The sequence below is a fragment of the Papio anubis genome, chromosome 1 (genome assembly GCF_008728515.1).
Source record: "Papio anubis isolate 15944 chromosome 1, Panubis1.0, whole genome shotgun sequence".
NCBI lineage: Eukaryota > Metazoa > Chordata > Mammalia > Primates > Cercopithecidae > Papio > Papio anubis.
Window position 1 is genome coordinate 94867715 of NC_044976.1, and position 72089 is coordinate 94939803.

Sequence of the window (72089 nt, forward strand, 5' to 3'; positions counted from 1 at the left end):
GTCTTGCTCCGTTACCCAGGTTGGAGTGCAATGGCAGCCTCAACTTCCCACGTTCAAGCGATCCTCCCACCTCAGCCTCCCAAGCAGCTGAGACTATAGGGACTCACCACCACGCCCAGCTACTTTTTATATTTTCTGGAGAGATGAGGTCTCATCATGTTGCCCAGGCTGGACTCGAACTGTGTTTTTCACTTTTCAGAGTTAACTACAAAATTCAACAGACACTGGTATTTGTTCGTGAATACTAGTATACTCTTCTGTGGTTGAGGTAGCAAGTTCTCCAATTATACTTTCTATTGCCTCATGAGTCTTCACCTATTAGCAGGTAAGTTTTCTTTAATGGCATATTTAGGATCATTTTAGTGATGGTCATTTATAGTAAAAAACAAAGACTACAGTACGCTTATACACAGAGTGCTAATGTATTGTTTAATTCTACTCCATCTGCAAATGTTTGCTTTCTTTTATTAGCTGCATTAGAAGAGGCTAATTTGTATAGTGTTTACATGTTATTTTCCCCAGTGAGGTGTCTGCTGTCATGCTTCTATGGCTCTATTATACCAGAAAATGATACCACATTGCTTTCGATTGCTTTAATATAAAAATCAATAAAAAGAATTATATGGGGGGGAATCCTCTTAGAGCTGAAAATATGTAATAAACAAGAATGAGAGTAACATTTAAAAAATTCTTGAACATATTTGATCTTTTTTCCTCTCATCTCTTGCTTTTCTCCTTAAAAGTAAAAAGTCACCTCCTGTGTGTCTCAGAGGTACGGCTGTATTACCTAGTGCCGCTGCTGCATCATCTCCGTAGCAGCCGCTGTGTGACAGTTATTTTGCACAGTGCAGGGTAGAAAAAGGGCCCAGCAGAGACAGTCGACAGCATAATTAAGAAACACTCTTCTCGTTCCACTGATCCCCATTATCTTTTCTTCTCACCTTGGCCTGTGTTCTTCTTCTTCATGAAATGGTAGTAGTTTTCAGTCTTGGTGAGAAAATAACAATTCAGCTAACCCCAAATGATAGGAAAACTTGTGCACAGAGTCGCAGGTACATACAGAGTCCAAGTGAGCAAACTAACCTAGTCATTTTCAGGCCGAATTTGAGGCAGATAAAGCAAAAATAGAGATATGGCAGAGGTCAGACATTGCTAGCTGAATTTGTTAAAGAAACTGGAAGCCATTGATTAGTTGTAGGCTTTTTAGTCCAAGAAATATTTGTCACTGTCCTCAGAGATTTTGTCTTCTTAAGCCATTTTGTGCGTGTGTGTGTGTGTGTGTGCGCACGTGTGTGTGTAGACAGAGTCTCACTCTGCTGCCCTGGCTGTAGTACAGGGATGTGACCACAGCTCACTGCAGCCTCAGTCTCCGGGGCTCAAGGAATCCTTTTGCCTCAGCCTCCTAAAGTGCTGGGATTGCAGGCCTGAGTCACCATACCTGGTCCAAATTTTTGATAAAGCATTTCTGGTAGAGCATTTCTGGGGTAAACCCCACACAAATAGCCATGACTCAAAGTGAAAACTGACCTAACTCAAACTCCACTTTGCTTCAAGGCCTGAAAACTGGTAATCAGTCAGATTACCACAATATGACAAATATTTTTTGCTCAGATAGATAGGTGATAGATGATAGATAGATAGAGAGATAAGCAGACTATCATTTAAACTATTCGTTTACACTGTACAGGTAGTTTGAAAAATGTCTTCATGGGTATGGCTTCACATTATAGATGTCTTATGATAGAATCCCCAAGCACGCACATATCACCAAAATACTTTTCTGTTTGTATTCTAGGTTCAGTATTTAAAAGGAATCCTATAATATAATCTCCAATATATTACTAAATAAGCTTATTGTGTGTGTGTGTGTGTGTGTGTGTGTGTGTATTTGGATGTGTCATCACAAAGTTTTTAAGGCTGATTGATGTAACTTCATTTGTTGTTCATAATGAATAGAATCATTTTAAGAGATAGATTTGAGGTCAGGCGCAGTGGCTCACACCTATAATCCCAGCATTTTGAAAGGTCGAGGCAGGCGGATTACTTGAGCTCAGGAGTTCAAGACCAGCCTGGACAATATGGTGAAACTCCATCTCTACAAAAAATACAAAAAAATTAGCTGGATGTGGTGGTGTGTGCCTGTCATCCCAGATACTTGGGGCCTCTGAGGCAGGAAGATCCCTTGAACCCAGGAGGTCAAGGCTTCAGTAAGCCGAGATCCTGCCACTGCACTCCAGCCTGAGTGACAAAGTGAGACACTGTCCAAAAAAAAAAAAGGGCCAGAGGACGGCAGGGGGAAGAAAGAGAGAGAGTTGAGAGAAGGTAGTAGAAAGATTTTTGTCTAGGCCGGGCGTGGTGGCTCAAGCCTGTAATCCCAGAACTTTGGGAGGCCAAGACGGGTGGATCATGAGGTCAGGAGATCGAGACCATTCTGGCTAACACAGTGAAACCCTGTCTCTACTAAAAGTACAAAAAAATTAGCCAGGCGTGGTGGCGGGCGCCTGTAGTCCCAGCTACTCAGGAGGCTGAAGCAGGAGAATGGCGTGAACCCGGCAGGCGGAGCTTGCAGTGAGCTGAGATCGCGCCACTGCACTCCAGCCTGGGCGACAGAGCAAGACTCCGTCTCAGAAAAAAAGAAAAAAAAGAAAGGTTTTTGTCTGACTCTAAATAAGGGTAAAATTCATGTTGATTTAAAAAGAATTAGGTTGGCTCAAAAAGAAAGGGTGGGGAAGGGAGTGTATGCTAAGGCCACTTGGGAGCTATTCTTGTGGGTGGTGGCCATTTACTCTTCAATAAAACATGACTACTTACCATAGCAACCAGAGTAGTAGATAGTATATGTGCTGCCTCTGAGATACAGTGCTTAATAAAGAAATACTTGCAGTGAAGAATGAACAAACACATGGGCAGTTTTTTACAATCTCATAATAGAAAACAATATCTCTTTCAAAAGCAGTTACATTTTCCCAATTTTTAATACACAGCTACTGTGTGATAATCAATACAATATGCCACAAGCCATTTGTCTTTCTTTGTGACTGGCTTGCCTTTAAAAGTGATAATTTTTATTTGGGTGCTTGTTTCAACAGGATGAATGTTGCATTTCAGAAGGCACCAAGCTGTGATGGGGGGAAGGTAGCCTTTACTTTTCTAGAAAGGGGAGTACAAAACGGCTCAAGTCCCTGCCTAGGGAGCACACAGATCCATGTGAGTCTCTGAGGTATGACCAGGTATATTTCTCACATAATATCTACTACTTTCTTTTGAGTTTTGTCAAGGGAGGAGGGGCTTCAGTGGTCTGCTGAAGAGGCTGTTCATTGCTTTCAGTGGCAACTTAGATCCTCCATGCTTTTTTCTAAGCTCATTTATATACTTTGGCTGCTAGTTTACCTTGCAACTCCCTGAGCTTTGCATGCGAGGTTCTTGAATTATTTTGTAATAATACTACTCCCTATGAGTGGTTTCAAAATTTTACAATAATGTTTATTTTGCATGTGTGGGATTATTCATGTATCATTACTACAAGCAGGTATGTTCCATATGTTATAAAAGTTAAATTTTTACTTGGAAATCATAGCCAAAGAACACTTTTTTTCCTAATGAAAGTAATTTAAATTGAAGTAAGACCCTCTAATACCACCATCTGTACAAGTAAATTACTTTCAGAGTAATTAAATATGCATATCTGAGCCATGTACTGTACAGATGAACCAAGTTTTATTGAAGCAATATGCTTATAAATCCCTTAGGTGTTAAAGCTGAAGAACCAATGGCATTTTATATTTATGCAGATACAAATAAGCACAAAGAAATATATTTGACTAGTTTCATCTTTTTTAAAAAGTACATTTTATCAACTTTTCCTAGTTAATATTTTCACCAAATAGTATGATCAACATCTTTATTAATCTAACATTCTGCATTGATTTAAAGCTTCACCAGTTATTTTCCTATTGTATGTATGTCTGGATTTATGATAGTGCCCAATCACTTATCTTCTGCAGGTTCCTGGGGAGCAGAGCAACGCGGTGAAACTGAAATTATTAAGTTGTCTGAATTCATAACAGTTGGACTTGCCCCTCCATGAAATAGCACTGCACAGCCAATTGGAATTCATGGCCCTGGCCCTTTATTGCATCATCATGGTTTATAGTCCATAACAAATACAGAAAGGAACCATAACAATATGATACATCTGACCTGCCAGCCTACCTTCTGGGGCTTTACTTGATGAGCTTGCATTCTCAATGCATGGGACAAAAGCAAAGGGAACACTCTCCATTTACCCCTTATAAGGCCTGACCTTGGACCCCTAGTCCGTATCTTTGACCTTGTCATCACCACCGCAGGCAGCCAATCTCAACTGGGAAAAGCAGTGATTTATGTAAGTTTTCCCAGAAACAAGGCTTCGTGAAGGCTTCCCGATGTGAGTTTAAAAGTGGTTTCCCACTGTGGTGAGATACCCCAGTTGCTTTTATAAAGCATTAATGTCTTCCTTACTAGTGCTGAAAAGTGACTTGGGCTCTGAAAATGGTCTGATAAATCAAAAGCTACCAAAGGAAGTTTCTTTGTCAGGAACTTTTTCATCTCAGATTGATAAAAATGGAATGTTTTTCTCTCAGATTGTTCTTAATCCTTAGGAATGTAGTAATTAATTTTTATTTCCTTCACATCAATTAATTCTCATTAAAGTAAAATTAAATGTTCATTGGAAAATGTTGGGACTTTTTCTTATTGCTAGCATCCTCTCATCTTTATAACAAAAGTGGATAAAACCTGCAAGTGATACGGAACTTTTAAAAAAAAATGCATACTTACTTGCCCTTTAACAAACAAACCAAATAAATAAACGCTTTCCATTTCAAGACAAGGTCTCACTTTGTTGCCCAAGCTGCAGTGCTGTGGCATGATCTCAGCTCACTGTAGCTTTGATCTCCTGGGATCAAGTTATCCTTCTGCCTTGGCCTCTTGAGTAGCTGGGACTACAGGCATATGCCACCACACCTGACTGATTTTTTTTAAATGTTATTTTTCATAGAGGTGGGGTCTTGCTATGTTTCCCAGGCTGGTCTCAAACTCCTGTGCTCAAGTGATCCTCCCATCTCAGACTCCCAAAGTGCTAGGATTACAGGCATGAGCCACTGCACCCCAAAACTTGCTTGAACAAAGGAAATTCCAAATCATCTTTGGAATAGAAGCACCACGGAATGCTCTATGTATCTTCTTTGGTGCATTTCACTTTTTCATTTGTTTATCATAAGTCAAAGGGAACAAAAAATGCAATACCTTTAAAAGTCAGATTAAGGTTGCATATCACATTATTGAAAATGCATTTAAGACTAGAAGGCTGGAATTGTCCTCTAAAAGCAATCTATTTTATTCCACTCTCTTTTGGCAGGAGCTCATTTGAACTATCCTGTTCAGTGTATCCTCATTGGAAAAGTCACCTTCAAAAAGTGTCCTTCCATTGCTGATCCATGACTAGCCCCTGGCCCCAAATTTTTAGCACTCTGCCACTAAAAGAAAAAATGGGAACAGGGTAATACAAGTTTCAAAAAGTTAGGAATTTATGAAAATTATGAAAAACTTTCCTCTTTTTGATGGTTAAGAATGTGAACTCCAGAATCAGACTATCAGAGTTTGACTGCAGGGTGTCCTACTGGTGAGCTGCAAAACCAGGACAAGTTAATTAATCTTCCTATGCCTTTTAGGATTTTCACACTTTAAAATAGGTATAATAACATTCCCACTTTCTAGAGTCTCTGTGGGAATCAAATGATGTTATACATACATGCTTAGAACAGTGCCTGACACAGAGTAAGTGCTCAATCAGTCTTAGCCATGATGTTGACCATGTGTCTTTCCTTCATATTTAGTTTCTAAATGGCCAAATTAGACTCTTTTTATACAGCTACATATCCTTTATGGCACTAATCACAACTGTAACTTTATGTTTATTTGTGTGTTTGGTTGATAACAGTCCCCATCGAAACTATAAGGACGTGAGGAAACAGATTCACCACCACAGCCCCACATTTTATTTGGCACAGTGCCTGATTGAGAATACATTTCCAATGTATATATTTGAATAAATACATGTTTTTTTATTTAACATACCTACTTGGATAAACTAAAGAGCTGGCAACTTTATGACAGTCCCCATCTTTTCAAAGTATTTCCTAGTGAATGAAGCCTGAATTGTTTTGGAAACATCATTCTATTAGAAGCTTTCACCACTGCCTTAAGAAGCCCAATTTAGCATTTGACTGCTGAGTCACAAAGGTTTTCTTTCTAATTTAAACCACTTCTGTTACAGAAGAAGTCCACTGTTGTTACTGTAAAGAGGAGGAAACCTGCCCACCATACTTCACAGTAATTTTCTACCAGAGACTTAAATAGGATGATTTTTTCCTTTGCAAGTGTATTGAAATGTGTTATCCAAAATTGAATACAGATTTCAAAGTCAAATAGTAATAACAAAACAGAGTCCAATATAGCTTAGAGAATTTTAATCACGGAATCTTATAAAATTTACACTCTATAACTTCTCTTCTTTCATCTAGTCTGGATAAATATGATTTTGTTTCAGACATGTATTTGGAACTCCAGAAACTGTTTACAAGGATCAAGTCTGATTTTACTAGGGACTGCCAGTGAGGTTCCAGGTTCCCCCAATCTGACGTTCTAAGTCTCTCACTTCTGTTGAGCAATATTTCATTGCACAGATTCCTTAAAATCTAAAAGACTCCTGGGGAAGGAATAACTGGAATAATAGTCTGTATACTGTTGTCTTAATTGGAAACAGCTGATTCGATGGGACAGGAAGAGGTGACCCTGGATTTTCATGTTTTCTTCATATTGTGCAATGATTATATATTGCTTTTCTCAGGTAAAAATAAAATATAGTTTTAAAAATAGTTCACCTTGGCTTTAGGTTGACTCTCTGTGGTACAATTCTAAAACTCTTAGGTATACAATAATTCAGATGATTAACTCTTCCTTATCCACCTACGAGTATAATATAATCACAGTGACAATCATTTTAATTAGACAGTGAGTGGAGCCCCACACAGAGTTGATGTTTAGAGCTGTCTAGCAGTCTAGGACTGGGAGGATTAGTAGGGATCGGTAAGGGGATCGGAATGGAGTATCCGCTAGAAGAGATTAAAAGACAAATTATTATAGGAGAGTCAGGGTAGTTGAAAGAAGCAGCAGATAAGCAGCTCTCTTAAAATTGTTTGCTTTTTCAAGGCATTTCAACCAAATATGAAAGCAGCTCATACTACCTTTAGTCTCTAAATAGAGAAGAGTAAGAGAATGAACATATCTCTAGTTTGCACATTTTCTGCCAACGCATTCCAAATTACCTCTCAGGAAAAATCTGACTAGTAGAAACTTTACCTGAAAACTTTGTCCCTTAAGAAAGTACACATTTTCTTGTTATGAATTTCAAACATGAGTTTTAAATACCCTTTGAAGTAATCTTCAAATTCTATATGTTACTGTAAATTAAGAACCCTCCATCACAATGCACATTTATGTATGCAAACCTATATTTCCTTTGAGCACTCCTCTCACTCTACCACCATTCAAAATAATAGCCCAAGCCAAAAACTCATTAGTAATCAATATTACTATGAAACTTAAAGTAGAATTACTATGGGTGTCAAAAGGACTTTATAATTTCATGTGGACAATTATTTCAGGTTTCTAGACTGCTTACTTCTCAGTGTTCTGTTTTTTTGTTTTTCTGTTTTTTATAGCAGGTGGATTTTTTGTTTTATTTTTATCATCATAATTGTCATCATCTTCTTCTTCTTCATCATCATGATATGATGATGCTTTTACTGAGATCTTGCTGGACCATGAATTATTGTTACCAAACGGATCTGAGAGGCTGAACTCAAAGGAATATGAGTCCCTTCAATGAGAGTGGACTTATGGTATCAAGTCCGAGAAGCATCCAAAAGAATTTGCTTTCATCCTCCAACACAGATAAGGTTTCTCCTCTTCATTTTTGAATACTATTGATCAAATCTCAATATTTTCTATTTTGTTCAACTCTGGGAAATGAGAAAATATTGGAAATTTTTAGATCTACTTTAGTTTTTAGTCTTGGAAGAGGATGGTAAGATGTGGGGGGGATTGAAAGCTTTTCCTTGTTCTAAAATGGGTATATTTATACTTGCTCATGACCTTTGAAAGCAAAACTATGTACACTTTCTAAAATTATTTCAGAACCTAAAATAAAGGTTTCAAAAGCAGCACTTTCTAAATGCCAAGGAAAATAACAGAATGTTCTTCTGTTTACAATTCTTCCTCAACTGTTTTATAGATAGAATTTTAAAATAGATTTTGTCTATGAAAGATAGTGTTCATTTAAATTGCACTAGCATGCAATTATGCCACAAGATGTTGTCATCTATTTAAAATAGCTTTTTGTCTCCTGAGATGTTTATTTCAAATAGTTACACTAAATTAGAGTTTCTACTAGAGAAAGATTTAAACTCCAGAATTTTTTAAAAATCTACATCCTGCAAGGCAAAAGAAAACTTATAAGTTTTGGGAAATAGCAAAGGCAGCATCTCCTCAGACCCTGAGGCACCATTTGGTGCTTAAATTCCAGTACCAAATGGAGAGTTTTAATTGCATTTGCTTTCAGAACACTGGAAGAATACAATGAAGGCCAGATGTGAGATAGTATCTCACTTAATTCTTGAGTTTTTTTCATTCTGGAAGTTAAGAAATCAAGTAAAACTAGTTATAAGACAATATATAGACATCCAATTAAAAGAGAAGCTTAGAAATCAGCTAACATATACTCAAATGAACATTATTTAGCTTCCCTAGAGAAAGGCCTTGATAGCCTTAATCACAAATCCACTCAAGAAAAAAATATCTGGTAGAAACTCATTAGGATTTTCTGGCCAAAACTAAACTCTTTTGTTAAGAATTGCCATCTACACTATGGCTGAGTTGAAGAAACTATATATAAAATGTCCATAAGAGCAACATCAATCAAAGTAACAAAAATTACTTAAAAACTATATCAAGTGGTCGTGTACTTTTGGCCATGAGAGAATAAATGAGTCCAAACTTACTCTTTCATCATAAATATTTAGAAAATGGAACTAAATATATGATACAATAGATTTTAGGAAATGGACACTCAGCATCACAGAATTATGATTCCTGAGAAGAAAGAAAAAATAAAAATAAAGTGAACCTTGCAATCACTTCAGATTTCTGCCTGGAGGCAGCTTCCAGGCTATGGTGCAGGGAGAGAGAACCCAGACTTGTGGTCTTACCCAAATGAGAAAACAAACACCATAAAGGCTAGAATTTTCAAGACAGAGTCCAAGAAAGAAGCGAGATATATATAGAAAGAGCTTCAGAAATCTGCATAAAGTCTTCTTGAGTTTTTAAATGAATACTAATCTGCATACACCTATGTAGAAACTCCATGAAGTCAGGCAAAAAGCTACCTTTAGAGAAAGAAAAATTACTAGAGAACTGCAAAACAAATAATTCCCAGAGCTCACACAAAGCAGGAAATCATTCAAATTCCCACCAGCCAGAGTGGAGAAATCTCATTGACTATATGGGACATTCATAAGAAAATTCAGAAGGGTTACGATGTATTTATAGGGCTAATGTTGGCCTAGAATAAACCTTATTCTAGACTTACCTTAAAATTCTGGAAACAAGCTTTGAAAGGATCAAACTAATTCTCAAGTAATTTGGCTGTTCTTAAAGAAATACAACAATATCCAACCCTCAAATGTATAAGATTAGCAATGTTTGGTATGCAGTCAAATGTTCTTATGTGTAACAAATAACAGGAAAACTTGACTCATAACCAGGAAAGAAATCATTTTATAGAAACATAGTCGGAAATGGCAGAGGTAATGGAAGCAAGCAGGCAAGGATGGTAATCAGTATGCTCAAAGGATTAAAGAAAATGTGAATAAATATGGAGAAGAATATTTTTGCAAAGACCCAAATGAAACATCTAGAGATGGAATATAAAATATATGAAATGAAAATTTTGCTAAATAGTGTTAACAGCATAGTAGACATTTCAGGGGGATAAAAAGGCTAGTGAACATGACAAAATAGGAATATAAACTATTCAGAATAAGGCTGATAAACAAAATAGGAAAAAGGCAACCAACCAACAAAAAGCAACACCACGATAGCCTATATGGTAGTATCAAGTGCTCTAGCATATGTTTGAAAGTCCCTGCAAGAAAAGAAAGAGAATGTGGGGTAAAAAACAAAAAACAAAAAACAACAACAAAAAAAACTTGAAGAAATAATGGCTTTTTTTTTTTCAAACTCATGACAAATAAACCTAGAGATCCAAGAAACATATAGAACTCTGAGAAAGATGAGAACAACTAAACATATATTAAGGTACATGTAATAAAATTTCTGAAAAGCATTCATAAGAAGAAACTTAATAATGGCCAATAAAAATATACATTATGTACACAGGGAAAACAAGATAAGAATGACAACAGACTTCTTATCAGAATCTTAGCAATCCAGAAGACAATGGAATGCCATCTTTAAAGTGCTTAAAAAATAACCTGTAAATGTGTTATTCAATATAAATTTAAATATTTCACAAATGAAGATGAAACAAGGTTGTTTATTTTCTGGGAAAATGAAAGCAAGCAGAGTGATATGATTTGTACCTGTGTCCTTGCCCAAATTTAATGTTAAAATAAAATCCCCAGTGGTGGAGGGGGGTGCTGGTGGGAGTGATTGGATCATGGGGACAGATTTTCATGGTTTAGTACCATTTCCTCTTGGTACTGCATAGTGATATATTTCTCAGAAGATCTGGTTGTTTAAAAGTGTATAGTACCTCCCTACTCTCTTCTTCCTGCTCCTGGTCGTGTGAAGTGCCAGCTCCCCCTTCACCTTCAGCCATGATTGTAAATTGGCTCCCAAGAAGCTGAGCAGGTGCACCATGCTTTTTATACAGCCTCCAGAACTGTGAGCCAATTAAACCTCTTACCTTTATAAATTACCCCATCTCAAGTATTTCTTTATAGCAGTGCAAAACAGACTAATAAAGAAAATTGGTACTGAGAAGTGGGACATTGCTATAAGGATACCTGAAAACGTAGAAGCAGCATTGGAAGTGAGTGATGGACAGAGGCTGGAACAATTTTGAGGGCTCAGAAGAAGACAAGAAGATGAGGGAAATTTTGGAACTTCCCAGAGACGTGTTAAATTATTGTGACCAAAATGCTGATAGTGATATGGATAGTGAAGGCCAGGCTGAGGAGGTCTCAGATGAAAAAGAGGAACTTACTGGGAACTGGAGCAGTCACTTTTGTTACACTTTAGCAAAGAGCTTGGGTGCACTGTGCCTCTGACATAAGGATCTGTGGAACTTTGAACTTTAGAGTGCAGCAAAGTATTCAAGATGTGATCAGACTGCATCTAACAATCTAAATTCATATATGGGAGCAAAGAAATGATTTGAAACTGGAACTTATATTTAAAAGGGAAGCAGAGCATAAAAGTTTGAAAAATTTGCAGGCTGCCTACCTGGTAAAAAATAAAAGCCCATTTTCAGGGGAGGAATTCAAGCTGGCTGCAGAAATTTGCATAACCAAAAGGAAGACAAGTACTAATAGCCAAGACAACAACAAGAGGCCTCCAAGGAATTTCAGAGACCTTCATAGCAGCCCCTCCCATCACAGGCCCAGAGGCCTAGGAAGACTGAATGGTTTCATGGGCCAGGCCCAGGACCCTCCTGCACAGTCTTGGGACACTGCTTTCCTATCTCAGCTGCTCTAGTTCCAGTCGTGGCTCAAAGGAGCTCAGGTACAGCTCAGGCCACTGCTTCAGTTGGAGCAAACCATAACCTTGGCAGTTTCCATGTGGTGTTAAGCCAGTGGATGCACAGAGTGCAATAGTTGAGGATTAGGAGCCTCTGCCTAGATTTTAGAGGATGTATGGAAAAGTCTGGATGTCTAAGAAGAAGCCTGCTTCAGGAATGAATCCCTAATAGAGAACCTTTACTAGGGCAGTGTGGAAAGGAAATGTGGTGTTGGAGGCCTTACACAGAGTCCCCACTGTGTCCCTGCTTAGTGGAGCTGTGAGAAGCCACCATCCTCCAGACCCCAGAATTGTAGATCCACTGACAGCTTGCACTATGCACCTGGAAAAATGGCAGGTACTTGAAGCCGGCCCGTGAAAGCAGCAGTGGGAGCTGTACCCAGCAAAGCCTCAGGGGCAGAACTGCCCAAGGCTTTGGGAGCCCACCCCTTGCACCAGTGTGCACTGGATGTAAGTCATGGAGTCAAAAGAGATTATTGTGTCACTTTAAGATTTAATGATTGCCCTGCTGGGCTTCAGACTTCTGTGAGACATGTAGCCCCTTTCTTTTGGCTTATTTCTCCCTTTTGGAGTGAGAGGTTTTACCCAATGCCTATGCCAAAATTGAATCTGGGAAGTAACTAACTTGTTTTTTATTTAACAGGCTCCTAGGCAGAAGGGACTTGTCTTATCTCAAATGAGACGTTGGATTGTGGACTTTTGAGTTAATGTTGGAATGGGTTAAGACTTTGGAGGACTATTGGGAAGGCATGAATGGATTTTGCAATGTGAGAAAGACATGAGATTTGGGAGGGGCCAGGGCAGAATAATACGGTTTGGCTCTGTGTCCCCACCCAAATCTCATATTGAAATGTAATTCTTAATGCTGGAGGTGGGGCCTGGTGGGAGGTGATTTGATCATGGGGGTGGTTTCTCGTGGTTTATCATCATCCCCCCTTAGTACTGCATAGTGACAGATTTCTCACAAGATTTGGTTGTTTAAAGGTGAGTAGCACCTTTCTCCCACTTCTTCCTGCTTCTGGCCATGTGAAGTGCCAGCTCCTCCTTCACCTTCCACCATGATTTTAAGTTTCCTGAGGACTCCCAAGAAGATGAGTGGACACATCATGCTTTTTGTACAGCCTGCAGAACCATGAGCCAATGAAATCCCTTAACTTTATAAATTACCCAATCTCTGGTATTTCTTCATAGCAGTGAAAGAATGAACTAATACACCAAGAGGATTTATTGCCAGTAGGTCTTCACTTCAAAAAATACCATAACACTTACACTCTCCCAAGACTAAACCGGGAAGAAGTTGAATCCCTGAATAGACCAATAGCAGGCTCTGACATTGAGGCAATAATTAATAGCCTACCAACCAAAAAAAGTCCAAGACCAGACAGAGTCACAGCCGAATTCTACCAGAGGTACAAGGAGGAGTTGGTACCATTCCTTCTGAAACTGTTCCAATCAATAGAAAAAGAGGGAATCCTCCCTAACTCATTTTATGAGGCCAACATCATCCTGATACCAAAGCCTGACAGAGATACAACAAGAAAGGAGAATTTTAGACCAATATCCCTGATGAACATTGATGCAAAAATCCTCAATAAAATACTGGCAAACCAAATCCAACAGCACATCAAAAAGCTTACCCACCATGATCAAGTGGGCTTCATCCCTGGGATTCGAGGCTGGTTCAACACATGCAAGTCAATAAACATAATCCAGCATATAAACAGAACCAAAGACAAAAACCACATGATTATCTCAATAGATGCAGAAAAGGCTTTTGACAAAATTCAACAGCCCTTCATGCTAAAAACTCTCAATAAATTCAGTATTGATGGGACGTATCTCAAAATAATAAGAGCTATTTATGACACACCAACAGCCAATATCATACTGAATGGGCAAAAACTGGAACCATTCCCATTGAAAACTGGCACAAGACAGGGATGCCCTCTCTCACCACTCCTATTCAACATAGTGTTGGAAGTTCTGGCTAGGGCAATCAGGCAAGAGAAAGAAATCAAGGGTATTCAGTTAGGAAAAGAAGTCGTCAAATTGTCCCTGTTTGCAGATGACATGATTGTATATTTAGAAAACCCCATCATCTCGGCCCAAAATCTCCTTAAGCTGATAAGCAACTTCAGTAAAGTCTCAGGATACAAAATCAATGTGCAAAAATCACAAGCATTCTTATACACCATTAACAGACAAAGAGAGTTCATGAATGAACTCCCATCCACAATAGCTTCAAAGAGAATAAAATACCAAGGAATCCAACTTACAAAGGATGTAAAGGACCTCTTCAAGGAGAACTACAAACCACTGCTCAGTGAAATAAAAGAGGACACAAACAAATGGAAGAACATACTATGCTCATGGATAGGAAGAATCAATATTGTGAAAATGGCCATACTGCCCAAGGTAATTTATAAATTCAATGCCATCCTCAATAAGCTACCAATGACTTTCCTCACAGAATGGGAAAAAAACTTCTTTAAAGTTCATATGGAACCAAAAAAGACCCCACATTGCCAAGACAATCCTAAGCCAAAAGAACAAAGCTGGAGGCATCACGCTACCTGACTTCAAACTATACTACAAGGCTACAGTAACCAAAACAGCATGGTACTGGTACCAAAACAGAGACATAGACCAATGGAACAGAACAGAGTCCTCAGAAATAATACCACACATCTACAGCCATCTGATCTTTGACAAACCTGACAAAAACAAGAAATGGGGAAAGGATTTCCTATTTAATAAATGGTATTGGGAAAATTGGCTAGCCATAAGTAGAAAGCTGAAACTGGATCCTTTCCTTATTCCTTATACAAAAATTAATTCAAGATGGATTAGAGACTTAAATGTTAGACCTAAAACCATAAAAACCCTAGAAGAAAATCTAGGTAATACCATTCAGGACATAGGCATGGGCAAGGACTTCATGTCTAAAACACCAAAAGCAACAGCAACAAAAGCCAAAATTGACAAATGGGATCTAATTAAACTAAAGAGCTTCTGCACAGCCAAAGAAACTACCATCAGAGTGAACAGGCAACCTACAGAATGGGAGAACATTTTTGCAATCTACTCATCTGATGAAGGGCTAATATCCAGAACCTATAAAGAACTCAATCAAATTTACAAGAAAAAAAACAAACAACTCCATCAAAAAGGGGGCACAGGATATGAACCGACACTTCTCAAAAGAAGACATTCATACAGTCAACAGACACATGAAAAATGCTCATCATCGCTCGCCATCAGAGAAATGCAAATCAAAACTACAATGAGACACCATCTCACACCAGTTAGAATGGCAATCATTAAAAAAATCAGGAAACAACAGGTGCTGGAGAGGATGTGGAGAAATAGGAACACTTTTACACTGTTGGTGGTACTGTAAACTAGTTCAACCATTGCGGAAAATAGTGTGGCGATTCCTCAAAGATCTAGAACTAGAAATACCATTTGACCCAGCCATCCCATTACTGGGGATATACCCAAAGGATTATAAGTCATGCTGCTATAAAGACACATGCACACGTATGTTTATTGCGGCACTATTCACAATAGCAAAGACTTGGAATCAACCCAAATGTCCATCAGTGACAGACTGGATTAAGAAAATGTGGCACATATACACCATGGAACACTGCAGCCATAAAAAAGCATGAATTTTTGTCCTTTGTAGGGACATGGATGCAGTTGGAAACCATCATTCTCAGCAAACTATTGCAAGAACAGAAAACCAAACACTGCATGTTCTCACTCATAGGTGGGAATTGAACAATGAGATCACTTGGACACAGGAAGGGGAACATCACACAACGGGTCCTATTGTGGGGAGGGAGGGGGGAGGGACAGCATTAGGAGATATACCTAATGTAAATGACGAGTTAATGGGTGCAGCACACCAACATGGCACATGTATACATATGTAACAAGCCTGCACATTGTGCACATGTACCCTAGAACTTAAAGTATAATAAAAAAAAAATCACACACACAAAAAAAGTCATAAGAAGTTCTTCAGACAGAAAGAAATTATTAGCAGATGAAAACTTGGAGTAACACAGTAGAATAAAGAATATCAGAACATAGAATACTTTATTTCCTTATTTAAAAAATCTCTTCAAAAGATAATTGATTACTTAAAGCAGAAAACAATATTGTTATAAGATTTGTAACATGTCAAAATAATAGATGACAGCAGCATAATGGATATAATAGGAAAACAATAGTAAACTGTTTCAAGACTTTTATATCACATGTAATGAGGTGTAACATAATATGAAGGTTAACTGTGACAGGTTAAACATGCACCTTTTAAATCCTAGCGCAACTGCTGAAAGTATAAATCAAAGAGCAGAAGCTGATAAACCAATAGTGGAGATAAAAGAAATTTATAAAAATAAACTAAAATGAAAAAAGGAAATGAGGAAAACAGAGACAAATATAGCTAGAACAAATAGAAAATAAGTAGAAAGTCTTCAGATTTAACGCCAGCTGCACCAATCATATATCCACTAAAGGAAAAAGAAAACAATTTAATTAAAAGGAATAGATTGTCAAACTGGATAAAAAGAAAGCAAAATCCAACTATATGTTGTCTACAGCAAACAACTTTAAAAATAAATATAGTTTTTTATATATATGTAGACAGACATAGACATAGATGCAAAAAGCTATACTATGAAAACACTCATAATGAGAAAGCTAAAGTGGCTATATTAATATTAGACAAAGTAGCCTTCAGAAAGAAATAAAATTAGGAATAAAGAGAGACATTTTATAATTATAAAGAAGATGTAACAATCACATATATTATATATACATTATATTACATATATAAATATAAAATATATATGCACCTCCCAATAAAGAGCTTCGAATACCTACAGGAAAACCTGACAAAATTGAAAGAAGAAATAAATAAATCCACAATTGTAGTTGGACATTTCAACATTCCTCTCCCAGATGCTGATGTAAACAACAATGGAAAATCAATAATAATATAAATGATTTAAAACATTATCACCATCTTACCTAACTTTCACAGAACACTGAACTAACAACTGTAAAATACGGAGTTTTATTAAGTGCATGTGGAATATTCCCCATGATAGGGCATATGCTGGAACATAAAACAAGTCTTAAATTTTAAAGGAATAAACTAATACAGAGTAGGTTCTCTTATCACAATGAAATTAATTTAGAAATTAATAACAGAAAGCTACCTCTAAAATCCCCAAATATTTAGAAATTAAAAACCGCAGTTGAATATTATATTAGAAATCCCAGTTAATGAAACAAATAACAAATAATACATGCAGTAGAATAGAAGAAACCAAATTTCAGATAAATTAAACTAACCATTAGACAAATAGGAATGTCATGAAGATTCCTGCAAATAAGATCAGTATACAAAATTCAAAAGCATTCCTATACATATTCATGACTAATAATAAAATTTACCAGAAATAAAAGATTTTATTCCAGTAGTAATAAAAATTATGAAGTATGTAGAGATAACTGTAACAAATCCTATACACAGTAAAACATAGTAGGTTGGAATAAACAAAGAGATATGCTAAGTTCATGAGTGAGATGGCCCAATATCCTAAAAATGTTAATTTAAAATGTTTCTAAAAAGAAGGAGATGAAAGAAGGGAAAGGGGAAGGGGAAAAGGAAGAAGGGGAAAGAGAAGGAGGAAGAGGAAGAGGAGAAAGGAGGAGCAGGAAAAAGAAGAGGAGGAGGATAAGGAAGAAGAAATCAACACTTTCAAATCAATTTCCTGATAAGGAATCTTATGGAATTTGACAATTTATGCATAAGAGAAAAGGACAAAAAAACAGCTAATACAATTTTAAGGACTAACAACTTCTGGGTAATTGCTCACCATAGCAAAACTTACATTTCTATCATAATTAAAACAGCGTAACACTGATGCATGCTAAACAAATAAACAAATTAAAAAGGATAAAAGTCCCAGAAACAGAGCAGTGTACATACAAAAATTAATATATAACTCTGGTGACATTATAAGTAACAAAAGGATAGTCTATTAAGTAAATGATATAGGAAAAATTGGTCAGATAGGCACAAAATAAAAATTGGATCTCTACATCACATTATACACAAAAAATTTAAGCAGAAATAAATTATTTCCTAATTTGTATTAAAATTGGCAAAATAGTATTTATTTAAGAGAAGATAGGATTGGGTAGAATGTCTTTAAAATGATATAAAATCATACAAACCACAAAAACATATTACTAAATATAATAATGTTAATTTTTAAGATGTTTATATTATAACAAAAATTCTCAAGTAAAGTAAAATAAGAGTAATAGACAAAGATGAAACAATTGAAAAACAAAATAAAGTAGTATTGGATTATAATCTAAATATTCATGACTCCACATTGATATAATTCGATGATTGAATAAATAAAATAAATGACGGAAAATAGACAAATCTCCCATGTGAAATAATTCCAAAAGAGATGGAACATAATTTAAGTTTGGAATGTCTACTTTGACTTCTTTCCAAAGGGTTCAGTCAGTATGGAAAGGGAGGAAAAATGATTTGCTTTAGAATGGAGAAATCTGACAAACTCAGCCAGGTGAAGGATGTTAGTATCAACAGTTAATAAGACATGTTGATAATAGGTATCAGTCATATGATGTGATAAGAATGGTATTTTTCGTCTGTGGCTTTCCTTCCCCAAACCCATAAACCCATTTCACCATGAGATAAATATCATGTGAATTTCAGTAGAAGGGCTTCCTACAAAATATTTGACTAGACACCTCAAAATTGTTAAGGGCATCGAAAAAAAAAACAAAAACAAAAGTCTGAGAAACTCACAGCTAAGAGGAGCCTAAGAGAGACATCACGGCTAAATGTAGTATGAGTATGAGCTATTGGATGGAATCCTGGTACAGAAAAAGAACATTAGGTAAGAAAATTTGAATGAAGTATGGACTTTACTTAATTATAATGTATAATATTGGTTCAATAATTGTGACAAGTGTACCATACTAATGTAAGATATTAATAATAAGGAAAACTAAGTGTGAGTATGTAAGAATTTTCTGTACTATTGTCTTTGTCTATTCAGGCTGCTATAACAAAAACCATAGCTTACATAGTTTACAAACAGCAGAAATGTATTCCTTATAGTTCTGGAAGCTGGAAATGTCAAGATCTTAGGCACAGGCAGATTTGGTGTTTTGTGAGGGCCCGTTTCCTGGTTTGTGGATGGCACATTTTTGTTATGTCCTCACGTGGTGGAAAAGGGACATGGCAGCCCTGTGGAGCCTCTTTTATTAAAAACACTAGTTTTATTTATGAAGGCTCTGCCCTCATGACCTAATAAATTCCCAAAGGCCCCAACTCCTAATACTATCACATTGGTGATTAGGTTTCAACATGTAAATTTGGACACAAACATTCAGACCGTAGCAACTATCTTTGCTTTTTTTTTTTTTTTTTTTTTGTAACTCTAAAATTGTTCTAGCATGAAAGTTTTTCTTAAAAAGAGAAGGTAGCCATAGTGTGGAAGAATTTTTTTGCAACAGGTATAACAGGTAAAGATTAGCATCTAGGATATGTAAAACACTATAACAAATCAATAACTAAAAATCATATAATATGAAAGAAAAATTGGGAAAGCGTATGAACCATCAATTAACAAAATAGGTACCCCTAATAGCAATAAAAATATGAAAAGTATCTTAACCTCACAATTCATAAAGGCAGTACAAATTTATATTACAATGTGATGAAACTACACATACATCATATGATTTAAAATTTTTTAAGTATGACCATGTAGAAGGAGAGGTAGAACAATTACAATTCTCATGCTCTAATTATAGAATGAAAGGTCAAACATGCTAGAAAGTTAATTACATTTAATAGAGTTGAGGACAAACCATGCTTTCAACTCAATAATTCAGCCTCAGTGTATGTATATGATAGAGCAGTTTCTGTCCTACTGGTGATTTCATGCAACTGAGGAATGTGCATCAGCGTTCTAGGGGATACACAGGCATGGTTTTATGGAACCATCTGATATAGTTTGGATTTGGGCAGAGACCCAAATCTTGTGTTGAATAGGAGGAGGGACTTGGTAGGAGGTGACTGGACCACAGGTGCAGATTTCCCCCCTTGCTGTTCTCATGATGGGCTCTCAAGAGATGTGATCTTTTAAAAGTGTGTGGCACTTCTCTCTGCTCTTTCTCTGTGTCTCTTGCTCCATCATGGTAAGACATGCTTGTTTCTCCTTTGCTTTCTGCTACAAGTTTTCTGAGGCCTCCCAGGCATGCTTCCTGTTAAGCCTGCAGAACTGTGAGTCAATTAAACCTCCTTTCTTCATAAATTACCCAGTCTTAGTCTCAGGTAGCTCTTCATAGCAGTGGGAGAACAGACTAATACACCATCCTTTAGACATTCAACTTCATTTTAGAATTTTTAGAAAGGAGTCTTTAGAAAACAGGTTTGCCTTTTTCTTTTCTTTTCTTTTCTTTTTGAGACAGGGTCTTGCTCTGTACCCCAGGCTGTAGTCTCAACCTCCCAGGCTCAACTGATCCTCCCAGCTCAGCCTTCCCGGTAGCTGGGACCTCCGGTGTGTGCCACCATACCTGGCTAATTTTTTATGTTTTTGTAGAGATAGGGTTTTGCTATGTTATTCAGGCAGGGTTCAAGCCCTTGAGCTCCAGTGAACCTCCCATCTCAGCCTCCCAAAGTGCTAGGATTATAAGCATGAGCCACCATGCTCGACCTACCTATTTTCTTTTCTTACCTACCTCACCTTCACAATCATGCTTTTTTTTTTTTTAAAGAAAGGGAAACAGTTTCCCTCAGTGAACCTTACTGTGATGACTTGGCCTAGGTCTAAAAAAATATCTGCTTGCCAAAGAGACATTTCAAGAATACATAGCTCATGAAAGACAGTCCCAGGACTGCAGACACTAAGCTTGGTTATGAAATATTGAAGGTCAGTGGTTACATTCATCCATGTGACTAGAAGAAGTCAAAGGCCCCGTCTTTATATTTTTAATTTATACTTCTATCTATCTTAGAAATAGAATTAAAAATGAGATGGTTGCCATGGAGATGAGTATGAAAGCATATTTATTTGAATTGAAACATAAAGTCATATATTTCTGACAGAAAATAAGTCTGATAGCTGCTTGTTTTGACAATGAAGACTGGGTATCCATTTAAGTTAAATGATACATATTTTCTATCAATCAGATTCACCAAATCTGCTCCGAGGTTTTGACCAAAATATATTTAAAGCATGAATACAAAATATAATATGCTGAAACATGTATCTTTTGCAATTCTTAAATTTGAATTAAAAAATAGATGTTAACTTAAAAATGTGTAGGGTGATATGTAGTTTTCAAATAAACTAAATGTCTACCAAAGGGAAACTGAATTAATGAATTCTGGTATATTCAAACAATGTAATAATACATATCATCAGTTAAAATAAATAGATTTACATATATCTTCAAAAACCTCAAAAATAAAGCAAGCTGCAGAATATATTCTTTGAGTATCCTGTCATCTAGTATTTATTGAGAAGCTATTATATACCAAGCATTATGTTAGGTGCTTGGGATATAGTAATCAACAAACAAAATCTTCTGTTCTTATGAGGCTCACATTTTCTCAGAGAAGAAAAAAAACAAGCAATATACAAACAAACAAAATATCAACAAATACACATGATTCTAGAGCTATTTGTCAAATAATGATAAAAATGGGAAGGAAGAGAGGGAATGCTAGCATAGGCAGTGGGGGATGAGGTACCAGTCTTAAAAAGGCTGGCGAAAGTCTGTCTCACTGACAAGGTGACAATTGAAGAAAGACCTGAAATACAGGAGCCAGTAATCCACATGGTCGTCTAAAGGAAGTGAGTAATGGGGAAAAGGAACAGGAAGTGGACAGGCCAAATATGGAGGGTTTGAGGAACATTAAGAAGGGTATGCGGCTCATACAGAGTGAGCAAAGGAGGGAAGTAATCAAGGGTCTTGTAGAGGTAAGAGCTTCTAGATTGTGAATGAGATAGGAGTCACTGGAAGGTTAGAAAATTATCTGATTCCAGTTATTAAAAGATGACTTTTCTTTTTAAGTACCTAAGTTTCAAAAAAAAAAGCTGTAGACGTAGAGGTCAAAAGAGGGAGTACAGTGCTATGATTTGGATATGGCTAATGTGTAATGTTGTACAAAACCTTTCATATGACATTTATTGATTTCCACTATCTAGAGAGACAACTTTGAGTGGAGAGTGAGGAGATAGGAGTAACATGTCAACTATATCAACATTGAAGTGTATAATCATACCAGGCCAACTATGTGTGTGTGTGTGCGTGCCAGTGAGCTATGAAGATAGATTTTAAAAAGAGTGGCAAACAACACTATCTTACACAAACTCTTTCAGAATACAGAAGATACTACCAGATAATTTTATGTAATCTTGATAACAAAATCTAGCAATAACATTACAAGAAAGAAAAATGCAGTTCAATATCTTTAATAACATACTTGCAAAAAATTTCTTAATTAATAGCAAATCAAATTCAATAATTTGTTAAAAGGATTATATACTACAACCAGGGCTGTAAGTGTGTATTTAATATTAAAAATCCATAAATATAAGTTGCCTTATTAACAGGAAAGACAAATAATCATGAACATTTTAATAGATATAGAAAAAGTGATTAAATTGAGTATTTATGGTTAAAAAACAAAAAACCTTATTAAATTAAACAAATTAAAAATAGAGTGGTCCTCTTTTAATCTAAGAAATAGTATCTACAAAAACATTCTACATAAAACATTATATTTAATAATGAATTATTGAAAACTTTTCTCTTGAGAACAGTCATAAGGAAAGGATGCTGCATATCATCATTCTTTTTCAATATCACACTGGAGACCACAGTCAGTGAAATAAGACAAGAAAATTAAATAAAAGGCATTTAATTTAGAAAATAAAAACAAAATTTTGTTGCTATTGGAGGATATGCTTGTGTATAAAGAAGATCCAAAAGAGTCTACAAACTGTAAGAAATGAATTTAACAATATCACTGGGCACAAGGCCAACAGATAAAAATTGTATATCTATATGCTAGCCACTAGCAACAAACCATCATAAAATTAAAAATTTTAAATAATATAATTTTCAAAAGCACTGAAAGTCAGAAACATAGAAATCAATCTAGTAATTGATGTGCCAGACCTCTGCATACAGCACCATAAAATATTACTGAGGAAGAGTAAAGGAGACCTAAACATATAAAAGATAAAGCATATTCATGAATTGGATAACTGTTTTAGAGACAGAAGTTCTCTATTTAGTCAGTAGATTCATCACAAACCCAACTAAAATTTCAAAAGGTTGGTTTGTGAAAGTTGACAAGATGATTCTAATATTTATATGGACATACAAATGTCTAAGAATAGCCAAGACATCTTGAAGAAGAGAAATGAAGATGGAGAAGTTACACTGTAAGATATCAAAACCAAGAAGTTTTGGCATAAAAACAAACAAAAAAAGCAGACAAAATTAACAAACTCCAAAAAGAGATTTACACTGAATTGTAATAAAAGTGAAATAAAAATGATGTTACATTGCAGTGGGGATAGACATTGATATTTTTATAAATGATGGACCTATTGGATGTTCATTTGCAGCCCCTTCCTCACACCATACATAAAATCAAATCTGGTATGATTATAGACATAAATAGGACAAGAAAAAATAAATTTAAAATAAATAAATAAGCTTTGAGAAGAAAATATAGGAGAACATTGTAATGAGTTGGGTTAGCAAAATTTTCTTATACAGGATACAAAAATAGGAAGTCAAAGTGGACAACATTAGAATTGATAACTTTAAATGATCCAAAAATACCCCTAAGGAAGATAAAACAACAACCCATGAAATGGTAATAGTTATTTTCAATACATATACCCAACAAGGGAGTCCTATTCAGAACATATAAAGATCTTCTATAAATCAATAGAGATAATCATTTTGTTAAATGTAGAAAAACTTAAACATGCGTGTCCCAAAATAAAATGACAAATAAACTGAAACATGTTCAATTTTGATGACAGTCATCAGACAAATGCAAATTCAAACCACAATTAATATAGCTGTACAAACTAAGAATGATTAAAATAAAAACGACTGTCAGTACCAAGTATTGGAGAGTTGGTATCATCTAGAACTTTCATACAATGCTGGTATAATTGTAAATTGGTAAAAACACTTTGGAAAACTGTTTACAATAATTAACTAAAACTGAATATACGTAGCTAATGATTCAGTAATTTTTGTGGCAGTGCTATTCAGACTATCTCTATAAATTGAAAGTAATCACAAAGCCTATCAACCGTAGAATGAATAAATTATGATGTATTAATAAAATGAAATACTGTACTCCAATGAGAATAAATGAACTGGAGCCATATGCAGCATTATCCATATCTCACCAATATAATGCTGACCAAAAAATCTTTACATAGGAGTACACACTCTGTGGTCCCACTTGTATAAAGTTCAAAAGTAGACAAATCTAACCTATTGTATTAGAAATCAGATAATGATTATTTGGGGAAAAGAGGTCACAAGGAAGGCTCCTGAGTTCCTGAGGCTGTTCTGTTTCTGAATCCAGGTACTTGTTATTTAGACGTGTAGACTATTAAACTTCATTGAGCTGGTATATTCATGATCTCTAGACTTTTCTATAGGTATGTAACACTTAAATATGATTACAAAAATATCATGTACTTGAGGAAACTAGAGGAAAAAAGGTTAAAAATGAATTTTTTAATTTTCAAACTCTAATAGAAAATAAAAATTTTAAACACATTTTTAAAAAATTAATAGCAGAGTCCCAAACATAAAATGTACCAGGAAGAAGGAATTCAGTAAGAAAAGTCAGAACAGACCCAGTCCTGATTGTAAGCAGTGAGTAAAGCCCAGTATAGTAGGTTCAAAGAAACCTGTTCTCTATTAACTCCCTGGCTGTGATATATCCCTTGTATTAGTCTGCTCCAGCTACCAATACAAAAATATCACAGACTGGGTGGCTTAAACAACAGAAATACATTTCTACAATTCTGTGGGCTGGAGGTCCAATATAAATTGTCAACAGGCTTGGTTTCTTCAGAGGTCTCTCTCCTTGGCTTGCTGATGGCCTCTTCCTCCTGAGTCCTCACATGGTTTTTCCTCTGTGTGCGTGCATCACAGGTGTCTCTGTGTGTCCAAATTTCCTTTGTTTTACAAGGGCACCAGTCAGATTTCATCAGGCCCACCATAGTGCCTTAATCTCATCTTCAAAGGCCCTATTTCCAAATATAGTCACATTCTGAGGTAGTTAGGGGTTAGGGCTTCCACGTTTGAATTGTGGAAGGGGCCACAATTCAGCCCAATCACCCCATTGAAGTTGGAAAAATAGCTAATAACAAGACTAGAAAGAGCTACTGCAGTATACTCTATACTTTATTTTGGGGGCTCCAGGAACATCACACTGTGGGACTTCCCTCTGAGCATTATACCGAGAGATAAAGCGTTCCCCTCCCCCTCTTTAAAACTGACTTTGACACTATAGTGATTTTGTGAGAATTGAAAGCATCAAAGATCAGCAGAGATAGTAGTAACATGACCTTATTGAGGGGTTTTGATCACAGGAGTTTTGAGAGGAAAAAAGGACAGTTGGAAAAATTCCACACAGAACATGAATCTTGAATTGTGTGACAGGGGGAAGTTGGATTGGGCCAGGACAGAAGGGACAGTATTGTAGGATACAGGTGAAAATAGGAGGAGGAGGACAGGAGTGTGAGCAAAAATTAGTGTGTGTTTAATATCATACTCTGGACAATTAAATTAAAAATATTTGTGGAGTTTAATGATTGTTCTTCAGTGATGGCTTGGACAATATTTCTGACTATATTAAATGTTTGTTGAACAATGAATATTTGTTGAAAAAATGAATTGAGCCATGAACATGTAATTAATTTTTGTTGCCAACAAATATCTGTAATAATTCTCAGGCTGTTGTTTATGTTCCTTGATTGGACATCATTCAAAAAGATCATTATTTTTCTGTTCCAATTGAAGATCTGTAAATAGGGTTTGACCAGCAATTTAGCATTTAGAAGACAGTTAATGAGAAAAGTTAACTACTTCCAGAAATACAATGTGCAGAACACGGAAGCTCTAACCAGATCAGTTCATATAAAAGTAGAAATTGTCCCCTGGAGCAATTTATATTTTTCAGTTTCCTATTTCCTTATTCCATGTCCATATCTCTTTCCTTCTATTTCTACTCCTTTCCTATCTGTATCTGATAATTACTTTCTTCTTCATTTTATGTCTCTCGTTGAGGGTCCTCATTGCTGTGGGGACATTTCTTTTTTCACTATTTCTTGCCTTTCCCTGGCTCTTTTCCTTTCTTTACTATTTTTCTACTTCATCTTTTCTCAAAATCCACACCTTTTCCTATTTAAATCAGTCATTTGAAATCAGGTGTATTTAAAAACCACTATGCTATGTTTGTCAAATAAAATGTTACTGAATTTTAAAACCAGTCCAAATATCACTTTATATGACTGATATGGTTAGGCTCTGTGTCTTCACTCAAATCTCATCTCGAATTGTAATCCCCATAATCCTTACGTGTCAAGGGAGAGACCAGGTGGAGGTAACTGAATCATGGGGGTAGTTTCCCCCATGCTGTTCTCGCAATAGTGGGTGAGTTCTCAAGAGATCTGCTGGTTTATAAGTTCTTGGCAAGTTCTTCCTTCAGTCGTTCTCTCTCCTGCCACTTTGTGAAGAAGGTGCCTGTCTCCCCTTTGCCTTCCACCATGATTGTAAGTTTCCTGAGGCCTCCCCAGCCATATGGAACCGTGGGTCAATTAAACCTCTTTTTGTTATAAATTACCCAGTCTTCGAAACTTCTTTATAACAGTGTGATAACGGACTAATGCAATGACTCTAAGGAAAAGTACAAATCAGTTGTATTCCAATGGCAGAGGAATGGTCTCCTCAATGTCTTAGAGTTTCTTCAGGAAATTCCCTGACCCCTAGATTGAGTTACTATTCTCTCCTCCCCTAGTATGTTCTTAAAAACATAATAAAATTCAACTATTGCTACTTCTCTTACACTGAATGACTTTTGTGTGCTAATGTCTAAATTCTGTGAAATCAGAGATTAGTCAGTTTTACCCATCCTGTAAGCCCTAGTCCCTATGAGTACCTGGAACGTTCATTACTAAATGAATAAAGTAATGAGTAAAAAGTTTCAGTCTATTCTTGTTTTTATCTTGTCAAAAATAACTCTCCTTCCTCAGTCCTTGTAAGCCATCTAAAACTTTTCTCCTCATTCCACAGTTGCCTGAAAATGTGAAGACCAGAAATGGACTGAGGCAAATGTGATAATGAAGACATTCTCATAGGCATGGGGTTCTGAGATCAATTCCTTAAATTTTAAAAGATTCTTGCTTTGATCTCATCTTTAATCCATAATGTGCTATTCATTTCTCTTTTTTTCCTTGATGCTCCAGAAGTATATTCTTTAACGTGGCTTTACACACCAAAGTAGACTAGATTTTCTACCTGTTAACAATGATGGGCCTTTTTTACTTACAGTATAGTACTGAGTTGTTTCTTATTCCCATCCTACTGTGTGTGTGTGTGTGTGTGTGTGTGTTTCCTGATAACACAGGTAAAGCACTGATAAATGAAGATAAATTGTTGGCTTTGTTCCAAAACAAGCTTGTTGTTCTAGGACCCCAAACTGTCTCAAACATCATTAAGAAGCAGCAGGCCACCTAAGGTTGTGCATCAATTAGCAATTAGGTCACACATTGGGTGGTTGCAGGCACTCAGCCTTTGGCCTTGTTCCTCGCAGCACACCCAAGCGGGGCACCAGTATCCAAACAATGCCCACCCTGTTGTATCTTGTTCCTTAATTGGGACAACTTAGAGATGCTAATGTGCACAGGCAGACTGTGTCCTCCAATTAGGCCTCATTAGTGACTCTGACAGTGGTGACCACTGCAAAGTGATCTTTGCTCTTGGGAAGGCTTTGTGAGGTATTCTGAGCTCCTGCAGGGGAGAAACAAGGATGCATTTTACACTCTGCCCAGCAGCCAGCTCCTTCTCTCAATTTTCTATGGCTGCTGTCAGTTGGGGCTGGCTTTACCTTCCATGGCTCAGATATTATACCACGATTCCTGCTACCTGTGGTGGTCATTTGGACATTCTTACAGATAGCCGCATGTAGAGGACTGCTTTCTGTCTCCCTCTTTGGCTCCATCTCTTCTCTTTCTCTAATTTTACTTGAAATATAGAACATGTGTTCAGAGACAGGCCTGTGGCACCAAAAGTTAACACCACTCTGAATTCTGTAGTGTCCCGCAGTAATTTTCATCTGACTGAAAAGCAACAAATTGAAAATAATAAACTTGAGAAGTACACAAGAAATAAAGAATGCAGTTATTTTTAATTTTTAAAACAGTGTCAAGGATACTTCAAAAAAACAAATTGAGAAGGCTGCTGTTGACTCTTCACAGTGAGAAACTGGTTGTTGTTCTAACTAAATTGCGAGAAAGGCACATACCCCCACTAACAGAGCACTTTTTGTAGATATTCTAGTCTGTGTACACTTAGTTTAAAAGGAGACACAATGTGATGCATCATTAGGCTTTCTAACACAAATCCATCTGGGTTATACCACTGTAGAATTCACCCCACAGTCCTGGTAGAAAGAGCTCCTCATTAGGCCAGGCTGGCATGGCAACATTTTCTTACACTGCGATGGGGCAGAACTGGGGGAATGTGATTAGAGCCTCCTGCTGCTATTCTCTCAGTTCACTCAAAAGTCATTATCATTTTTGCTTTAATATTTTTATATTTTTTTCTTAAGTATTGAAAGAGTTGAATACATGTACTTTGATAAATAAGACTGGGGACAAATTGGGTGATCCATAATAGGGGACACTCAAAAATGGCAGATCTGAGTGTCATTTGCTTGTAATTGCTTTTCAGATTAGTTTGTTGTTTTTATTTCATTTTTTATCATCATCCACATTCCAACAGCTGCCTAAACTACTGGCATTGCAGTATGTATCAAGACATTTGCCATCTAAAGAGCCATTAGGAGAATAATAAGGGTAGGACTTCATTGGCCATTTCCATCATGTGATTTCTTTCCCCTAGTTACTTGCATCCTTCTTCCTGCCCCCTTGACTTGTATGAGCAGTTGCTGCAGAGATGGCAGGATGTCAATGCCCCCAAAATTGAACCTGTGATTTGTTTTTCTTTGATTTATGTGCTTGTAGTCAATAAACTTTATAAAGGAAAGTATCAGACTGAACAATCAATCAAAGATAAACAGATTCCTGTCCTTTAAAAGCATTTCAGCCCAGTAGGTGAGTGTCTCATTCATCTTTTGCAGGCATGCTTTCGGCCTTTCCACTGAGACACAACCGACTGCTCACTACAGGCAGCTTTTCTACCAAAGGGCTGCTGCAGTTCAGCTGAGATTTATCAATTTCATGGCACCAGTGGTCCTGACATGGTATCACTTTCAGGATCTAAATGGTTAAGCATGCTGTTTGTATGCTGAGACCTGGGCTTTCCATATACCTGAAAAGAGAGAAAGGTGACTAGATTTAAACACTTTATACTGTATAGTTCTATAAAAATTCATAACATCCACTTTTTTTTCTATTCTAAAAAGCCAAATCCCTTCCCTGCAAAAGAGAATTCCCTCTTCGTTCTATTAGCAGTTTCTGAATCTGCCTTCGAATAAGGCAAATGTCATCCTGCATGTTTTGCTTCTCTGCAGCACAGATGGTATGCATATGCAGATTGGTGATTTTCTAATCAATACAGTGGCACTTGGGAATATCTGTAAGTATTGTAATAATGCATTAGTCAGGAGTGATGTTGTAACACACTGAGATCATACACATAAATCTAAGACACCATGTCTAGACGCTCCAGGGAAGATGGTATGGCATGGGTTAGAGCAGGCATTAAAGGAGGGCAATATTTCAAATATGATGGGAAAATAATGCAATTTGCAGACTTTAATAAAACCATTGGGGAATTAATTTCAGTAGGGGCACATTCTTTCCCCAAACATTCACGTTCTTATGTTTGCTTCATGGACACTTGTAATGAGATACTTTTCACCTGTTATCTCAGGCATAAACACAGAATGGGATCTGTGAATTGAGCTGGATTTTTAATGTGCTGAATATGAAAATAATCCCTTTATAGGTAGTGCTTTAGCTGTACAAAAGTGCATTATGCAAACAACACATAGACAGAATAAACCTTGGAGATTCAGAGTCAGAAGAGTTTATAAATTAATCTCCTAAGCACATCTTGAGCTTGCTTAGAGAATATGTTCAATCATAAAAACTTGACCAACTGAACCTGCAAAGTTTTAATAGGAGCGAGCTTGATGATGAAAAATGAAAATGATGTTAAATGTATGCCCATTTTAACGCTGCCCAAAAGTTACAGACTGCTTTCACTCTCTGCTGACGCCAATGCCATTTGCTCTCTAGCCCTTCATTTTAATCAACCAGGCTTTGCTTACATTCTGCAGGCTAAAAACTGTCCCAAAGCTAGGTATTCACTGACACAAATGCTTTGATAAAAATGTTAAATTAAATGTAGCCAGAAATGAAACCTGGATTTCCTAGCAGAAAATAGATACAGAATGTATGGCTTCCCCCGTCAGCCCCTCTCCCAGTAAGTTTTGAGCCTTAACACAACAGGCTCCTGGTCCAACAGACCGCTTAGTCTGTCTTCTGGTTGTCATTTTAGTCCATTGCTGCCTTAACTGAAGTCTCCGCAAGTCTCAGGCCAGCTCTGTGCTTCCAACACTCTGGAGGCTTTTCAATTAAAATGTGAGAGAAGCAAAGGCTAGATGGAATCAACCCAATTATCTTTGTAGCCATAGAAATGCACATGATAAATGAACTCCAACCTTTTCCTTTCTGATGACAACTTGGGCTCTGAATAGAGGTGTGATTTATTTTTTTCATTTTTTGGTGAGTGTGAGAAAGAATGCGGTTTTCTTTAGTGTAGAGTGAAACACCACTTACTTGGCAAAATATTCCAAGGCATAACGCTTCCGGCACCTGAACAATTTGGTTGCATGAAGGCTTAAGCTTAGAGTTCTTTTTTTTTTTTTCCCCCTCGGACTACTGGTCCAGAGGGAAAACACATTGCAGCATCTCATTTGTCGATGTCTGTTCTTGCAATTGTAGTGATTCATTTCCTATTTTGATTTTGAAATTTGTATTTCTAGATATTTTGCTCTGCATCTTTCCTTCATCTGTTGCTTTTAAAGGGGGGAGTAAGTACACACACAGAAATGTATTCAACCTGTTTAAGCCCTTGACCAACTTCCCTGTTGGTGGAAGGTCATTTGATCTGCATTACTAACACTGGGCACACATTTTGAGAGAAAGGATAGGAAGCTCAGCAAGAGTAAAGATCAATCCACAATTTTCCATATCCCTCAGTTCTTAGATCATTGCCACATACCCAGTGGTCACTTCGTAAATGTGTTTGTTTCAGGAAGGGACCATGGACAGCCTCAAGAGAAGTAGCATCCACTTAAAACAAGAAATAATTGCCTTCCCTTTCAAATTGAGGAAATGCACAAGATTTCAGTCCTGTATTTCTTCTAGAAGTCTTATTCTACTCCACTATTTTCTTTTTCACTTCAACAATCTTTTTTGCCAAATGCAGAGTACATGAGTCAGTTTGTCCTTTTTTCTTCACTAGCCTGCCTACAGTTTGCAATATTGCTGGAGTTTATCCCAGCTAAAGTTTCAGTCGTATAATAATCAAAACTTAAGCCACATGTTCCTTTTAAGTTTTTTCCCTGTACTTTTCTAGTGTCATTTTAATTTATTAGTTAGAAGTTTAAACATTTAATGACAGCTATCACCAAAGTATATGTTTAAGAATATGTCCCTGCAAATACTAACAAACTCTTTTATTTGACTCACTTTTAATAATCCAGTCCATGAAAATCTGATTACCCAATGTCAGTTTCTCCTGACTTCATAAAAATTTGAAATGATAATATAACCACAGAGATAATGTATATTTACTCTTGTTTAACACTTTACAGTTTACAAAATGCATTTAGGAATATGAGAAAGAGTCTTGGTTGGGGATGGAGAGAGAAAGCAATGATTGTCAAATAGCATTTATGCATGATACTTCTAATGGGACCATGCTCTGGGCCCCAGCCTGGAGAGGGAGGGTGAGAGGTCTTTGTGAAGGGTTGAGAATCACATTATGAGAAGGAAGAGATCTCAAAAAAGAGACTACCCCTCTGGGTGGGGGACAGTGAGGAAATTGTAACCATTTCAATCAAATCACAAAAATAGAGAGTTCCTTATACTGAGGGCAAACAGAAAAAAAAAAATTATTTTTCATGGGACAAAATTTATTTCTACATTTAAAACTAGATGCATCATTGTGGCTAGTTGATCCCCAAACCCATCAAAGCTGCTCGACTTACATAATGACAACCTTTGAAGATTACTCTTAACTGTCTTTCTCAGCATAGGAAGATTAGTGTGATAAAAGTACAAAGGGAACAAAATAAACAAAAGACCCTGATTATTTTGGCTTAAGGCTTTGTCTCTGTTAAAATGCAAATGTCTCTATAGAAGATAACATTTTATTAGTCATTTACACTTCAATAATAATGACATTATCAGATTCTCACCAGACAGATTTTAATCCACGTCTTAAGAGACCAACGACAGAGGGTACCTCAGAAGAATGAAGAGTGTGTCAACTAATTGGGGAGGGTGGGTAGGAAGCCCAGGCAGGGGAGTTATAATCACAGGAAGCTGAATAAACTGAAAATTTGCTTCTTTGCTTACCAATTACACCCTGAGCTACCCTGCTTTTGCCATTGCAACCCCAGAAGTTGAGACTACAACACAGGTACTTCTAAAATAAATCTTTCTTTGTATACACTCCACTAAATTCAAAACTGAAAAAAAAGCACTAAGAGCTATTTTCCCAACGTGGGACAATATGCACAGAAGGTATTGAGTCACACAGTGAAAATACAGATTTCCCATCTTGTGGTGCTTAACAAGAATGTTGGGTTCCCTCTGTCTCCTAGTTCTTATTTACCTCCTGTTTTCTTCCGAAGAGCAATGCATCATCAGATGGCAGATTACTGATTAGATCAGTCTTAGGCTCAGGAATATCCACACTAGGTCCTCTACATAGAGAATCTGCCATTTCAAAGTCTATGTCTTTCTCTCCCCACCCCGAAATCATTTTAAACAACTGACAATATAAAATGCTTAGAACAGTGCTGAAATTTGCTTGAATTACTCACGAAATGTCTCTAGGTTGTTTTTCTGTTTTTATGCACCTCCCTTTTTTCACTAATTATATATGCTAAATAAAAGGACAATTTTCTCCTTTTCTAATATTTTGGAAGAGATAATGATTATATAATATTCTATATCAATATTGCCATACAAAAAGAAAATGTCATTCAAAAGTATCTGTGTTAAATTAAATTGCCTAAACAGCCTGGTGAAGTGGATGTCCGATGGACTTGCAAATCAAATCCGACCCACTGCAGCACCCTCTCCTGTAAGATGAAGGGGTTGGGCTCTCAGCAATAGCAAAGTGGTTCCCTCTTGCAGGTCAACTCAGACCAGTTGCTAGTGCTACCTGAACTCCTGTGTCTTTTTGGGTTGGTTTGTTTTTGTTTTTGAGATGGGATCTTACTCTGTCTCCCAGTCTGGAGTTCAGTGGTGTGATCATGCTCACTGCAGCCTTAAACTCCCAGGCTCTAGCCATCCTCCCACCTCACCTTCCTGAGTAGCTACAGGCACATCCCACCACACCCAACTAATTTTTTAATGTTTTGTAGAGACAGGGCCTCACTATGTTGCCCAGGTTTGCACTGCTGTTTTAAAAAGGACTGGATTCTCAGTCTGTGCTCCGCAGAAAAAATTTCCATTATTCATCAACATCTGCCAGAGGCAAGGACCTGGACCAGCAGGACCTGGACCAGATTCTGCCACCCTAGAATGAGATGATGTTAAAATGCTCCTTCGAGTTCTAGAACCTTAATTCTCAGCCACAGAATAATTTGCATGTATTATAAACACACACAGACACACACACAACTGAAAACTATCAATACTTTATATTTTTAAGGAAAGCTGAAAATTTTCAAGACATTAATATATTCAAAGTAAAGTGAGTTAATAATGGGATCAGGTGAGGTTTACTGTGGCCTGTAGCACCTAGTTTATTTTTATGTATTTTTTAATATCTGCAAGTTTTGCCCCATCATCTGAAACAAACATTTTGCCAATTCCTAGTGCTTGAAATCAAAAGCCACATAGTTCATTTCTATTTCTACATGCTGATAGCACTGTGATGAAGTAACTTGTGAAGTTTTGGATAAACTCATATGCTTTTAGATGAATCACACTTTTCGCCTATATATTCACACCTATCATCAGCAATTGTGACAACCAGTGTCTAAGTTCATTTTATACCAGCCCATTCAAATGTGTGATTGGTATTAAATTAGGAAATCCCATGTGATCACACCATATCACAAGTTGGGAATAACTTTGTGTTTGAGGAGCTTAATTATCATTTTGTCTCTTTTAAAAGAAAAAGAAATCTTAATCAGCAATATACCCTGTAAATAATGTTGTTCTCTTCACACTGAAAACCATTTAATTCCCCATTATCTCACTTCATTAGCCAAACGTCCTGTTTAGGCAAACTCTGAATATGAAGCACATTATAACGAAGTAGGAAAATAATATTTAGAAACGGCCTTGAACAGAAAGAAAAAACTCAGCAGAACAGAAGTCCATGTAGATCTATGTATTTATCATACTCCAGGCTATTTCAGGAATCTAATTCTATTATGATTGACCTCAGAAATGTGAACAATTTTCACCCGTTGTACTAAGTAAATGATGAATTCTTGCAGACACAAAAGAATAAAGAAAGTTAGCAATTAGTTTTTTATGAAAGAATTTGAATATATGTAAGACTTTGGGCCAAACGAAGAAGGCTGTGGGAACCAGGAAAATCCTTTGTGTCACCAGCTCATCTCTCTATCTACCATCACCCTTTCCTCTAGAAAAATATCGTTTGACATGCAGTGAAACGTGAACAAGGAGTGCCTTAATTGGAAAAATAGTTACAAAGAAAAGCCAGCTAATGAGTGTGTAAAGAAGGAAGGTGGCCCCAAGAAGGAGGTGTGGAAGATGCCACAGGCAAATGTGAACCCTTCAGAGATGCGTTAGCCTCTGCTAGCAAACCACTTTCTTCTCCCACTCAGATTGCTTTCTTGGTCACTGCTCACTCACCAGTATCAAGGGCCTTGCCCTAAAATAACGAGATCTAAGGCAATCAGCCTAACAGAAATGACCCCTCATTGTCAAACTAAAGTGGTTCCCTCAACTGGAACAGTTTCAGGAACTACTGTTCCCTTGACAGCTCAGAGAATGAGAGGGTATAGATGTCAAGCGGCCCTTCCTGCTCCTGCTACTTCTTAACACTAGTGGAAGGAGTTATTGTAGCTCCTTTATAGAGATGAAAGCACCGCCACCCCAATGTGTGCACGCCCACATGCACTCACAAACACATAATATAAATGAGTAATATCCTTTGATATGGCTGCTCTTTTCCAGGCCTATCTCTAAGGGAGGATAATGCCTCTTACCCCAATACTACTAGTTTAATCATGTGCCTTGTTTGACCAATGAGTGAGAAGAATGGAAGTGTCAAATGCCTTTTTTTTTCTTTTTTCTTTTTTTCTTTTCTTTTTTTTTTTTTTTTTGAGACAGGATCTCACTCTGTCACCCAGGCTAGAGTACAGGTGCACTACCTCGACTCACTGCAGCCTCCACCTCCCAAGTTTAAGTGATTCTCGTGCCTCAGCCTTCCGAGTAACTGGGATTACAAGCATACCACCATGCCCGGCTAATTTTTGTAATTTTTGGTAGAGATGGGACTTCAGCATGTTGGCCAGGCTGATCTCAAGCTCCTGACCTCAAGTGACCTGCCGACCTTGGCTTCCTAAAGTGCTGGGATTACAAGCATGAGCCACTGCACCCGCCAAATGCCACTTCTGAGTAAAAGGTGTAAAAGCCTTTATAAGGTCACATTTTTCTTTTTCGTCTTTCATGAATCTGACAAAGGGTTGCCAGGGGAAAAAAAAATACAGGGCACATGATTAAATCAGAATCAGATAAACAACAAACCTTTTTTGGCATAAGTCTATCCCAAATATTGCAAGAGACATATTTCTGTACCTAAAAATCATTCACTATTTATCTTAAATCCAAATTTAATTGGATGTTTTGTATTTTCATTTGCTAAATTTGGCAATTCAAGTTTGGCAGGATCCCAGATAATAGCTGCTATATTGGCCAGTGTTCTAGAATAAAGAGAAAGTAAACAGGGCTTCAGCAGACCTACAGCCAACCTAAAATGTGGTCAAGCTGTGTGGTCTTAAGCCACTTAGAGTTGAGGGTCATTTGTTTCTGAAGTAAAATCTAGAAAAAGCTTACTGATAAAACTATCATTTTTCTTCACTAAGATTCTATTACAACCCATAAGTAGGAGAAGTTAGGGAACATTCCTGTTTGGTACTAGTTTGAGTCTCTTCTATGTCCACTCTTCACATCAGTTTTATGCACTCTGCTCATCTGCATTGTTCTAGTTCCATGTTGTCTAATGTTGCTTTGATCATTCCTTTTCTATCAGAGTCCCTCTGTTAATGACAGCTGTCAGTCTTCCTGCCTGCAACTAATGCGGTTTTAGCCTCCACGGTACAGAGGTTTTCTCCCTCACTATACAAATTTCATCAATAGTGTTTTTAATACTTTGCTTGTGTCAGTCAGTCCCTAGTTGCCACTGCAGGAATTGGGTGCAAATTTTGCATTATACCAAGTGCCTATCACCTCTATAGACATACTCACTTTAAAATGTATTCTAGTTGTACAACAGTGGTTTATCGTTCCAGAAGTGCTTACTGGATCCCTCTCGACTGAGAGTCAGGTATTGGCTTTACTGTGATGAACAAGGCAGATGGGATAATTGGCCTCATGGAGTTTATAATCTACAAGGGGAGGGGATGCACAGACTTTACTCGATTTTTAAAAAATAAGTATATTACAGGATTTGTATGTTTTCTCCCTCTCTTTAACCATCATCCCTTCCATTTCACTCACAAGCTCTTTTCCTTTAAGATTTATTTCTGTTTTTCATTATCAAATGTCCCTATATCAGCAGCAGCTGGTGGTTAAAACTTTTTTATCTTCTGCCAATGTGAGTTTTTTATTTTAACTTTTTAATGCTCCTTTAAACAAAATTTATAATTGGTTCCCTTAGGGAATATGCTATATTTTACTCTTGTATGTGTTAATTCAAATAAAATACACTCTACCAAATGCTCACTTTCAGTGGATTCAGGGAAGGGAGGAAGTGTTGTAAAAAGAAAGGCATGGTCTCTGCCCTCAAAGAGCTTAGGTATAATCTCCCAGCAGGGGTAAGGCGCAGCGGCTCACGCCTGTAATCCCAGCACTTTGGGAGGCCGAGGCGGGTGGATCACGAAATCAGGAGATCGAGACCATTCTGGCTAACACAGTGAAACCCCATCTTTACTAAAAAATACAAAAAAATTAGCCAGGCGTGGTGGCGGGCGCCTGTAGTCCCAGCTACTCCGGAGGCTGAGGCAGGAGAATGGTGTGAACCCGGGAGGCGGAGCTTGCAGTGAGCCAAGATCACACCACTGCACTCCAGCCTGGGTGACAGAGCGAGACTCTGTCTCAAAAAAAAAAAATCTCCCAGGAGGAATTAAAACCAAGACCTCTGAAATAGTTGACTAATTATATATGGTACAAGTAGTAAATGTTAAAGAAGTGGTTAAAATAACAAGAGTTCTAAGATTTCAGAGAATGGAGATCTTTCTGTGGACTCAAGAACTCAGGAGGTAGAAACTAAATGTGGCCCAGAAGAATGACAAATAAGAGTTTTTTGGACATAGAGGAAGAGGTGGGCCTCTCAGGCAGGAAGCATGGCAAAAGAACTTAGCTGAGAATGGGTAGGGAGGAATCGTGTAGAAATAATGGCAAGTACTGCCACAGGTGGCTTAGGGGCTTCTGTTAGGAGACCTTGAAACCCAGACTCAAGAGTTTGCATTCTAATGATAACAGGATACAAGTAAATGTTTTGAACCAGATAATGACATGGTGAACTCTAATTTGCTTCTTCTTAGTAATGCTGCTACTATAACCTTCATTTTTTGTAAGATAGAATCTAAACTTATATAGGCCTAGCTTTTAGCACCTCTGTGTGTGCATCTGTATGTTTGTATACGTGACTGTTTATTCATGGCTTTTAAATTGGTTTCTATTCAACACTATAACATTTTCCTCTAATGGACTTGCAGGAGGCAAAATGTATTCACGATACATATTTTAATTACAGGTGGCAGGAATCCAGCTTGAAAAGCTTTACAGAAATAGGAGAATTTATTGGGAGAATAATGAGATATCCCATAGAATCCAGGGGAAATCTAAGCTACGGAAATGTCAGTAATACAACTGGGCTCAGGAACTATCCAGGAATAGAAGAATTCAGGATTTTCTTTATCTCTAGTCAATGTACCTTTTTATTTATCTGCTCCATTTTTCTTTCTCCTTGTGTAAATCAGTTAATTTACATTCTATGGCATAAAATTAATGTGAGGAATTCTCAGATTAATTTACAATTAACATCTTTGGTTTCAGGAGACAATGCCAGAGCTCTCACTCTAAAATTCACAATCTCAGAGAAGGGGTTCAGTGGCCCAGTTTGATTCAGATTCTAACTTCTTATATATCAACTGTGACCCTCTGTGGGGCAGAGTCATATTGTATAAAATCATTGCTCCTATGTTAAAAATGTGAATGCCAAGGGGAGATATTTCTAGAAAAGTTGAGGATGGACCACCAGAGAAGAAATGTGTCTTGCACACAGAAGTGATCATCTCAACCATCTTTTAATAAGGGAATATATAATTTTAACTAAAAGGGCACTTATTACACAGGAATGCTAAATCATCATCCAAAGCTTAGGCCAAACTAAGGCAGTTTGGATAGGCTCTCAGAGCCTCATTTTTTCCTATATTTCTGCTCTACTATCTTACAAGTAAGTGTCTGGGTTCCTTCTTTAACAGGAAGACAGAAAATGGAAACCTAGAAGATAGAACCCTGATGGAGAGGTGACTTGTGAATAAATATCCCTGAATAAATATTGGTCTGGGCCAATAGTTTCTGCATTGCTGGAAGGTTCCTCTCAAAACTGCCTTAGCCAAGGGTTCATTGGTCAGCCTGAGCATGTGATACAATGATTTATTTAATTGAAAGCAAGCAGAAACAGATGGGGACATCAGCTGCTACTGCACATTGGTTGCTACTACTGGAAAATTGGTTGCTGTAACAAGCACACATGGGAAAGAACAAAGTGTTGAGATGATCACAAATGGGATTATAAAGGTTAATACATGTGTATAGTTATTACTTTTCAAGCTATCACTAAGATTCATCTTTGAACTGGAAATCAGGATAAACATCTCAAAAATTTGAAATGGCAAATGTCAAGTTTCTGTATTTACCTATTTGCATGTATGTGTGCTCTTGCATTAAGCCTTTTAGTTTACTGCAATATGCATTTCAACTGAAATATAAACTCATAGAAGCAGGAAGCTCGTTTAAAATTTTTTTGGCTACAAATCCTCCTCTCCCCACCACTTCTACCCATCTTTTGTGTCTAAAACATTAACTTGACCCAGGAATTGTTCAATGAATATTTACTTATTGGTGGATTTATGACATAAATATTTTAGTAAGAATCCTCAGATGGTCATATGCAAAGTGAGTTGGGTAGTAGATGGAGAAAATACTAAATATAGCAAAATACATTTGTCTCAGCTTACTAGTCTGTAGACATACTGATAAGGATCTCTACAGTCCGATAGCAATGGATCTGAAAAGAAATAATTATTTTTCAAAAAGACTATGAAGAAAAGGAATAATAGGATTTAGAAATTGTTTGGCTATTGTGTGTTCAGAAAAAAAAATTAGTAAAAGGTAATGTAAATTTTTAAACTAGGAGAATAATAGAGTTAGGGAAAACTAGAGAGAGATTTGAAGGAAGAATAAGTTTTAGGAGATTCAAAAATATTTAAGTGGAAATAACTAATAATATTTCATTATTATGACATAACATTTTCCAAAAGAAAGTGCCAAGATGCTTTAAAATGGATCTCAAGATGAACATGCCTATTACTAAATAAAAGCTGACATCTGGAAAATTATCTGAGATGATAATCAAAGCCATAAGATCTGATTCTTAAAAATTTGAAGCAAATTTTAACTAGACTATTGCTATGCTTTAAATTTACATATATGAATGGGGCTGAAAAACATTCAGTGAAAAACTTCAGTAACCTACCATACTAAATAGACCTATACTTTGATATAGAAGAAAGAATCTGGATTTGGATTTCAAAGATTTGGATTCTTATCTCAGCACTACCACTAACTAGCTACGTAATGTTAGATAAGTCTGATACGCTGGCTAGACTCAGTGTCCATCAGTAAAAAGACAATATTTGTATAGATGTTCTCCAAGATTCCTTCCAGTTCTGAAATTCTCAGATTCAACTCTCAATATGGACTTGCAGACTTGACTTTCAAAGATGCTGTTCTGTGTTTTCACTTACTACAAGGCTAGTGATTCTGTTTGACATCCGGAGGTCTTATGGAACTAGGACTCAATTCATAAGAATAAACACATTTGAAGAGATGATTCAGTAATTGTGGGGTTTGTTTTGTCTACAGTAATTCACAATGGCTACCTCAATTTAACCAGTCCCTCATGGTTACAGTAATCGATGATTTTGCAATATTTTTTGATGCTTTACTTCCATATAAGAATGTATCTTGGTATGAAAGTTCTGTCACCAATGGAACATTGGCAAGGTCAGGAGATACTTTTGGTTGTCACATCTACTAGGGTGGTATTACCGGCATTTTGTTGTCAGAGATCTGGAATGCTGTTAAACATTCTACAACGCACAGGACAATTCCTCTCTCCTCTAACAAAGAATTCTCCACTCAAGATATCAATAGTGTCGAGTTTGAAAAACAATTTTTCTTCCTCACCTTTCTTAAGTCCGTAACAAATTAGCCTTAAAAACATCATACAATATAGCCATTTCACCACTGTCCTGATCACTTAGTCTTCCCACATGTCCATCCTTGCAAAGTTGAATGGAGGGCACATGACCCTAGTTCTCCTGATTTCTGTGGGGAGAGGGGAGGAAAAAATGAGAACTGAATCTGCAAGATGACCTTAGAGTTGGGTCTAAACTCACAAACTAAGTGATTAAGTTTTCAAAAGGAATTCAGAGTCAGTACAACAACAGGCTTTATTTTTTCTCCCTACTGTATTTGTCACTTTTGAGCAGGTAATTTTGGTGAATAGAAACTAAGACTTACAGGGGAAGCTAATGAGTTTATTCAAGAAGCACAATGTGAAATTAGTGACATCGTTTGGAAAAATTAACTCTCTCAGACAAAGCTTGTAAAAATTGATTAACACACTAGTAGTGGCTATTGAAAGGACATGCTTTCACATCTTTTAGAAAACAACTTTCAGTTATTATGAAAGTGTATACGTATTTGGAATTAACACACATTTATGTACTTAAGTGTTCTTTTTTCTCCTAATGTTCCATTTTTAGTTTCTGCAAATTTGTTCACAGTTATATTATTTGGAAAATAGGACTGTACAGAAGCAAACTTGGGCTGCTGATAAAGTGATCTGTGTCACCTGGCTCTATTAGTCTTTTCTTTTCTTCCCTTTTTGTTATTATTTATTGGCATTTCGCCTGCAGCAAAACATAAGTTTTAAATGTGGACTTTATGGTGTGTGTGAGTCAGTCTAGGGAGGGTAAAGTATTTCAAGAGCAGTACAAAATATAAGTATTCTTGAATTTTAATTTTAAGCAGTTTAACATAGGTATGCAATGAAGGTTTATTTATTGAATTTGAAAAATTAATTTCTTACAGCCTTGAGTGTATTTTGCTTTGTCTGCCCCTGGGTTTGTACATATTGGTGTTTTATTCTTCCTTTTTAATATTTCAACAGGTGAGGCTGGCAAGAAGGCTGATGATGCTGTTTTACACCTAGAGGTTTTATGGAACCAGGACTGCATTTGTACGCAGAACAAACAACTTTGGGGGATGGTTTAATAATTGCCTTTGGTAGGGCTTGTCTCACATTCATTAAAAACTCCAGGCAAGGCTGCTTCCTTGATCATCATTTCTTTTCAGTTGCCAAGCAAACAAACAAACAAAACTCCCTTCCTGATAGTTACTTAGTTATCTAACCTAGAATGTCTTTGACTAAAGTCAACATTTAGAGGTTAGAGGTTGGCAGACATTTGGGTAATTGCTGGAATGGATAACTAGTCTGCTTTTCTTGTTTTTAAAAACATTTGAGATACTATTTATTTATTTTATTTATTATTGTTTATTTTAACCTTATACCACATTAAGGTTTCATTGTTAAAAATATTTATTGTGTTCTCTCTTTGGTGAATGAAAAATATCATGTTGCCTAATTATCTTTGATGTAGGAAATGACTAGAGCATAATTAATATAAAAGATCGTGATTTTATTATTTAGGAAATGATAAGGGAATACTAAACCTCTGTCTAGTTCATAATTACAGATATTGGAAACCATCTATCTTTTTTTCTCATTTTGTTTTATAACTAGATCTGACTTTAGGCTTATAAAAGTGACATTCTATATGAAGCCCACAGAAATACATCTTGTATAGAAAGTAGACAGCCAGTATTCACTTTTCTATGTCAAAGGAATGCCCATAAGAATTGTTGGTAGGCGTCTAAATGTGGAGGTAAGTAATAAGCAGGTATTGACTTCTGTTGAGATCAATATCAAGATTTGTTGACCCAAAGAGGTTAAAATTGACTGAAGAGTGGGACAATAAATCTTGTTATTGACTAGAAAGCAGAAGTCAATATATGTATTATTATAAACATTTTTCTTTTGGTGTAGATGATAGGGGTGGAGTCATTTTTAAGACCTTAAATGCACATGGCCATATGTTTTTTATATCATGGTGGTGGCCAATACAGGCTCCTTGGCTTATTAAAACAGTGGCTATTCACATGACATCAATCACATACCTGGTTCATCATTTGCCATTTCAACTATCTTTCTCCCTATACTTTAGGCCCTCTTGTCCTGATTAATTTCAAATTCAGATGTGGAATACACAAGCTTGTATAATGAAACTTTGTTTTTTAAAAAACAAAACACACTTATCCTTTGTTTCTCTAGACAGCAGTTGACATCTTCCCAATAGCCTTACATTTTCAGGCAATGGAAAGACTTCCTTCTAGGCTGCACTTTTCAAGATGACTCTTCCCTTCAGTTGAGCTATTATATTTACTAGGTCATCTAAAAAGCATGTCACTTTTAAAGACTGACTTTTAAAAAATGTATATTTTAAATGAGGAGTTTTTTGAAACCACAAAATATATGCAAGTTAGGTCATTTCTAAGACTTTCTATTTGTCACTAACCAGCCATTCACAGAAAGCCAAATTGAGATTTTATTTTTCTGCAGTTGAGAGAAGTAGAAATGGAAAACAATTTCCCATTGTTCCAAATAGCTCTCATGTTGATAAAAAATTAAATTCTGTACATCCAAGCTGAACAGAGCATGCAGGGCTACACTAAGTCTCTGTTCTGTAGTTTTGCCTAAACTGAGGTCTGCACACAGCATCATGAATGCATGAAATCCTAGAGGAAGAGTCAGCCAGAACATCAGTGTTTTAGATTACTAGCCCAAAATTCTTTCACACCATGTGAATCCACCCCTCCTACCTCCATCCCTGGCTACATTGTAATAATGAAGGAAAAACACAGAAGTTTCTTTCCTTTCTAGGCTCCTCCCAAAAGAGGGTACTTTAGAAGCAATATTCAAGTCCATAAATGCTCAGAAATCTGTTAGGGATGAAACATGAGAGATGCCTTGAACGTCTCACACTATGGGGTGTCTCCAATTCCTTAATACACCCCATTGTGCATCACGGCTGGAGAACACACTGCACAACCCATTTCCTCCTTTAACTGTGAATTTCCTTGCCTTTATGGTTTCAGATTTTAATGGTTGAATTACATTTACATCTACTTGTGCATTTGCCATCAGCAGCCAAGTTCCAGCCTGAAAGCCTTTATGAACTTTGAGAATAAGTTTCTCATAAACAACCTCATTTGGTTTATCCATATAAATTCACACAACAATTCACAGTGCTAAGAAGCTCCAGAGACACCTCTGTGCTAAATGGCAGGTCTTTCTGTCTTTACTGGTTTTAAGTACTTTACAATGAATCATAGCTCAAGACAAATCGGTAATTAATTTGCAATAATTCCAAAGCCACTGGAAATGTGACAAATGTTGGTTAGCTAGAGGCATTGATCAGTTCAACTAAGTTTTAGAATCTGTGGTTTTTAGTGAGAAGGAAATAGTTCTATGACGGGAACACACCCAAATAGTACAGAAGAGCCGTCTAATCATGTAACAGAATATTGATACTATTATAGATATGCATATCCAAGCTTATACACCAAAACATCTCTGTTTTCATCCTAAACACAGGAAAGTACATAAGGCAAGAATGTAGCTGGAGGACAGCTCTGGGATACCACTCTGAGAAAAAATTATGTTTTTAATCTTACCAACCCCATTATACAAATTAAATATATCTATCTTATCTGTTTATAGATTAGATAAATGTTCTACAAAAACTGAAAAATTTTAATTTGACTTTTTACTACTTTTAATTATTGCTAAAATATATAATCTTGCTGTTTCTCTCATGCATATTGTTTAAGTAAAGACCAGAAAAGGATATAATCTAAACCCTTTGTCTTCTTGTAATAGGAGGGTTGCACTCGAACCTTCTTATTTGTTCCGTAGTTCAGCTGGTCACAGTCTGTCACAGATGCCTACTGATGGGACTTCCACCATGGTTAAGAACCACAGGAGGTAGATCAGGACCATGTCCACAGATATAGAAAAGTTCATGTCACTCCACAGCTAACATCGCTCCATTGTGAAACTACACCTAATCATCAGAAAAGGCATTTCTTAAGGTATACACCCAAGTAGGGGGTGACTTGGAGAGGGGACAACAGCAACAACATTTTGGAGGTTGGAAAACAAAGTAACAATTGGTAAATGAGTTTGCAGACCTGAAAAAGAATGGAATCATAAACTAGCAACAGAGAAAGCTAAAATCCAACATGTTTTGTGTTGCAGAGTCCTCCGAAAGCCTCAACCTCTGTAGAAACAGGGAAGAGGTGAAGAAGACTCTGAGGAGGAAGATTGATTTTAAAAAGCCTAGTAGTCAGAGCCCCTTCCCAACCTCACACAGCTAGGCATCTGCTCCTCTCAGTACAATGAAAGAATAAAGTTACATTCCCTGGAGGTAATAAAGCAGAGGGTCTCCGTACAGGGAGTGAGTGTTAAGGTCAGGGGTTCTACACACTGAACTTAGAAAGCGTATGTGCATATTTACCTGGCGGGGGAGATACCCTTATCACAAAGGTGGTTTTCCCAGAGTGAGGCTTAAATGCTGCATTTCAGATATGTTGACCCTGTGATTTACCCACATTTGGGAAATTCATCTGCATAATTTGTGGTAGTGGGAGACTGCGTTTGCTTCTCCCTTGGTTAAAGAAAAGAAAAAAGAAAGCCTATGTGAATGTCTGCATATGATCCCTGAAATTGGGGATCCAATTACTTTTGTGGTTCCCAGAACACAGGCAATCAGGCTTTCAGCCTAAGTAGAGGACTGGGGAATGGATTGCTCCCAAAGAGACAAAGAATACAACATTTGAGGTTCTTTAAATAAACGGCCTTGCCAGATCCCGTGCAGTAAATACTTCAGTCAGCTAATCTCACACCATGAATTTCCAACCAGCCTTTAAAAAAAAAAATTGTTCTTAAACATGAACCATCAAGGATCAGACAATGGAAAATTATAAAGTCCAAAACAATCAAAAGTGGACACTACTTGGAGAACAGAGATAACGAAAGGAGAGAAGTTAAAGAGGAAAAGACATCACTATGACTCATAATCATCAGCAATATAAGGAAACTACTATTACTATGAAACAAGAACAGAGGACTTGTTTTTAAGGAACATAGAGGAAACATGAGCTTTGGAAAGTAAAATTATAATAGAAAAAATGTTTAAATTCAACAGAAGAGTTGAAAGATAAAGATGAGAAAATCTCCTGAAGATAGAAAAAAGGAAAACAAGAGAGGGAATAAAAGAAAAAGATAAATATCATTCACCAGTCCAGGATGCTCAATGCTCAAATAAAAAGTGGTACAGAAACTACTTGTATACATCATCAACAAGGAAAAAAGAAAGACAGAAAATTTGTGTAATTTTTCCTTCATATACTAGACCCTGGCCAGACCCTGTGACCGTGTAAGGGGTTAGTCCTCAGAGTTCTGGCTGGCCGGGCCACATAGGCTTTTACTGAGAATTCTTCAGCAGGGAAACTGTGACCTTCTCTACTCAGATACCTGGTGTGAACTGAGATTCATGACTGCCACAAAATACCTTGACTTATACAATGCTTTAATCTTAAAATTTCTGTATTTGTTAGTTTTTAAAATTAATTTTTTTTTCAAAAACAGCATTGTATTACAATTGACATATCAACTGCATATATTTTAATGTATACACTTTAAAGTGTACAATTTGATCCATTTTGACATATGAATAGACCTGCGAAACCTTCACAAGATAATCAGCATATTCATTACCCCTCCAAGTTTCCCTATGCCCCTTTGTCCTCCCTCACCCATCTGTTCCTCATTCCTACCCTCCAAGAAACCACTGCTTTCCATCACTACAGATGACTTTGTATTTACTTTCTAGAGTTTTTTTATTAAATAGATTCAGATAGTATATATTCTCTTGCTGACTTATTTCATTCAGCATAGTTATTCTGAGATTCATCCATGTACCAATAGTTCATTCTTTTTATTGCAGAATTATAGTTCATTGTGTGGATATACCATAATTTGTTTATCCTGTCCCCTGTTTAGTAACATTTAGGTTGTTTTCATTTGGGAGCTATTAGAAATAAGAATACTATAAATTTGTTGGTAAGGCTTTTTACTAACGTACGCTTCAACTTTTAGTGGGTAAATATCTACAACTATAATTACTGGATTCTATGGTAGATGTATATTTAGCTTTTTAGGAAACTTTCGTATTTTTTCTAGAGTGGTTGTATCATTTTACATTCCTACCAGATTATGATAGTTCTAGCTGCTCTACACCCTTGCAACACTTGGTGTGGCCAGTCTTTTTAGTAATAGCCATTTATTAGATATTTTCTAAGTTTTGAAAAGAAATGCATTTTTCTTATAACATGCACAACTACTGATTGCCCACACAGCTGTGATTTCCTGCATATCCCCCTACACCCATTATAGTGACTGATACTACTATAATTTTCCTAAGTTCCCTTGCAGCTAGAAAATTGACACATAATTCAGGACCAGAAAATGAGATCTGTGAGAGAATTTTCTGTGAGGCTTCAGAGAAAGTTTCAGTCTCTCTAAAATAATAATACTAATAAGACACACCGAGAGAGACTCCTTCCTGTCCCTAGAAGTGGCTGTGTGAGGATCTGATGCCTAGAGCATAAGGGCGAAGCTGGATACCCTCTGTTTCACTCTCCAGATGCACTCCCCTCCCTTCTGCATTCCGCTCTCAGAGAAGGCTGATCTACATGGACAAGTTAAAGCGTTCCCTTTCTCTCTGACTTCCCATTGAGTTTAACCCATGAGGAGCTCTGGCAGGTGATTGGAATAATAGAAAGTGAGAGAAGCAGTGATTCCTCTACCCCTCTCCCCGCAGTCTTCACAGATGATGGCTCTTTCCTTATACTGAAGGTCATAGCTCTTCTCAGTCAGTTGCTCTACATGCCTCCTCTTTCCTGGTTCTAGCAGGTGTAGCTGCTCCCTCCTATTGCCTTACCACACTTAGGAATGGTGGCAGTCCTGCTGTTGTTACTGGCCCTTTGGGGAACAGCATTATCCCTTGTGGTTTCCTACACTCTGCCTATACTTTTTATAAATAATCTTGAGCTTTCCTAATTTAAAGGTCAGCTATTTTGCCTGGGACTCTTAATGATTCAGTAACTCTTGAGATAATGAGGGACAAGCCTGAACATAAAGACCAACAACAAGTAAGAAAAGGTTGGAAAACACCCGAGGTATAGATAACGTTGTGTCTCTGAATTAACCAATGTTGGAACTTCTTGCATCCAAGTTACTTATTTGTTATATAGGACATAATAATAAATATTTCAATTGTGAAAAATTATTGCCATAATAAGAGCCATCTGACTTGGTAAAGAGTCAGCCCATGATCCTGTAAGTTTTACCAGTCATGCTGAATTTTCTTCTTATTCTTATCACTCTTCCTAACTGGAAGAGTGGAATAACGTTTTGTGACTTGGACACCTCACTCACCTCACTCTGATCCCAGCCAGTTTGCAGTGGTAGGTCTTCCATGCCTGATTTTCTCATTTCCCTCTATACTGGCCTCTTGGAACTTTAATCCTGAATTCTGACCACTGGGTTACGAACTGTTATAAAAGGACAGTGCTATCATCAGACTCCTCCTCCCTAGTGAAAAGGAGCTCCTTGGGCTACTATAGAATCTCTAGCTTTATACTTTTGCTTTCTGGGAAATCTCCAACTCGCAGCTTATAGCTACTTTTCTTCTCCCTTCCAGCATCCTCTGCTGTTACTTCTTGACCACTATCAACAATGACCAGTTAAACTGATGCTTCTGTTTTGGGAGTATAACTACACATGCGCGTGCCGCGCCTCCTCACAGTTTTGTTGCCATAAATAAAACATGAGTACACCTTAGGAGGACATTTTTCTATAGCCCTGTCACCAAAATTAAATATTCTTAACAGTGTTTTGCAATAGCTCCCAGTAACAATAGCTGTTGTACTAGCAGAATTAGTAATAGTTACTAATTGAGCTCTATGAGTATTTACTGAGCACATACTATATTCCAGACGCTGTGATATGAGTTTTGTGTGAGTTATTTCACTTAACCATCACCACCCTCAATGGAGCATGTTGGCTGGATGGTTTTGATGGTTGTGTCCCATTGTCAAAAAAAAAGGCATGAGAGATTGAATTGGCTCTTGTTTTAATCTGTATAGCTAACAAGTAAAAAGAATACTAAGCAATTCAGAATTCTGTCAAGTTGAAAAGTCTACAGAGCTAGGTGAAAAGATGTCCAAATAAGATCAAAAGAAACACAAAGCCACTCAAATGAAGCTGCAACTTAGGTGAGGGCAACAGAATTTCTTGATCAGCTCAAGGTTAAGGGTACATAGATTATGAGACCAGACTTTTTTTTTTTTTTTTAATTTAGGTGTCCATGAGATACAGTGACTATGAATAGGGCTCTACGCATCTCACTGGGTCACTAGAAATAATTCATTCACCACCCTAGCCCCTATCTCTTGATATTCACTCTTGACTGCTTAGGAAAACATGCCCCAACACTGCTTAGGATATTATAATTGTGTCCCTAGTAGATAATTATTTTCTCAGCTGGGAAGTTTTAATTATAGAACTAGTTAAGAAAACCAAACACAGTATTAATATGAGTATATATTAAGGAAGCATGCTTGACTTTGGGGTATTTATAATGTTTAAGATATTTTAGTTTATTAGAGAACAGGTAAAATGTGTGATTCAATTTACAATGTGTAAATAGGTAATTGATTTAGGCCTGTGAATTGAAGTTGAAATTTTATTTAGTTTATATAGTCATTGCAGTAGCTTATATAGTATTAAAACATTTAGGAGAACTTAAGGTTTGTAATATTTCCAGGTTTAATTTATTAGAAGCATTAGAGGTATTTTAAATGTTCTGGAAAATTTTACTTTTAAATCACACATTTGAAGTATCTAAATAAGAAATCAAATACATTTAATTTATAAATTTGGTGTAAAATGTTTAAAGGAGTTTAATTAACTAGTTTGTAAATGGAACTAAACATTAATCAAAGGCCTCATATAAGTGATTGCTACATTTGCTAGACATATAAATACAACATTATGGAACAACTAAGCTTTCAAATTTTAAGTCTAATAATTCAAACATATTTTTAGCTAAAATAAAGCTCTGAATAATCTTTCCCGCATGCAGAAATCATCTTTGAAATTATTGACACTGACAAACTTCATTGCCAAAGCAAAACAGATGATAAAGAAGCTTTAAATTATCATGAAAGTAAAGACCTCCTCTTCTACAATTATTACATATTACAAATGTCTTCAAATACTCCCAACTTTAGGCCTATTTCATGGTACTGATACTGAGACTCAGAATGGGGTAGTATATCAGTCCATTTTCATAAAGCCATGAAGAAATACCAGAGACTGGGTAATTTATAAAAGAAAGAGATTTAATGGACTCACAATTCCACATGACTGGGAAGCCCTCACAATCATGGCAGAAGGCAAAGGAGAAGCAAAGGCGCATCTTACATGGCGTCAGGCCAGAGAGCTTGTTCAGGGAAACTCCCACTTTTAAAACCATCAGATCTGGTGAGACTTATTCACCACAACAAGAACAGTACGGGGGCAACTGCCCCAATGATTCAATTATCTCCACCTGGCGCCACCCTTGACACATGGGGATCATTACAGTTCAAGGTGAGGGTTGGGTGAGGACACAGCCAAACCATATCAGGTAGTAATCACCCATTTGGGCCCTGGAGTCAGATTTATGTGGTCGGTACCCCAGTTGCTTCATGTACTAGCTGTGAGACTCTGGGTAAGTGCTCAACTTTCTAAGATTCATTGTTTTTGTTTGTTTGTTTGAAAAACGGTTTATACACCTAAATTGTTAAGAGGTTTGAATGAAATAATGCTTACAAAGTATTTAGCAGATAACCTGGCACCAAAGTAAAGGCTAAATAAATGTTAATTAGTAGTATTAAGAGGAGAAGTCTTCTACAGGAACAACTCTTATCCTGGTTTTCAAACAGATGCCCTTAGAAACAAAACATGATAATTACGAATTCAGTGCATAAAAGTTTTGCACCTGGTAATGAATAGAGAGAGTGTAAAACAGCTTTGTTTTCTGGTGCATAGAAACCACAATCATCAAGAATAATAAAAGGTATTGTTTATCAGCAATAAGCTCCTCTTATTTGTCTTCCGATAGAAACTTTTACGTATTCATTTCTAGAGGAATTATAGTTCTACAATTGCACCCCCAAATTGCATGACCTATTTAGTTTTAGACTCTGCCCAATTGTACTATTATAAAAGGAAATATGAAAAGAATGATAATATCCATCCCTAAATCAGCTCTTTTTGTCTTAGTAAAAAGGAGAAGCAACTTAGGTGTTCCTTAGTTATACTGTAGAAATGATGCTGTGAGCCTTCCAAAGCTAGGTCATAAAAGATCATCTTCTACCTTGTTCTCATGGAATTACTCACCCTGGGGTAAGCCAACTACCATGTGGTAAGGACATTTAAGCAGTCCTGTGCAGAGGCCAACGTGTCAAGAAATGAAGGCCTCTTTTCTTGAACAGCAGAACTAAGAGGTCCAGCCAACAGCCATGTGAGAGAGCCATCTTGAGAGCAAATTCTCCAGCCCTCTTCAAGCCTTCAGATGATGGCACCCTCAGCCAACACCTTGACTGCAGCCTGATGAGAGACTCTAAGCTAGGACCACCCAGCTTCTTCATACTCAGAAACTATAAGATATAAATTCTTCCAGATTCTTCATACTCCGAAACTATAAGATATAAATATTTGTCATTTTAAGCCCCAACACTGATACAATCAAGCACACACTGCTATGGAAAAAGAATTACTTAAATATATTCATATAAATGTGTAATGGATATGTAAATTTAACTGTTTAACAGTATAAAATATGTGAGAGTTCAGAATAATGCATATAGTATGACTCAATTTTTGTTTAAAAAAATTTAAAATTATCATTTGTTTGTACATGTTTGTTTGAGTATGGAGGAAGGTGCCAAATGATTCATACCAGACTGTCACTTTGATTACCTCAGGAGTGTGGGAAAGGAAAGATGGTAAACTTTTCCTCCTCAACCAGTACCTAGTACTAGTAATAGACAACTAATACCTTAGTACTATTTGCATCATATGAAGAAGATGTGCTACTTTTACAATTTTAGAAAATATAGTAAAGAAAAGTGGGAGGAAAAATATTACATTTGGATAATAAAATTTTAATTTTGTTCTTTCTGCATCTCTTTAAATTTTGCAATGGCCAAAATAAATTAGATACTTTAGTTTAAAAAATGTTTAATTAATTTTTGAAAACGGAAAGTAAACCATAAATGAACCTTTAGGATACAGATTAGGAACCATGTTCTCAACAGGACTTTACGCACCAATCTGATCATAAGGTTTGTTCAGAGGGCTGTTTAAAATGTGAAACTCGAACACACGCTTTCCATCAGCGTGCAGGACATCTTTAGTCTACAAAATAATAAATATTTAAAGCATTCTTTGTATTTGGGCAGGGCTTGATGGGAAGGATGGTCAAATACTATACCTGAGAATTTCAGTCACAGAAAATTAAAAAAGACTCAGACAATTATCCAATGAGTTCCTGGTTAAACTGGAAAGAGGGCTCAGCTCTCCAGTTCTGAGCTGGTCAGTTGACATCTTACTTCTGAAATGCAAATTGGTGGAATTGAAAGAAATGTCTGTATATTGTACACACATCTGAGATAAAACGAACAAATACACACCAAATTTCATTGTCTAGTCCTTTTATATCAGCAATTTTTTTTTTTTTTTTTTTTTTTGGAATTGTGGTGGGACAAAGTGCGAAAGATCTTGTGAGCATCATTTTAACAATGGGCTAATGAGCCAGAGTTTTGCTGAACTTCCACTGGCAAACTGCAGAGTTCCCTAGAAAACCACATGACAGGGCTTAGTTATCCCGTGTTTCTATATTCTCTCTGCCCTGGCAAAATTAGATTCCTCAAGTCAACTTGATGCACCAAACAGAACTGTAAAGACATAAGCATCTCTGCACCTTTTAAATGAAAAATCTGTTTTGAGAAAGGTGAAAGGAAATAATCATTGACCTTGATCATTTCTGAGCCAAGATGTCTAATTCCCAGCAGAAGCTGAAGCTGTGCAAGTGAGAGGAAATGTATGAAGAAAAGGAAATACATACCTCCTAATTCTACTGTAAAGTTTGTCTCTAAGTATCATGTCCCTAACAGACAAACACACCTTTAACGAAATTTTGTAATTCATTTATTTTTCTAAAGAAACAGAAAAAAGATCCGCTTTATTTTTCCCATTTAAAACTTTCACCACTGGGACGAATTCAAACTTATATTCTTCTTAGGATTCAGTTGGCAATGTCTGATATGCTTTAGATGACAAATCACTTCCATCTTTGTGATCTGTTTAATTCTCACAAAAACCTTTTAAGTTTGGTATCAGCCCTCTTTAACAGAGGCAACAGCTAAAGTGCAAAGAAACGGAGTGATTAATTCATAGCCACTTAGTGGCATAAACCAGATTTAAAGTTAGGTCCTCTTTCTCTAAATTCTACATACTTTATTCTCCTCTGCATTTGCCTCTCATGCTACTCTCTCTTTTACAGCCTTTGAAATGCTTCACAAATATATCTCAGCCCCGCTTCACCTCTGAGCACCAGCCCCAAAGCCTAAAATGAAAAAGCAAACACATCAGAATTAGAGATTCAAGTAAATGTTGAGCGATAGCACCAATTATTGGCAGCCCTCCCACACCTTTGAAACGTGAGTGATTCTTCAGTCTACACCCATGCCTCAGAAAGAGGCTCTTGGGAAACTGGTGACTCATTCCATGATGAGTCTGGACAAATAGAAAGGCCCAGGAGGCACTTGCATATAATAATCAGGAGGTATTGACTTCTACTGAGGTCAAGAGCAAGATTTATTAACCTAAGAGATAAATATTGACTGAAATTTTGGATGGTTCTTCTTTTTCTTCCCAGAAACCTGGTAAATTACTCAGACTGCCACTCAGACACTTGGAAACAGAATTTTTCTCCAGTTTTATGTCCGTCTTTAGTTATAGACCTCCTGAGGGAGGAAAATCTTTGTACTATATTTTAGAGAGATATTTAAAATCCTGCTAATTATTGCTTCATTTTTATCTATTCTAAGACTCACTGGCCAGAAGCCTTTTATTATACAGTAATAGGTTTTCACGTCCTTGGGGCTTTTTTTCTATGGTCTTCAGTGTCTGGCTGTGAGTCCAAATTTCAATTCATCTCATGTGATAGCCTCTATTCTTTTTCTCTCTAGTTTTCTCTCATCCTTAAGAAATAGTTTGCCTCCTGTGGAAACCCCTCCCAGGCCTGCAAACTGTGCAAGCGGCCTTAGGAATGTTGTGTTCCAAAAGCCCCTCATTGTGACACACTTATCACTAAGTCATAGTAAACCTTTTTTCTTCTGGTAAGTTCCTCACAGATGCCCCAGTCCGGAGGGTCTGTTCAAGTATCCAGGGGCCTCCCTGTCCCTTTGCCCTGTGGCTTGAAGTGGCTTGAGTTTGTCTTCAGATGTTGGTCAGATTTATTTTCTTCTCTTTCTTGATGACACGGAACAGTCACCCCAGATAACCTGCTTTCTTTTCAGACCTTTTTCCTTGATATTTCTTTTCTTGGAGTCGTCTCCTTTCAGTAAAGTTGAAGGTATATCCTCACATTATGTTAAAAGCTTCAAAACTGTAAATCTGCGAGGCTTCAAAAATGTACTGTCTTCATTTAAATATACTCCTTTCTGATCAGAAAGATCAATACCTTCCACAGCACGTTTTTGCTAAGAATGAGTATGTTTAAGGCTCTTATCTCCTTGACTTGAATAAATTACTAAAAGTACTCATTCTAGTTACTTTGAAATACCATAGAAACATTTGTGGCATTAACACAGTGTATTGCAGCTTTTGAAGTTTTATTACTTTTCAGTTCTTTTTTATTATATATTTAAACTCTAATCCCCTTTCTTTTCTTGAGATGATTGTGTTTGCCAAAGACCTGTATGGAAGAAGTTTGCCTTTCTTTAGAAGCATTTTCCTCCCACACACTCATTCCTTCTGAGGTTGTTATGAATTCTTAATCACAGAAGATGTTACTACTGTTATTTTCTAATTTTGAGAGTCATCGCTATGCGTTGACACTACTGGAGCACCTGCAAGGCACTGAGTCCAGCATGCTGCGTAGGTAGCAGGTGGGAGGTCTTGATAGAAATGATTAATGGAGATTTGACCATGACCCACCCTCTAGTGATAAGCAATATTTGAATACGTGACAACTATACAGTGTCCTAAGATAGGCTGTAGGTTGCTTTTAGCTGATATTTGTATAGCACTCCTTCTTGCTTCAATACGTTACATTGTGCTTTTAGCCACCAAGGAAATGGGATGGTACTGGCCATCAGTAATGATGTGCTTAATGTGTCATGCACAACTTGTGAACAGAGAAAGTTCCTGAGAATGAAAAGAGGCTGAATCTCAGGGATAAATTCACATAGGAATTTTTGCCACAGAAATGAACTGGAGATAATCAACAGCAAGAAAGTCCTTGAAATTCAACAACAGAGATCCAAAGAAGCTGAAAATTAATCAGCTGCCACAAGGTGGCGAAATCACATTGATGTCCTTCCTCCTGCTCTATTTCCTCATAGAAACCTTTTAATGTCAACTATCTGAGGACAAAGGTGTCATTTCTACATTTAAATAAAAACCACTTCTCACCAAGATTTACAAACCGTTTCAGTGCATTCAGACAGCTATCTGGGTATACTGGATAGTGTGTGAATAAGTGAGGTGATACCACCAAATAAAAAGCAAAAAGTACATTTTGTTTTCTCATAGCTACCTGTGAGAACCTGTGTTCTCCCCATATCTGGTGTCCATTTGTTAAAGACTAAGAACAGAAAGCATTTAGGATGTATTTTAAAGCATGTTGCAGAAATTCTGTGAAGTGCAGTTTACTTTAGATACAAGGTGGGCGCATGAACAAAGATGCAGATGCTATTGTAAATATTTCAAGTGCCATCACAGAGAAAAAGGGCAGTGTCAGGATTCAGTGGCCCTGTATCCTGGGCTACTGCTCACCAAAGCATGAACTCTGCTCTTACTGGTGTTTTCAAATCCTGACACATCCATTTATATTTTGGGGGATTTTATTGAACACTAGTTGCCTCTTACTTTAAAATATTTTATAACAATACTTCAAAGTACTGTTGTGGAGATAAAATGAGTGAATTCATATAAACTTAGCCGCTGGCCAGAAGCACATTGTGGAAATTAGACAAAGGTGCCTCTCAGGGTGCACACATCCCTTCTCTAGGAGGCAGAACGTGGCAAGCAAAGTTTCCACTAGATCTCAGCTCACTTGTCTGCTTTCCTGGCCATCCTGGTGCAGGGGTCACTCTGCGTGATTGTATGTCTAGGGTCTGCATATAAAGTACTTAAAATGATGCCTGGCACAAAGAAGATGAGCCCTCTAAAAACCATCATCATCGTCATCATCATCAACACCACATCCCCTGTGGCCTTGTCATTGTAGCCTTACTATGTCTAGTTTATTCTACAGGTATGTGAGAAATGTATGTATAGATAGGTAGCAGGGAGATACAATGCAGATTAAACAACTTTATAAACAAATATGCTGACCTGATGGTGAAAAGTACAAGAAAAAATTATGAATCAGAGTAGTGTGAAATCAAGAATATAAAAAAAATACAGAAGGTGTAAAGGTTGGGACCTTTTTACAATGGTAGTTCCCCAGCCAACCCCCAGTGTAACCCTCCCTTCCACCCTATCCCTGCCTAGCCCAAGGCTTACTACAACTGGTATTGGGACTTGGCTACACGTTTAAAGTAGGTCTTTTGCTTTATTTAGTGCTTTTTCAGACACCATTTCTGGGAGCCAGTACTAACACATGACTTCCTGGGTGATCGTCTTTCTGCAGGGCCTCATGTCAGCTCACCCAGACATCAATTTACAGTGACTACTACACTCACTGGTAGATGGCTACCAGGTATCCCTGACTGTCATTAAGAGTGCATAAAGGATGACAGGCAAGGAACCAGTTAACAGAACCCGGCTCTGACAAACCACAAGGTCTCAAGGCACTTCTTTATCAAAAGAGCTTTTCTATTTACTTTAACTGTGGCATTAGGAGCAGTGGCAAGAGTTTGCATCGGAGCGAGTGCGTAATATAGGTGAGGTGTCTGCGCAGGACTCTTTCAGTCTAAATAAAACAAATACTAACACAGGAAAAGTGAAGAATGTGACAGTTTTGCTCTTACAGTTTACATCTTCTTCAGAAGACCTTGGCACACTTTTCAGAAGGCGAACAAAGGGCATTCATGACATGTCATAGACCACTCAACACAAAACTTCCATTTTACTGATTTATTCTCAGAGTGCAGTTGCTGACAAAATGCACGTTGATTGTGAAAACTGAGGACTTCTAAAATATTGATAGAACTTTTTATGGGGGAGGGAATTAACTTAGAACTCAAAGCATGAATAATATGTTTTGATGATATAGCAATTAAGTCAGTTTTATTGTTTTGGAACTGCTAATTTTCTACTCATTCAAGGGAAAAGGAGGCCTTTGTTTTCTGAAATGAAAATTTTCAAACTGTCAGGTTTTGTACAACAGGCCACAGGCCCTTTTGACATCATCTTTTTGTAAGATGCTTTTGAAGTAAATGTGTTATTAGTACAAGAAAATCTTAACTACTGTAAATAAACAATAACTATTAGTTTTTCCTGAGTATGTTTGACACATGGTTATGGAGCCATTGTAGCACTAAGCCACTTGGAAAGTCATTGATCCAAAGCGCAGCATTTTCAGGGCAGCTCTTGTAAATTCTTCCATAACAGAGTCATATTGGGTTGCTTTATGACAAGCTCTGAAGCAGTCACTGGTAATAACTGGAAAACATACACAGGGCAAAAGGAGGAACATTCATATATGTCCTAGCAGAAGTCAGAGCCTCATTCACAGGGACAGCTTGGGATTAATATGATGCTGTGCAGGGCAACCTCCCATAGGCATTCTGGGACCTTCATATCAGCCTGGGGAACAGCTGGGCATTATTAATGTGATGCTCACTTACCTTCCCTGGATGGAATAGCAGCTTGGAGAAGTTGATGGGATTGTAAAATTGGAGTGGGAGAGTCCCAGGATCTCTACTCCAACTTTAACAGCAGATCTGATCATCTGTTTTACACATGGGGCTTCTGAGAAAGACTATTTAAAGAAAGGGCCTCACTACTTTTTTAAAAAGGAACTTTAAAAAAAAAAATTGCTCTGATAGAAAGGGTTAGTGTTGGGAAACCAGAGAAAGGGAGATGAAGGAAGAATGAAACCAAGTTAAAACTTGAGGGTTGATTAATGCTGAGTCCTCTGGGCATCTTGCTGGAGAATAGGTGGGGGTGGGAGTGTGAAAGCCGCATCCTGACAGCTTTGCTGCACCCTAGGATGAACTTAATTTAGATGATGAGGAACAGGAGTAGAGAAACAAAGACAAAAATCTCTCTCCTGAATGGAACTTTTAATCTTAGATATAGCAAGATTAAAATGTAGGTTACATATTTTAGGTATTATTTTTTCTTTGGTAGAGAAATTACTTTATTGCATTTGTTATGGTTAATTTCATGTGCCAAGGTAGCTAGGCTATGATGCCCAGCTATTTGGTCAAATACTAGTCTAACACTGTTCTGAGGGTATTTTTGTAGATGAGATTAACATTCACTACTGGTTGACATTAAGCGATGCATATTACTCTCCATAATGTAGGTGGACTTCATCCAAGTTGTTGAAAGCCTTAAGAGCAAAATACTGAGGTTTCCAGAAGAAATTCTCCCTCATACTATAATATATAAGTCTTTCTTGAGCTTACATCCTGCTGGCCTGCCCTACTGATTTCACATATAAGATTGAAGCATCAACTCTTACCTGAATTTCCAGCCCACGGGCCCACTCTACAAATTTCACATTTGTCAGTCCCATAATTGGGTGGACAAATTCCTCAGCATAACTCTCTTCCTCTGAACACACACACAGACATACACACACAATGTGTATATACATATAATTGCTTCTGTTTCTCTGGAGAATACTGAATGACATGTCAGTCATCCCAGAGAGGTTCTGATTACACTGAGCCTTGTACTAAAAGGACATGATGGCTTCAGGTACCACGTGGCCCAGATTCAAATCCAGACACTGCTGCTTAATAGTGAGGTCCTGTTTAAGTTATTTAATCTCTTTAAGTCCCAATTTTCTCAACTATAAAATGGGAGTAATATTACTTATCTTCCAGGTATTTTTCTTTATGAGAATTAAATGGGAAAATGCACACGAAAGTACATGGTACAAAACTCGGCATATAGTAGCTGATCAAAAAGTAGCAAAGAGTACGGATTATCTATGTATTGTACTGAAGAACGTTCAGATTATTTTACCAGCTATTCAGGTCTGTGAATTCAATATTATCTCAGTTTCTGTTTCTAGACATAGTCAATTAAAAATAGCCTTTAGTGTATATAAAGTTTCTTAATATGAATTTCATGAAACACTAGTGTCATGAAATTACTGAAGACAAAAAAGGTCTCAGATTGAAATAAGAGTGGCAGTCTGGCTAGTGTAACACCCTCTGGGAGAGTCACATTTTACTTCAATATATTAAAGACTCAGAAATTCTGCAGCTTCATTTACTTTTGAATAATCTAATTACAGTAGTCATTTGGCCTATTTATAAATATTCAATTTTCCTTTCCTCCATGAGGTGGTAAGTTTTACCTCCTCACTCTTTCAAATTAGATGTGGTCATATGACTTGCTTTAGGGAACAAAAGGTGAATGAAGTGATATGTGACATTTCCTGGTGGAACCACTTCCCTTTTCCCGTCTTGGACATTGCAGAAGCATAAGTTAGATGGAACTTCAATCAGTCCAGGTTGCTGAGTGACAGCAATGAGCAGTGTTTCCTTTCTACTGATCTGTTTTGCTATGGTACTCATGACTGGGAAATCAATATGGTGTTATTGTATGCCAGATTTCGAGGCTGTTTGTTACTACAGCATAACTTAGCTTATTCTGTGTCACACAGGACTTTGAAAAGAAAAAAGTGAAGTGCTGGTATAACAATACCCTAAAATACATAGCATGAGTTGCATGGTATGATGGTTAATATTGAGTGTCAACTTGATTGGATCGAAGAATGCAAAGTATTGATCCTGGATGTGTCCGTGAGGGTGCTGCCAAAGGAGGTTAACATTTGAGTCAGTGGACTGGGAGAGGCAGACCCACCCTCAATCTTGGTGGGCACTATCTAATCAGCTGCCACCACGGCTAGGATAAAAGCAGGCAGAGGAACGTGGAAGGGGTAGACTGGCTAAGGCTTCTGGCCTTCATCTTTCTCCCATACTGGATGCTTCCTGCCCTCAAACATCAGACTTCAAGTTCTTCAGCTTTTGGACTCTTGAACTTACATCAGTGATTTGCTAGGGGCTCTCAGGCCTTTGGCCACAGACTGAAGGATGTACTATTGGCTTCTCTACTTTTGAGGTTTTGGGACTTGGACTGGCTTCCTGACTCCTCCACTTGCAGATGGCCTATCGTGGGACTTCACCTTGATATTGTGTGAGTCAATTCTCCTAATAAATTCCCTTTCATTTATTCATCTATCCTATTAGTTCCATCCCTTTAGGGAACCCTAATACACATGGTTAGGTTGCAAATACTGAGGAAACTGTTAACAGAACCTGAAAGAATAGCAAAATGTTTTAAAACATAAAAATATACATGCCCACAAAATCATTTTTCCTGGAATCTCTACTAGTCAACATACTTTTGAAAACGTTGTTCCAAGATGTTCCCGGCAGCGCTTTCCTTTCTCTTTGCAGGTGAATTATTACCAAAATAAATAAGTAAATAAAGGTGCAATAACATATTTTATGAATGGGAAATGATTATCTAAATTTCTTGCATAGGCTGTGCGCTTTATACTCTCTTCTGTTTGCTCAAACTGCAATGATTTTTCTCCCTCTTCATCTACTTCATCCCACGTTATTCGGCAAAGTTTACCTAAAATAATACCTCCTCAATAAAGCCTTACCAGATTTAACTGCTTGTGATTAATTGCTCAGTCACAATAATTTTGAATTTTAACTTATTTCTAGCATTTACTATCTTCTGCCTAATAGCATGATTAGTTTATATATGTATCTCATCCCTACCAGGTTACAATCTCCTTTAAACTTGGAAACATCTCATTGGATCTTAATATCTTCTACAGGTTTTTGCACAGGATTTTTCATTTATATTAAACTCAACGATCATTCATGGAATAGAATTATGCTAAAGACTAATAATACAACTATTAAATAATAATAACAATGACATAACAAAATTTTCTGAGCACTTAGTAATGTGCCAGAAACTATAACAGATGTATATGATTATTTCTTTTATTCTTCATATTATACCTATGTGGTAGTTACTGTTATACCCATTTTATAGGCAAGAAAATTGATGCTGAGAGAGGTTAAGAAACTTGGCCAAATTTACACAGCTGATAAGCAACTACCATATTTTTGCAAATGCAAGCCTAGATATTGGTCTCAGGTGCAGAAAGACAGATTCTCACAATTATACATGTCGTATTGGCATGTGCTTATATTTCTTTTCCAATTTAAGATTGTCAACCCCAAAGTTTGGCAAAGTTAGCTTGGTACACACAAAAATGGAGTTTGGGCTGGCAGAAAAAGAAACCATGAGAGAGTGTAAAAGGCAGAAAGAGGCATACTTGGTAGAAACAGATAATAAAGCCATGACAGCCACCCCTCATCCTTCCCCTCTCATGAATATGGAGAAGTGGCAAAGAGCAACAGAAGAGGGAATAGAGGAGGAGGAGGAGGCGAGTCTGTTGTGCGTGCAGCACATTTTGCTGAGCCAGAAATGAGAGTGAAGCTCAGTGATGTCCTGGCTTCAGAACCTTAGGGATGCTGGTGGGGAAAATATTCAAATAGCATCATTGGATATTAGATGTTGAAAGAGCTAAGATAAGCTGCAGATTACTTTTTAATAAAAGTAGCTTTGGAAGTTGTCTTTGTCTCTTATCCTTCTTATTTGCTGTATTCATTGGAAACCCTGCCATTAGCATTAATTGAAAGAAAGCACCCAGTGTGCTTAAATCTTTGTCAGAGGAAAAAAGATTCCTCCAGATCAAAGAACCAACATTACGCTCTGATGAAAAGATAATCCTATTTCTGTGACACACCACAATTGATTTCTTTGTGGATCATCAGCAATCCATTTACATACGACAGTTGATGTTCAATATAATCGTGGTTCAACAAGGGCTTAATGAATGCCTACTATGTGCTAGCCCAGGGTCAAGCACGAGAGAGAACAAAAATGACATCAGAAAAAGTGCCCCTTCCTTCTAAGAGCATGGAACACATTTGAGATAGTAAAATATTGTAGGATATATACATGGAACCTCAGGAGAAAGCAGAGTAAGGTGGTTCACAGTACTGTTGGCACAAAGGAAGGACTAAAAGACCAAATACAAAACTGTAAACAAAGTATTGTCAATATGGGAAAAGAAACTTCCATTCGTTAAAAAAAAGTTTTTTAACTACAAATCATCCATATTAAAGTATGGAATATTGACTCTGTGTCAATGTCCAGAGCCTCCTCCTGTTTCACATAGAAGACCTGAGAGACAGCATAAATATAAGAGTGAATACTAGAAGAGAATCCTAGCAGATGAGTAAGATAAGTATGGGATGCCTCATCTAAAGAGGTTGATAAATCTTATTTTGTAGATAAAACTGAGACCCAAGGATATAAAGCAATCTGTCACTTGCACAGATGAACAAACTGAAATTCAAACACAGACCATCAGAATCCTAAAACTGTTTTTCTTTTGTTCTGTTTTTCTTCACATTATTCTTGTTTCCCTGCCATAATCTTAGCAATAGCTAAGATTGTGTCTGGAAAAGACAGGATAGTAGATGTCTAGCAAGCTGCCTCACCTGACCATCCTCACATTCTCTAAGAATAGCCAGAAGAGCCTCCAAATCCACATGGCAACATTGGTGTGCCCCTGACAGCCATTCTGTGATCCTTTCCTTATGACCAAGGTTGATTGGGCCTGAAGTGGTACATGACATGGTTGAGATAATTGATGACCTTTCTCCCTGTTTCATTCTTTGACCTAATTGTTTTTTTCAGGGATGATTGGTCCCTAAACCAAACAGAGTAAAGAAAAGAAATTCAGTCTCAGATGAAGTGGTGGGTGTTTATTAGGAAACTGGGAAGTGTCAACTCCATGTGTTCTGCAATATGCTCCAATTATTCAATCCAATCAAAGCCAGCCTGTAGAGAAAAAAATATAGCCTGGAAAGAAGCACACTCTGTCCCTTTTGGAGGCCCAGCTGCATCTCTTCCCTGGGCCCTGTGAAATACTCTGAGAAGAATTACCCTTTTCTGCTTAAGCCAACCCAGTGGATTTTAGTCACTTGCAGTGAAATGAGTTTGACCCAAGAGGAAGTACGTGGATCTTAGTGGTGAAGTGAGGAAGCAATGTTAAGATAAGCAAAAAGGCTGAGAGGTTTAGAGAAACACAAACAAATGGTGAAATACTGAAGAGGTGCATGGTGTAGGAAGTTAGGGTCCAAACATGGAGTGACCATCCTTTTATGTTACGCTTGTCATGTAGTGGCAGATTTTCTAAGCAGGCAAAACTATTAGAAAATGTGATTATGAACTGGTCAATAGCAGATTTGTGATCTATGTCCCCTGGGTTCAGAGTGAGTTAGAATGGGTAAGATGTTTACCATTGTAGCCAATAGCAGCATAAATAGAAGCAGAATTTGAATCATAATTGAAAAAGGCATTCAGTGAAGTGAAATGGGAGTGATGTAACACTATAAGGAAAAGATAGATATCAGACTTATATTTGCAAGTGGAAATTTCCTTATTCCAGTTTGTTACTGTTACCAATTCAGGACTAATGGGATGGATGATAGCAGGTTATAAGGCATGGAGACTGCAGTCAAGCTGTCTAGGTTCAAATTCCAGATCTGCTACTTGTTAGCTTTGGAAACATGGGTTAGTTATTTTATACTTTGTAAATTTCTGAAAGAAGAATAGTTGACAACCTGCTGTCTATTGCTATGTAATATAATCAACCCAAAACTTGTTGCCCTAAAACAAAGAGAATTTATTCTTGTTCACAGTTACCTGGTTTCTTTGGATATTTTTTATGGTCTCAACTCAGTGATTCTTCTGGTCTCAACTGGGCTTATCCATGGGTCTACAGTCTGAGTCCAGCATCCATACTCTTAAACCACTATGCCATATGGCTTCACAAACATAAATTATATCACCTGCTGCTCTTGGCTTGGTTCTCTTACATATTTTGAGGTTAACTGGATGGAAGCTAATCCAGGATAGTTTGACTGCGATAGATCTCCTTTATGTGGTCTCTCAACTACAAGGAGGTTAGCTCAGGCTTATAGCAGGAGTCATCTAAGAGAGAGAGAGCAGAAATGTGCAAGGCCCGAGCTCAGAACTGTTACAACATTACTTCCACTGCATTCTATTGATCCAATGCAAATCACAAGATCAACTCAAATTCGGAGTTTAGGAAAACAGACTTTACTGCTTGACAGAAGAACCTACAATGTTATACTAAATGGGCAGTTATTGGACTCTCTGGATGAAAGCGTATTTTGCATTCAATTTATCACAATGGAGACAATAATAGTACCTACTACCTAGTGTTATTTTGAGGATTAAATGTGCTAATATATGCAAAGCCCTTAGCATAGTTTCTGACAGATCAGCAGTGTTATATAAGTGTTTTTTGTTTGTTTGTTTGTTTGTTTGTTTTTTATCCTGATATGTTAATAGACCCAGAGAGGACAACAATTTGTCACCTTCTCAGCATGGGGAACAATGTTATTATGACTTTTTCAGTCATTTCTTAAAATTTGAGCCAAAGAGTGCACCCATTGTTAAGATAGATCATTGCTTCTCAGTATTTAAAACTGTGGGAGAGGCAAGAGTTCTAACCTCTAGTTTTATTTGTATCAGTGAGTTACTATGACTTCTGGCAAGATACCTGATATGCCCAGGCTTCTGCTTCCTCAGTGTAAAGCAAAGTTTGGACTGCATGATCTTAAGTGTCTCCTAACTGCTAACCACTGATGAATCCTGAGAAGAATATTCTCCCCAGTTTTATTCCAACAGCTAATGGGAAAGGATGAGTCTTCTTACTGCATTGATAAAAAATTGCTTTTAACAAAAAAGAAAGCCAGATGGAACTGGGCTGCTGAGAATAACCAGGAACTTAAAGTGAATTGTCAAAAACAAGTTGACCTAAAACAATTTTCTCAAAGTCAAGTTGTTGGAAAGAATAAATTGGTCAAAAAAAAAAAAATCTAATATAGATTTTTCATTTTAGTAATTTTGATGCATTTGAAGAAGTTTTGTTAGCTTTCATGAGTAATTAAGCCTTTTTGTCATTTTTTTCCCCACAATTTTCAGGGGAACAAAGGTTCCTTTTCTTTCTCGTTTCTAATTCATATAGTCAATTATGTCTGTTCTGCTCATTTGTCTTAAAGTTAATTATTCTAAAAATCAATGTTTCCAACCGCCAGTTAACATTATTTTATAATTCTGAAATTTGTTATAATGCTTAGAACTTTTATCCATATTTTTGTGTTACACTTCTTATTATGTAGTTTTACTTTTTAAAATGTTTAGATTCCTTTTCAGCCAGTGATGTTGACTTCATTTACTTAATCCTATTTTGTGTTCCATTTTGGTTGCACATTTCTTATGTATTTCAGCAAATTTTACAGAACAGCATTTTTACTACTCAAGGTTGCTGTCAGATTGAAGCTGTAATGAAAAACATGTAAAGTCTCAGTGTGGCGTCTCAGACAGCTACCAGCTTAGGCTAAAACTTGTTGACCTAACAATGAATAAAATGTTTCATGGATAAAACTCTTGATAGCAATTGGCTCTGGGCCCCTGCTAACTTCACTGAAGAAAGCTAGGAAAAGAAATATATGCTAGCTTTTCTGATCTAGTTAATCACCACATTAACTTGATAGTTGAAAGCCTTCACGATTGAAATGAAAAATGCAGAATGTTCTAAGTCAATGTGGTGATTAACACAAGTTCAACGATATCCAGTAACTTTACTCTTCAGAATCATCTTTTGCCACATCATGTCTTTAATTCTGCAGATTCCTTGGAACATACAATTATAACAAAAGAACAAATGACTAATTAAAACAGATTTAGACTAGGTTGGTTTGAGCAATTTGGTACAAAATCATAAAAGTATTGCTAAATCAGAAAAGCTAACATAATTGGGTGAAAATGCATCATAAATTGAAAACAGAAGTTTAAAAAACTGGAGAAAAATCTTCTAAATCCTGGAAAAGGAAAAAACAAACCATTACAATTCTAAACACCTTGCACATTATTTCCACATTAATAATCTATGAATAACCAATTACAGAAGAATAGTCATGTTTTATTATTTTTTTACTAGTTTGGTTTTAGGCAAATTGTTTTTGACCAAATTGGCAGCTAACAAATAGAAGCAGTGATTTGAGCCAATACCCTTTAAATGTGCTAGGGTGATTCATGGTGCTATTTTAAACAGACAAAATTTGATCTGAGTGTATTGACACAATTTATCTCAAACTCTTCAACTTCTTGTTCTTTGGTTCTAGAATTTCTTTTCAGTTCTGACTTCTCCACATGTGTCTGATGTTGGAATTCTGATCGCTGGCCTCTGCTTTAATTTACATCTAGTGAGAACTAGATCAGGTTTTTAGCTTTCTGCTTTCATCATTCGTTTTGTTCATTAGGCCCTTTTTCTTTCTTTGGAACCAAAATGGTCCAGGGTGCTCACCAAGGCTTCTCCCCTTTGTTATCTCTAGTAGTCACCCTTTAAGATGAGGCTACCATCTCAGGGATTCCCACAGTTCTATCTGGCTCTTGTAATCATGTCAGGGACTCAGCGACTCCAAAATCTGTCTCCTAGCTTCTTATGGGGCAGACATTCTTATTTCTTCCCTCAGATCCACATGGGCAAACCAATTGGAAGCCTACTGGTATTATGTGAACCACCCTTCCTGATCTTAAGGTAAGATCTTACTTGATCTTACCTTAAGATCTTACCTATCGTTTACTCCCAATAAGGTAAGATAAAGGAGTAAACACACCTTAACAAACTGGGTCAGATTTTCTTTACCTAGTATTTGGAAGACTGTTGTTGATATGGTTTGGCTGTGTCCCCCATCAAATATCATCTTGAATTTCCATGTGTTAGGAGAGAGACCTAGTGGGAGGTAACTGAATCATGGGAGCAGATCTTTTCCATGCTGCTCTCGTGGTAGTGAATAAGTCTCAAGAGATCTGATGGTTTTTAAAAGGAGAGTTTCCCTGCACAAGCTCTCTTTTGTGGTCTGCCACTATGTGAGACATGCCCGAAATCTTGTCCCTCTGCCATGATTGTGAGGCTTCTCCAGCCACAAGGAATTGTAAGTCCAATAAACCTCTTTCTTTTGTAAATTTCCCAGTCTCAGGTATGTGTTCATCAGCAGGGTAAAAACAGACTAATACAGCTGTCATCTTTGTAAGTGACTAGAATATCAAATATAAAGTCAGATGCTAAGAATGGGAAGCCATTTTGCATCATGTCAACCAGTAAGTCAGAGAAAGCTAGTTGTTGCTTGTAACCTCAGAAATACATTTTATTCTTTGTTAAGCAATATTCCTTCATGAATAATCAGTGCTGAACAGTTTGACATTTATTGCTAGCTGACAAAGGCCAGTTCTCACTGAATTGTAAACAATGTGTATCCACAGCTTTGTGACATTTTCCTGTTTAGTATATTCATGTGCACAGTAACAAATTAAATACCTACAATTGTTTACATATTTTTTAAAAACTGTGGTGAGAGCCGAAGAACTACCTATTCAGTACTATGCTGACTAATGGGGTGACAGGTTCAATCGTACCTCAAACCTCAGCATCAAACAATATACTTTTGTAACAAACCTGTGTATGTTCCCCTTGATTCTAAAATAAATTTGAAAAAAAAGCAGTAAAATAATATATAGTTCATTACTGTCTTAACCATTTTTAAGCATATAGTTCAGTAGTGTTAATATATTCACAATGTCATGCAACCAATCTTCAAAACGCTCTTCATTTTGCAAAACTAAAACCCTATACTCATTAAACAACAGCTCCCTAGTCTCTCCTTCCCCTCCCCTGAGAAACCACCATTCTACTTTCTGTCTTTATGAATGTGACTACTCTAAGTACCTATTATAAGTGGAATCATATGTCTTATAGAATTTGTCTATTGTGATTTGCTTATTGCTTTTAACATAATGTCTTCAAAGTCCATTTATGTTGTAGCATGTGTCAGGATGTCCTTCATTGTTAAGGCTGAATAATATTCCATTGTATGTATGTACCGTATTTTCTTTATCCATCCATTTGTCAATGGATACTGGATTGCTTCATTTCTTGGCTATTGTGATTAATGCTGCAATAAACATGGGCATACAGATAGAAGGCAAATGTTTAAATGGAAAGAAGATAAAATGATACGTAGAGGAAACTAGAGACAATAAACAGAGATTCCTGATCCCTTTCCTGCTCCTAGTTATCACCATCTATTGAGATCCACTTGCATTTCTGTTCTTAAGTTATGTAAGTCACCTCTGCATTTATATACAATAAATTCTCCTTTTTTGCCTAAGATAGCTCAGACTGGTTTCTTTTATTTACAGCCAGCATCTTGACTAATATATGGTTAGGAGAAAATCTCTGCAAATAAAGACAAGTCCAACTCATGACAAATATTTCTTTTATTCTGTAAGTAAGAAATAAGATAAAATTTCACTATCAGCAAAGAAATTACAAACTGCAAGAAACATCATAAGGTGGAACTTTTGCAACCTCCCAGACCTTTAATAAGAAGCTGAGAAAGGGAGGAAAAATTCCTTCATGAGGCCCAAGAAGGAAGGTTAATGACATTTTAGATTTGGTTATTCTTTTTGTTCTGCTTTTGCTTCAATTTTTTACTGTCTCCCTGCAAAACCAGAACTGTCCAACAGGGATTGAATTTTCTGTGGACAGTTTGTCTTTCATAAGCTTCACAGACAAAATTAACCATCAAGGGAAAAATAAGATGACATTACTATTTTTGCAAGTTCAAAGTCATTCTCCCAAGTATCTTTTGTATGTCTCATTTTTTTCCTTAATCCCTTGGCTTCATCTTCTTTGAAATTACTGCTATAAAAGTTAAGATAATACATATTACTAGTATCCCGGCATCCAAACAGAAGAGTTTTTCTCATCTCACATTTCACAGAAGTAGTTGAAACAAAAACAAACAAATTGCCACATAGCCTCTCTCTTATTCCTGTCTTGTGGTTTTCATAAAGACGTTAGCTTGGAAATTTCATCAAGTCTGAAAGATACCAAGTGATCTTCTCTTCAAAAAAAAATGGTACTAAACCTCTCTTCAAAAAAAAATTTAATTTCTATATTTATTTGACCCAGTCTTCTATCCATTTTCTCCAAAGTAATTTCAGTATTCAGACCTTGACTCCTAACTCCCACAAAATTCTTTGTGTTTCTGCCTCTTCCTTTCCCATCACTCCTCTCAATAATTTTCTCAGATGACCTGCTTCTTTTTCTCATCATACTTTGGCCTTGTATTTTTTTAACCTGATTTATCTTTTTTTCCACACTGTCTGGATAGTTTTATTTTAAAAACTTGATTTCTAAGGGTGGTGCTAAAGAGAAGATACACAACAAAGACAGAGGGGAAAGGAATATATTTTTAAATGCTTCTAAGTACTCCTGCTGGTGGTCTTCTTCTGTGTCTCCCTAAGACACAGCAACCTGGATTTATGGCATGCTTAGAGTTTCGTACTGAAAAAGCATAAAGACCTATAGAAAACCCCTCCAAAAACCTCCTAAAAAAATCTACACATGTCGACATATTTGAATGATGTCAGCAGCCAAATCATGCATTGGGAGAGAAATTAACATTTAAATAATATAAACATCCAGGAGAACTCTACTCCTGCAAACTTTCTTTACATTGGAATCCTTGTCTGGCTAAACTTCTTATACTGAATCAATGTAAGAAAATATAACATGGGATCAAATAACTTCTCTTAAATGATTTTTCCCCAGGCTACTCAGTGAGGAATTATTAAAGATTTAAAAGTTAAATTTACTTTTGGCTGTATACAGATTAATTGAATTCAACAATAAAATGTCCTAGTTATATTTTTGTGTATATTCATGCTCTTCGAAGGCCAGAAAAAATAAAAGTTTTGTGTAGCTTTTAAAAACAGCTGCTTAAATCATATAAAATTTCTTTGACTGATTTAAAAAAAAAAAAAAAAAACAAAACCATTCCAGGCTGGAGCAGTGGCTCAGGCCTATAATCCCAGCACTTTGGGAGGCCAAGGCAGGAGGATTGCTTGAGTCTAGGAGTTTGAGACCAGCCTGTGCAACATGACAAGACCTTGTCTCTACACAAAATTGAAAACTAGTATTTTTTTAAAAAAACTCATTTCATGTCTGCAATTAATGACATATTGTCTAGTCAATAGTTCCCATTTAGCATGAACACACAGAAGCAGATGCTGCATCTCAGCCATCATAACCTCTGTCAAAACTAAAATGTATAGTAAAACTATAAAATTTATTATTCAAATATTTATCAATACCTATTTTGTGCATTGTCACTAAAAACTGACAGGGAAGGAGTCCTTTCAAGACATAGACAATTTCTCTCAAGGAACTCATTAGCTTATTTGGAGAGATTGGATATACATTCACAAAAGAAGTATTAAAAATACAACATACAACCTGATAAGTGTAAAAATGTCAAATGAAAATTGCAAACAAAAATTCCTGTAGAGACAGTCATTGATATGGGTGGACAGGAGAGTCCAGAGGAGGTGCAAGGCTGAGCTTAGAATAGTTTGCAGGGATTGGGGAAGCAGGAACTCAGATCAGGGCATTACAGGTGCATGACTGTGGGATGGAGAATATGATCAGAGAGAAACACAAAGTCATTCCCATCCTGCTTGAGGGGAGGGAAGAAAAGAATAGAGCAGTGTGTCTAGACAGGAGAGTTATCAAGAGAGGAAAAAAAAAAAAAAAAAAAACTCATCTGTTTTCTCCAATAAGGATGAACCAGCTGCAGGGACACTAGGGTTCCCATTTGGTTCTGTTTTACACAGAAGAAGAAACAGATATCTGCCTAACTAAAGCCATCTTAATGACTTTCAACAAATATTACAGAAACTCGTATATATGTTCAGAGTTTCTAAGCTAAAGAGAGAGGCATTTAACAAAAACTAAAAATGGAACAAAGCAAATACCCCTGTAGTTTATCTGTGGCAATTTTCTTTAAGGAAATACACATACATTGAGTATGTTTCTTTGACTATGCACAAACGCACACACGTCCAAGTAGAGTATAAATAAAGATTACACTGCTGGTATTTTACTTGTTATTTTAAAACATCAGATTGAGATTTGTGAGTAGAACTTTAAAGTTCAAAAATCGAGGAGCAAAATTTAATCAGTAAGAGAGTTGTAAAATATTTTTTTGTGCACCTTTATTAAAGATTAGGCTTAAGACTGCCCCCACAAAGCACAAAGAAGAGTATTTTCTAGACCTGATGCACTTTATTCTCATAAAGATCTTCTCAGATTAGATTACGTATGCACCTAAGGGGATGTGGTTGTGTGCTGGTGCACGATGCCATGAGATAAATGCACCACATATTCCTGGAGTTACAATTTTATCTAATGATTTGGAAGTAGGGCAAGTTAAGTAATT

General features: G+C 36.9%; 1 long non-coding RNA gene and 1 other non-coding gene across 2 annotated transcripts; both read left to right on the top strand.

Annotated features, from left to right (window-relative positions):
- The first annotated feature begins 2617 nt into the window (after positions 1–2617).
- Positions 2618–46755, top strand: LOC103887011. Its single transcript, XR_650927.3, has 3 exons — positions 2618–3220; positions 4005–4384; positions 42139–46755. It is a non-coding gene; the product is annotated as an uncharacterized LOC103887011 (long non-coding RNA).
- Positions 45597–45757, top strand: LOC116271826. Its single transcript, XR_004180592.1, has one exon. It is a non-coding gene; the product is annotated as a U1 spliceosomal RNA (small nuclear RNA).
- Positions 46756–72089: the final 25334 nt, after the last annotated feature.